Here is a 72,089-nt window from a genome sequence, read left to right on the forward strand (position 1 = left end):
TGTTACTTATTGATATCAGTTTCTGTGTGCAATTTCTATTTAGACATTCTAAAGGTATGCTATTTTCTTCTATAATGCCAACTGGGGACCAACGCAAACCCCACATCCCTCTCAGCGTGTGAAAATATGAGAAAAAACAGTTTTCTTCCAAGCTCCTGGAACTCCGGAACAGACTGAACGGTATCTTTTATTTATGGCCAGTACTGGTGTGATACATAAATAATTTCTTCAACAGGATGTTGAGGGCTTACGGCGCAGTGGCTGATTTGCAATTTAGGTGTGGCACTGAAGGCCAGAGGTGCTGGATTTGGCATTAACAAAAAAAAAAAAAAAAACCAGTCTTGAGCCACGATCGTGTGTGTGAGAGTGAATGGGATTTCCATTTGCATCCGAAGAGCCGATTGCTGCCCTAGATTGTATTGAAATGAGGGGACATCAGATTGGTTTATGGTCGTGATAAGAAAGCTGATTTTTTTTGTATAGCTTTCGCTTAGTACCTTTAAACAGTCCTGCTTAGAGAGGCCTATACATTACAGATTCATAATTTCAATTCCACCTTTTTTTGCAATACTTTTATTTATTATTCTGATTATTTAAAACCCACATACAGTGCATCCCATTTTCAACAGCTAGAACAGTATAGTTTTGAACTGTGAAACTGCATTATGAAAAAAACAATGCGGACCACGTTAATGCGTTGAAGCGATATGAACGCGTTAACTCTATAATAATGACAATACTTTTTTTTCATTGCGCGTTATTTTGTTTTTGTTTGTCCGTTCCTCTTTGCTTCTAAAGACACTTTGTATGTATGTCGTGACAGGTCAGGGTCGCGGGGCGTGGGTGCACAAATCAAGACGCACGCCAGCTCGCCTCAGGGCAATAGGCCTCATCTCTTTCAGCTGGGCAGCCCCCTTGGGCCCGCCTGCCCTGCTGACTAAGGGAATTGTAGTTTATTCCCCGGATGCCATGATGGGTTGTAGTCCCCGCTGCAGCCACTGGGAGGGGATGTACCTCGCATTGATGACACTCCCTCTCTCACGACATCACAACACATGCAGACAAGCCACGTGTTGTGATGAGTATGAGGGGGGGGCGTCTCAACCGCACTTCTTGTTAGACACCAATAGCAAAGTAAAGTACAATAAAGATTGAAAGTTTGAGGAACGTTTGACAGCTAGTGTTGTCATCTTCGCCTCCTTTCCACGGCGGTTGAAATGCACAGGCTTACAGGGACTTCTAGCCAATTGGGCTCTTTCTTGCGGCTGAGATCTGTTTCTCTTACTGACCCACTGAGTGAAGCCACAGACTCTCGTGAAGAGAAGGACACTCTCTCTCCCCTCTTTGATTTCCTCGTGTGAATGTGTACGAGCGTGCATTATGTGCAAGAGATTGACTGGTCTGTACCTTCTTCGAGTGACGCAATTTCTGCAACTCGTGTGCTGCCCTCCGCCTCGCCGGAGCTTCGAATACAGTCCAATATTCTTCTTTTAACCGTCAATACCCGGACAGCCCTACATCTTTCTTGAGCTAATGGCTGGTGGCAGATTGAATGCACTGCTTCCTGCTTTAGTCAATTTCCAAGAACTCTGACAGAGCAGAAGGGAGAAAGAGAGGTATTTCCATCATGTTCCAGTGGAGCCATCTTGACTTCCTCTTTGTTCAGTCTATTGATTCTGGTGCACTCTGACTCCGTGTGCCAAGCCGGCAAACCACCCACGGGCCGTCCTTGCGATGTCGGGGGTGTGAATAGGAGTTTGATAAAGCCACAAATGGCATGCTGCTACCCTCCCCTCCATAACTGCCATTACTGATGTGTTGCCGCATTAATGTAGTCGATACAATTTCTGCCGCTGGAGCTGAGAAATTGATTAAGATGGAGAGTGGAAGGTCCTATAGATCTTGGTGAGTTAGCGCGTCTGCAAATACAAGCCCACGAGGTGCACTGCACGCATCGGAGCTTCTGACGGTCTTACATGTAACATGTTTCGTTAATACAAACGTATGATCCCTGTTGTCTGCTCTAAATCTATTACTGATTAGCTCGTATACAAGTTGTTGAGTGAGAGTTGTCACAGCAAGAGCAGAAGGGAGAAATCACACTATTAATGAGAAGAACATTTTGTGATTTGAGTCGTTTACACAGCAGGGGACAATGTAAACATCTGCAACAAATTTGTGCCATTTTAATTTGTGCCAATTGACAACCTTTAAAATGTAAGTGGTAAGGAAGCTACTGGGTTTTTTTTGGCGCGTTCCTCATTTATTGGAGTGCAAATTGCTCGACTGGAGGATTGCTTTGCAGACAGTAGTCGATGGATGAAATGCATGTTTTGAACTGAACTTCTCATTCCATCAGCAGCCGGGTTTATTGCGCTCAATGCTGAAATTGAAACGATAAAACTCATCAAACTGGACACTCGGGAATGATCAGCCTGACGTGCCTGAATAGGAATGATGAAAAATGATTCAAAAATGTCTCTCCAGCCGTCTCTGACTGCAGGATAATGTAAAGACACATGACGAAGTGGTTTGTGACCTTTGAACTGGATTTTGAGGAGCAAGGAAAATGATAATTAAGGGATTAGGTGATTTGTGAAATGTAACAAGAAAATCGTCAAATCCACCATCTCAAAATGTCTCTAGATGTCAAAAGGATGTGGATATTGGATTGCTAAAGTGCTCCAGTCGTGTTGCTGGGTCTCTTTCCTAGATACTGAATACCCATTGTCTTACGCAATGTAAGGTTCTGTTGGTGCCACCGGTGCTGACACGGAGCAACACACTGCTCTGCTCATGTCTAAAAATGTCCTCCTAATACCCCCTCCTGAGTCTTAGAAGTGAAAGGAGGAAGGACAAGGCGTTGCTGTGACACGGAACAGTGGGGAACATTAGCCAGCGAACAAAATCCTGCGGTCCTCCTTTGTTCTGCACTGAATTTGAACCACATGAAAAGGAAAAAGCCACATGCTGCACTTTGAAATGGTAAAAAAACCAAAACATTCAACGTTCAATAACAAGTTGAATGTGCCAAAACTTGTTCTGTCTCTGAATCTGGTGTAGAAGGAGCCGAAATGGATTTGGATACTGGATCCCGATACTAGCAGTGGCATGGAGGGGAATTATGAAGCTCATTTTTCCCTCCTGGGCTAAAACTGTCTGTTTTGGCAGGTTGTTTCTCTTGCTCTTGATTCAGAGCAATGGTCTCAGTTCAGTTGTTTTCCAACCTTTTGTGCCGTAATCCTCATTTAAGTGGAGGAGACTTGGATTTAACCGTGAAACTTTTTTGTGCGAATAGCTGAATGCAGCCCAGAGCCAGGATCAGGGGTCGTAAAACCAAAATTGTACTGCACTAGTACGCCATAAAGGTAATTGTCTTTCTCTCACACACACACACACACACACACACACTCGGGCCCTTAAACACTTCTCTAAAGCTTTGTTTCCTCCAACTGTCGCCACAAACTGTCTCAAGAGTGCTACTCTACATCCAGCAGGGCCAGTTCAGAGACAGGGACCTTGAACAAAACTATTCAATCACAGAAGGCAATATGAGTGTTACTCGCTAAACCCACGTGGTGCTTATTTGCCCTCTGTACGGATATCAAGTTTTCTGCTGGGTTTTGGAACATATGCAGTTATAATCGGTCCTTTATCTCCTGCTGTAATGAGAACATTTCTTGGTGAATTGTGATTTTATCCACTCTTGCTAGCTGGCTATTTTTTTCATGAGTTAAATAGAAGATATGATGCTAAAATCGCACACCGTGGCCAGTTCCTAAACCACGTCTTGTTTTGCAGGAGAGAGCTAGTGGGCCCACCAACATTACAACTGTGATGAGCACCAGGGCTTTACAGCGCCTCCTAAATGCCTTAAGTGGGTTAAATGCTGAAGCATTAAGTTTAATTATTATTATTTTTTTATGCTGTCAAAATATTACTGTTGCTTTTTTATGTCAAAAAAAGGCATTTGCCACTCTTCAGACTCATAGACAGTGTCATTTAATGAGAGGCACTTACAGTGGACTCTAACACGGCTCGGTGTTTGATGACAACCTTGTTAAGAAAATGAATCTCTCAAATGAAATTGGTCTCAGTGATCAGTGTGTCACCCGGTGGGAAGCGACTTCACCTCCATTCACTGACCCTCCGGGAATTAAAGCTCATTTCCTGAACGCGTTGCTTCTCGGAGGCTCCCGCAGCAGGATGCAGGCTTTCAACCGTACCAGCTCGGAAAAAAACCTCTTTCCATTTGATTCAAGGATTAGATTTGATTGCAGACTTGAGCTGGACAACCTCTGCGACAGCCGTGCAATATCCTCCCCCCCCCAAAAGTTTACAAAATTTACATAAAGCAGATGGGATTTTGGCATATTCTTCCGAATTTTCTTCCGATTCTCCCATGTTTCATGAGCACAACAAGGAGGGTTACAACACGTTACAAAAAATAAAAATAAACTTGTTGTTTACTGATATATTGCTATCAGCAGCTGTAGATTCGGCGAATAAGTCAACGATTGGTAGTTATAGATTTCAAAAATCCTTTAAAATGACATTCAGCTATTGTCCTCGGCTTGTACATATCCACAAACAATACACTGTTTCACTCCACACATCAGGTCCAAATGTTACTACTTAATAAAATGACTGTTCAACAACAAGACAAAGACATGTTTTTCCTTTTCCCTTTGGTGGAACTGTATTGTGTAAGTGTGTACTGTAAACATAGTTTGGACAGTAGCTCTCAAATGAAGAGAACCATGTGCCACACAAGCAAAAAAGAAAAAAAGAATAGGACCAAAGTCTTTGTGCACTCGTAGGCCACATCCTGGACATATTGGCAGCAATAGAAAACAAGTAATACATCTTTTTGATTTGCTTAGTCATGAAAATATCTGTTTTTATACAAAAATTAAATACAGTTACAGTATGTTACAACTTGTGAGCTCAAGCGTGACTACAAAGCCTCTGAAAACAAAAAAGCATTAGATTGGTTCTTGTCAAGGGGCTTGATAATGATACATGTGCAGCATTTGGCAAAACAACAGACACCGTTTCATCAAAGAAGGATCACCAGAATCACCAAAGCACAGGGAGGAGAAGGTGAAGGAAGGGAGAGGGAAGGAAGGAGAGAAGAAGTTGGTAAGGAAAGGAGTCGAGTAAGGATGGAGGCAGTGAGGCAAACTCTTTTAACACGTCCCCGTCCGCCTTGTCATTTTTTAATAAGTTCAGATTATCCTAAGAAATCGTGTGTCTAGTTTTGTACAGTTTGCTCTCAGTGGGCTCTATCGGAGTCTGCTGTCACGTCTCAGCCAATGACGTAATCACAAAGGGAGGGGGCCAACCGCGTCCTCTGCAACATCACAAGACCGCGTTGACTTCCCCTGTCAGTCTTTCACAAATCCGTCCCTCATCAAGTTCAACCGATGAGCGCACAATCAGTCTCTTCCTCGAAAATACAAAGTAGCTACATATATTGTACGCCGAGCACATTGCCCGCAAGTCCTTTGCCATCTTACGTCCCTGCTGTTGAGAGCTCAAGCTCAACACACGTGTTCCTTATGAGTTTTTTTTTTTTTCTCCCGGTGGCGGATCGGAGGGCCCCGATAGCGTGTCTCTCAGCAAAGGGAAACTATCAACAATAGCGGGAGCGCCGCCAGGCCGATGGCGAGCGGGCAGCCGATGCGGGGACGGTGGAAAGCGGCCCGTCCGGCCAATTGGTCGTCGCACTCCCCGGGGCCCCGGCAGCTCGCCCGCTCGCACAGGACGCCCGTGAAGCCGGGGGGGCAGTGGCAGCGCTGGTGGTGGTGGCAGGAGCCGCCGTTCTGACAGCGCAGCATGGCGTTGTCGCACACCCGAGCTGCGGAGAGGGCGAAAAGCAAAAACAAAACAAAAAAAGGGAGGGGGGGGGCAGGGGGAGACGGGACAGGGGGGGGGGGGGGGGGGGGAGTTAATAGATCACTCTGTGATAGGGCGGCAGAGAACATACACAGGGCGGGTTCAACGGGGCTCAGGGCGGGCCTCCTCCCGCCCGCGCCTGGGGAGACGGGGAGACAGGGAGACAGGGAGACAGGGAGACGGGGAGACAGGGAGATGGGGAGACAGGGAGACAAGGGGGCGGGGAGACGGGGAGACAGGGAGACGGGGAGACGGGGAGACGGGGAGACGGATGTCCAGGGCACCAACTGTGTGCATCCCGGAGCCCACGGCCGGTGGCAGCGCTTTGCATGAATGGTTGTTGATGACAAAAGAACACGGACAGAGGTTTTATGGAATCGGTGTGGGGGGGGGGGGGATATTTTCGGAGCGCCGGAGGGACTTCCGGGCAAATAATCAGGCGAAAACAAAAAGAGCAAATAAACCGTGGCGGGGGGGATGAGGTGAAATGAATGATTAGTGAATCACAGGGTGTTGGATGAGTGGAGAATACAATCGGTGTTCCCTTTGGCACAATGTCACTAATAGAACAGAGAGAAGGGAAGACATGGAATTAAACCCTGGCTCTACCTGCACCACCGCTCTCTTTGATATGCAAATGAGCATTTTTAGACATTTGCCAGTTATCGTTTTTATTCTCTGTGGTTAGCATCACAACAACCAGTATGCAATTCCCTGTTTGAAACCCCCCAGAACGTTGCTTTGTTTTCATATGGATTGTGTAGGACTACCTAAGCCAACATGCCCACTTACAGACAAAAACTAGCGACTCAATTATTTCCCGGAAGCCGCGTGGAAATCCAAGAGATTTCAGTGTAACTGGATATCGAAACTTGCACCTTTTTGGTAATGTGGCTCATGCATCAGAATGAACTCAACAAGTAGCCCCACCAATCCTGCCAAAACTCATTAAAACGGCATTGGTTTTCTTTTACCTCCTTTACTCAGACTGCTGTTATCTGCTTTAAATAGAATTTCCCTCTGTGGAAAACGTTTTTTTTTTTCAATAAATTGTGAAGAGGGGCTGTAAACCATCCTTTCCTTGCCTCATCAGCCCCTACCTTCCAAAACACTACACGATTTGGAAGACGAACTACTTGTATGTTTACAGGTTGATAATCCTTATCAGTCATTATGAGAGCATAAACACCAGCTCGAACCATCAATCAATCAATCTCCTTACTCACAAGTCAGCAGGACTTTGGCTGTGTTGCATGATGGATTTTTCTCCATGTGATTGTTGAACACCGACACAAAGGTAATGAGACTTGCAGGCAGACGCTGATCTTTCATTCAGACTGACGAGTAAACCTGACATTTACAATTGATGTTTTACATAGATTGCAATTCTTTGTCCACGGAACTCAAATCGCTTGTTTAAATTCAAATTTTCACACAACTTTGATAAATCCATGTCCCGTTTAGTCCTGTTGTGTGCCTACTTTTATTTCCTCATTTTGTGGCAAGAAGTATTCCCCTGAGCTCACCCAACGGGGGGTTAAAGCTTCTTGTCAGTTCAATAATGCTCCCAAAAATGAGCCCTTTACTAGTGCCAAATTGCCCGTACATTGAACTTTGCATGCATCGTTCAAAGTGTTGCTCTCCTCTCCCCAGAGCGTTCACACAGTAATGGCCTTCTGGCTACACCCCACTCAGTCTTTTTAAAAAAACATTTTTTTTTACAGCTAATCGAAAACACCTGCTCTGTTTGTTTTGGTCAAAATAACCATGGGATCAGCTGAGTCTCCATTGTCTATTCTACACATTAACTTTGTTTCCCGTTGCCAAAACATAATCTGTGTTCCCTCCAGCGCGCCCTCTGTGCCGTTGTCTATTTTTTTCTTTCTCGCATTTGTAGACCAATTAGTGTGCAGAAGCCTTTGCAAACTAATTGCAATGTCAAAAAACAAGTCAACACATTATTCTGTTGCTCAAAACTCACATGACAGGGTATATGTCAATTGCTAAAGTTCTCTTTGTGGCGCTTTTAACCAAACGGGGAGACACATTAGTGCGTACATATATACATACATATATATATATATATATAATGATGTTTAAAAGGGTATTTAGTCAACTTATTATCGCTCTTTATTGGGGAAGAGAAAGAATCCTCCAGAATAAGGCAACTCCTCCAGTGATTGATTATGAAATATCTTTTCATTCTGTTTGCATGATTTCTTTTACTTATGAAGGGTGTTGACACACTTTCCATCTGTGACACAATGCCTCGGCAACATGTGAGAAAGCAGCAAATTGAGTTGTGACTCAGCACCGGCGGACTCTCTCTCTCTCTCTCTCTCTCTCTCTCTCTCTCCGAGACATACGGGCACCTCGCACCTCCGTTAAACGTGTGACATTTTAGCAGAAGAACTCTCATGGAGGATCTATCCTTGGGGCCTCGGTGTTGCACGAATCCAACATGGAGACGATTCACCACAATAACGACACGACAGCGATGGACAAGATGGACCGACGGCTGAATTAAATGTCATGTTGGCGCCTGTGTGACGGGAAACACAAGGATATTGAACGCAGAATTTCTTTTCAAATGTGTCTTTTTCGTACTGTGCCGAATTCTGTTGAACACAGATTATTAGATTATTTTGTCAATTAAGTTATATTTAATCTGTTTTGATACTGAGACGTTTTTCATGGCAGGAATGCTCATCTCGCCAGTTGATAAACAGTACAAACCTTGTCCAGCCTGTACCTTGATCTGGAGGAACATTCTCTACACTTTGTTAGTCTTTTTTGCGTTTTTCTTTCAGCACACCCCTTATTTGAAAGTTAAAAAAATATAGTAAAAATATATATGTATACACACATTTGGAGTCAATGTCATGAACACAATCGAACAGTTCTTTAACCTCCTTCTTACCGTCACCTCTTGATGTCCTCAGTACCTTACGAATGAAGTTCATCAGAGAACAGTTTATTTTCTTAATTTCTATTAAAGTGATGACTCAGGTAGCCTGCACCTCAGGGGAATTTCATCAAATTTGGATGAATTGACTGATTAGATTTTGCTGGTCAAGGTTACTGTGACCTGGCAAAAAAACATTTCAGGCCATAACTCAAAAGTTTGTGGTCTAATTATTACAATTTCACACCAATGTCTATTAAAATGATAAACTGACATTTGGGATGGACTTGGATATGAATTGCAACATAACTAGTTGGTGGAGGAGGATTTTTAAAGTCTTTCATAACCAGTGCAATGAAACATGACTGAAGACAGTTTTCAGATACAGGATCTGCTAGTTATATGTTTTAAGATAGATTTTTATTACTTTGATTACTTTGGATCAATGTCTTTTTGCCATTGCGTCAGGGTAAGTTGAAACCAGCATTTAGCCAAGCCTGCGTTTATCACATTAACACAGAGGCTTCTTCATTAGTCATGACTCGAGAAAAGTCCATTATAAGGTGGCAGCTGCACTGATACAATAATGCATGTGAAGATGGAAAGGGCCTGATTTTCCTTACACTGAAGTCCTGCATCAGTAAATGCTTGTCAAGTCAGAATTGGACAATACGAAAGTGCTATTAAAGTAATAGTATAGGGGGAACTGCTCTCTTTCTGGCTGAGAGTCAGATGAGAAGATTGGTACCCTGGTCATGCAGCAGTGCAGAGCAGCCTGGTAGCTTAACGTAGCACAGAGTCAATGAAGGCTAGTTTGAGTAAAAAATGTGTTGGACTTTCTTTGTATAATCTGTATACAAATAGAAATGAAAAGGTTATGAAAGCTAAATGTTGTTACCATTTGTTGTAAAACAGAGGCTGCAGTGAGTCTGAGTTATGAAATAGGACGCAACACATTTCTTGGAAAGATGCTGATTGGCATATTTTCAATTTTATTAAATCAAAACATATTCCCCAAAATATTTAACTATTCTTTTGAAATATGGCTACTTTTTAGGTTAATTTCAAAATACTTATATCAACTAATTAAGTCCACATTGGTTCAAGTGTGCATTGATAACCTTTTTTTACATATCAAATAAACAAAGCAATCACGAATAGCATTTATTTCTTTACGCTGTTTTGAGATTGTTGGTCAGACAAACAGAAATGTCACCATTGTTTGTTGACCTTTGATCACCCCTATTTGCACTAGATTCCAGGATGGACAAACATACTATAGGTCCGATTCAGACTTTGTTGTGAAAAGTGTATGTTGGGATGCAGATTACACAGGAAGGAATGGCCAGGAGTGGTTTATAATCAACTTAAGTTCACCTCTGAATGCACCAACGACTGGATTGACTTCATTTTTTCACCTCGTTCCCAGCTTTGTGAGTCCAGAGAGGAGCAAGAAAACACTCAATGGTAGAAATGTTTTTTTTTTGCCTGGCTGTGAGAGCGGTGGTGCACACTCACTACACGGTATCTGGGTTTGAGGATAAGCCGGAGTTAGCTAGAGATCAATCTACATAAACCCCCCTGAAGCCTTCTGTCTCCTTCCCTCTCCTTCCCCTCTATTCTTTTTTCACCTCGTGGACATGGCACAGAGGGCGGACCCCCAGAGAGCATGCTTTGTAATTAATAAGAGGGCATGATCAAAGGCCTTAGGAGGTCGAGGACTTGCTGATCATGAGGTCCATTCCCTACAGTGTTCTCACAACTAAAAGTCTGCCTTGTAGGGATGTTTGTATGCATGCAGGATGAAAGCATCTTGGCTTTGGGCAAACAACCTATTTGTAAATTCTACATTAGCCTTTTTTTATGGTGCAAATTGTTGCTTTGTAAGCAGTCGGTGTTTACGATGTATTGTTCGTGTCATGCTGGAGTTACAAAGCCCATAAGCCTACCTTGGTTACGATTTGCAACACCAAGAGATGAAGCATTTGCTCGATCTGCGTAAAGATGGGAAAGGTTATATATTACACCGAGTTGTCATCTTTTTCATGCTGTTATGTAGTTAAAGCACAGGGACGCATGCAGAAATTCTTGTTTATTCTTTTTTTTTTTTTTACAATAATCTGCGTTATCTCGGCTGGTCTGCTGCAGGATTATTCAGACGTTTCTGCCATGTGTTTTGAATTAGTCACTGGACTGCCTTGAAATTGTGTGCATGCAGCTTAAACGAGTGAATCTAGAAGACAAAGGCAGAGACATGTACATATAGGTAGCCACTTTTGTTCTCCAGTATGAGGAGTTGCCTTCAGGCATCAACATGCTTACGGATGCATGGCGGGGGACATGTCTTCATGAAAATTGTTTTTCTCTTTTCTGGCTTAGGGCAAAGATCTTTGTTAAAACCAGTTTCGAGCAAATATTCGTGTGTGGAAAGAAGCCCCAAAAAGCCCAAACATGCAGGAATCTTATCAGTATTTTATAAATTAGCAAGTACTAAATTGCAAGAGTTTTATGTATTTCCGTTCTGGAAAGAGATTTAAGGAATTGAGTGTTCTACATTGGTCCATTTCTATCATTTCGGTACGATGATTATCATTACTTTCGATTATCAAACATTTTGATGCTACATGTATACTAATGAAAAAATATCAAACTGCATAGCACGGTTTGCAAAACTATTAGCAGGAATTTATGTAGTGTAAACACTTCTAATAAAATGCCTTTTGAAATTAGTTTTTTCTTGAAAATAAAATCATTATATTAAATTTTTTCATTCTCAAAAGGGCATTGGAGAAACTATGGTTTTCTCAGAGCATGCACAGGTTCACTTTCATTCATAAAGGCGGATATATCGAAATGTAATTCTACATAAATGCGAAGGAAAACATACTGATGAACGATAATGGAAATGTACAAAACAATTTCTCACACTAACATTATCAATTAAAACGAGAGTTAGTCATCACTGGGGACGGAAGACATTAGTCAGCATGCCAATTCAAAAAACTTCAACTTACGCACTGGTCCATGATTGCTGGGGATACCTGCGTAAAGAGCAAAGACACAATAGTTCATGAAAGGATGGAACTCTTCAAAATCGACTGCATTAGAAAATACAATTGTTCCCCCTGAATAATTCAAAGCCCGCCAACTAATCAAATTGATCTCCACTGTGTCCACTAATTAGCAGCAGCTATTACGGCCACTGCAGGGTCCAGCACCCGCCTACTTCTGATGATAATAACAGGTCTGCCAATGACGAAATGTCAACAAAATCAAAAATCTAATTACAGAAGAAGGTTTTTTTTTCTATCAGCACTGTTTCAAGTAAAATCAACAGTTTGCCTTCCTTATCCGCTATTAGCTTTTAATAAATGTTATTTTCTGAAAGTTTGTTTTAATCTGCCGGAGAAGCATTTTACCCAATGATGTTAGGCCTTTGTCTGTGAGCCGGGACTGAGGTTGGCGACCCTGTGTCTGGCTTTGTCGGGAAGCCTTTGTGTTATCAGCATCTGGCTGTGCTTTCACCTCCTTTCTGTTACGTGAATGCAATCAGCAGAGAAACACTACAGATAACACAAATTCTGATAATGTCCTCATGCTTTATCCCCTATTCCTTGTATGATTATGTTTCTATGGGGTTTTATATTGTTTGTACCCCATTCATCACTTTTGGGCCGTCACAACACTGCTGGTAGAAGGAAAACAACAGATGTTATGCTGCTATTTGCAAGAAAGTAAGCAAATGGCAATTCGTAACCAATAGTTTTTCTCTGTGAGGAATGGAAGGAAAGCAATTCTGCCCTTCGAATCCAAAGCACAAGCCCTAACCCCTCTTAACCTGCAAACCTGATTTTGAACACAAGATGAGTTGATGCTTTCTGCAAAGTGGGCTGTCAACATAATTCTTGAAGTGATTCCTCTCCTGCTCTCCAGCCTACTTAGAGCTCCCCCCCCCCTCCCCCCTCCTTCTTTTAGGGAAGCCTAAGATTAGAATCACTCTCGGTCACACTGCTGATGACAGCTATGTCCCATAGCAACGCTGGGCTCCATTTTGGGCTCTAATTTATCAGATGAACGGTCATGTATGTCCATACATCTTTATGTGCCGGAATTTAAATATGTAATAGACCTCACCCTATTCCTATCTGTGAGACAAATGACATCCCTGATTAAAGAGAAAGACCTGGTGACAGATGAAAGCTATTAGACCATAATTACATTTTGCACGTTCAGCATATTCTTCTTGATACCAGGCCTGTATATTTAATATCCTCGTAGGAAATATGAGCTTCACATAATGTATAAAGGCATGATGAGGGGCCTGGGCTTTATTTATGAGAGAAATAAGAATAATTTAAGACAAAACTGTTCATTCGACACCTGGGGGACCAATATTGTCACGTCACTTCCGTGACATTATTGCATTTTATGCCACTACCAAACAAGTGCTAATATTGCTTTTGATATTGCTAGACCTCGGTTTCATCAGTTCAGTGCAGATGCGGCCGAGTGTTTGATATTTTAATAACGACCTGTCAATCTGGCAGTGAGCCCCACATTGAAGTTAGAATCATAACACAGGAGAGGTGCAGGGGTAAATCCAGCAATATCTCCTTAGTCCACAGACTCTCCCAAAAACAAACTCCCAATCACAATCAAATGTGTCTCACACACACACACACACACACACACACACACACACACACACACACACACACACACACACACACACACACCTGTGCACCTAGCATGCATGACACCAAGCATGCATGACAACAGACTCTCAACCTACATAAGACTTATGTGTAAATTACAAATACAAATGTGTAAATTATCTACAATAAATAGCCCATAATAGATGTGCATAATACTCAGACACACCGTTGCTCACTGTACAAATCTACACCAAATAAGAGTATCAATTTCTAGGAGTATCAATATCTCGGTGCAAGAGCATCATGTCTGAGAATCCAAGTCCGACACTCAAACGGAGCTTTTGAAAATACAAACTCTCTGAGGCTGAATGGGTGTGAACGGCGGACCAGAGGGCGAGATCTTCCACCATCTGGCCTCGCCTGGCCGTCCACAGCCACATCCCCGAGTGGCTATATTAGATTTATTGAGGCAATGAGCCCCCTGCCTCAGGCATGGGCTTTGATAAATGTGACTCGACTCCCGTCCAAGATCATAATGGGCATAATGCAAAGAAGCACCTTCTGCCCCAGAACCAACACGTGAACAAGAAGATATCAAGCATTAGTCAATTCAATATTAAGGTATTGAAAGGATGTTATGTGGTCATTTACCGAATAAATAAAACACACAATTACCAAATCATACAAAGCAAACCTAACACACTCAACAGGTGTCGTCACTGCCTTCCAAAATAAGCCATGAGGCTTATCAAGGCTTCCTGATTGACTACCTCTATGGTTGAACGTTAGGTTACATCGAGACGACTACAACTACCTGTTTGACAAAATGACGTTTGCTGAAGGTTCGCTCACAACCCCTTTGAGGAGCTTTCCTCTATATCGCACCGTCTTACTGAAAACCATGCGCCGGCTCAGGGACGTAGGCCCGGGCTTTGGATGCGAGGAGATGAAAAGGGGTCAAAGCGATCGACGAGGAGTCGCTTGCATGGCCAGCCGGACGAGCTGAACGCAGACGCACTACGACAGGCACAAGCTGTGCGTTTGTTGCTCGCTGGCTGACGGCTCAAGTCCTTTCAGTTTGTGCCAAATGGGCTATTTTTTTGGGAGTGATGCCCCGCTAGTTGCATCTTTGCTTCTGAGTTAACAGACACGAGACGCACAGGAAACACGTGAAGGCTTTGAACAGCCAGTGGCTGCAGGCGTCGGGCTTTCACGTCGTTTGTCCGTCACATTCTTGGGATTTTGGTAAAAAAGGTCCAAATTGGACTTGGGTGATAATATATTTGGACTTAAAGGCCAAGGTCTGCCCCATTTTGGTGATTTTTTGAGTTCCCATGAACTGATTTGTATTGTAGCTGTTTGAAGGTCATCTTGACCTCATTTTTGGAAACAATTCAATTATGACAATTCAATCAAATGTTTAAATGGATGAATAATGAAAATGATAATTGAATGCTTACAAGGCAGTTATTCAAGTTACACAATTCCACTTCTTTTTGTACTGTAGGACGGCCACAACCACAAGGAAACAGACAGCAAAAAAAAAAAAACATTCATTGAGGTGCAGCCCAGGAGCAAAGAGGTAATATGATAAAAAAAAGATGCAGCAATCTCTCCAGATCAAAGAGTACAACTTAAAAGGAACGATGTTTCATTTTTGCATCACCAGTGTCGGTCTGTAGCCAGAATGAAAAGTACAAGCACTACAAGCACCAGCAGTCAGCATGGCCACTCGTTACCTTCAGACATAAAATAACACTGATGCACTTACATATATTTGCCGTTCCTTTGGGTATAGGCAGGTAGGAGCCCACACTCCAGGCCCTTCCGTGGTAGTGCCTCTTACAGCGGCTGCAGTCTGGCCCCGTGGTGTTGTGTTCGCACTCGCAGCCCAGCTTCCCCTTGTCAAACACACAGCTGTTGGCATGCAGGTTGCACTTGCACCTGAGACACAAAGATAACGACAAAAGACAAATAACGTCAATAAACATCATTCTGCTGCCATTGAATTCATGCCCTCTGGACAGCATGTGAAAAGTCTGCTTGTAATTCTCCTATTCAAATTTGAATTTAAATCCTGATCGGTTGTTCAAATGATTTTCTCCCCATTCGTTGTCGTCTCTGTGAAGATCACAGCAAAGAAAATATATAAAAGACGCTGTGTGATTTGCTAATTGAGCACAAAACAGGGATCTGATAGGGAGACGAGGGCACAATGGAGAAGCCGTGAAGGACGGCAGTTCACTCTTTCAGTTGCGGTGTTATTTGGGCCGGGGAGCCTCCAGGCAGGAGATCCTACCGCGGGTTCGTTAGAGCGAAATGTGACAGAGCTCACAGACGCTGCTGACTGGAGAGGAGAGGAGAAATGATGGCTTTCAACGCTCAAGCAAATCCAGCCTCTCTACTGACCGCATGGAACAAGCTCACTTGTATTTCCTGGGATGTAAAAAAAAAAAAAAAAAATATATATATATATATAAAGCCCCAACTTTGTTTCAGTCTAACTTGTTAGTTTCTGACAACGTGAAAGAACATGGAGGAAATGATGTGTTGTCAGAATGTAACCCTTTTGTTGATGTTGTTGTTTTAGTGAAGGTTTACTCACGTCTCTGTCTGAGGAAGAACGGTCCCACGTGACTTATTACAGTTTCATATTCCACATTCATATGAATAAACTATAAGTCTCCGTATTGGATTTTAGTCCTAACTAAACCTCGACTTCTTGCGAGATTGCAGGAGGGAGGGGACGGAGAATAAATTGGAGGGACGGCCACCTTAGGGAGGGTGGATCTGACACACTACCCGTCTCCGGGGGGGTTTGTGCGGCTCATAGTTTCACATCATGCCTGTGTGTGTTTTTACAAAGTGCTTCCGAGGGAACGATTCCCCCCCCCCCCCCCCCCTCCCGTTTGAGACCGAGAAGCTGGGTATCTGTTGCCTTCGTTCCCCGGTGAACATGAGACAGAGAAACGAGGGCGGCAGTCAGAAAAACATCCATTCTAATTGACTTCCTGGCTTTACTTTACTTTACATCTCACATTAATGGCAGATAACTGCGGGAAATTGTAGCCTGCTCAGTAAATGTGATGAGCAGCAGGAAAAAGGGCTCTAAATACGGATTTACTGGTAGCGCCCAATAATTGGCAACACCTTATTTAAACACCTCTTTTTAGTATTTATTAATATCATACCCACAAAGAAAGGTGAAAATACGCTTGATTATTGTTTGAATTGTTCAAAAATATAAATGTTAAAATGCTATTGAATTAAAAGTGTCCTTTTTAATGCCTTACTCCAATATTAGTGTAAAATAATACACTAAATGATTATGCAAAAATAAAAGCAAGCAACTTTGTACATTAACAGATGTGTTTTAAACAGAGTAGCAGCTAGAACTTTATATTGTACCTACACTTTCACTGTGTTTTTACATCAACCATTAGGAACACCACCATATTCCTATAAAAACATCACTGCAATTTTCTAGATTTGATACGTTTAAAAAAAAATGTTTTCAATGACTCAGAATTGATCATGCTTAAAACACAAGATGATTATGGGAACATTTTGTCCTTTCAACATATACAAATCGTTTTATGTGGTTTTACGTGTCACAAGCGTGCAGCAAACAGCAGTCCCTGTTGCTGTTTGTTGGAGCTGCCCATGAATATCTGCTGCCCGCCCTGCCCGGCCATTTGCGGTCTTTATTCTTACATTGTTTAAAGTCCAAAACAACCTAAGTCCATCTGCAAGATAAAGCCATCATCTTTCCTGGAGTTAGGTGCTGTCTCACAACATTAGCAGCCATAATGGATGAATGCCAGCTCACATTCACGCCAACTAAATGCTTCTGCCTCTTACCCCGCATTCCCCGTAGTCCTTAACTTTTTAATCAATTAAAGTCCCTGCTCCACAAAATTAATGACTGGGTGTCTCATTTCTGCCATGCAGACAGCAGCAGCTCCCTCAAGTCAAGAGCGATGAGATTTGACCTTCCACTTAATTAAAAACCGGCAAAATCTGGATCATCGAGCCCAACCGGTGCACGCAGCTCACTCCGGGGAGCTCGGGGGATGTGATGCTGTTGCCGCTGGCGTTGTCATATTGGAATCAGAGAAGGTTTCTCTCACCATTTTGGGCCACGAGAGAGCCCCACTATTGTCCAGATCTTTCAAACGGGGATCAGTAGGAAGACGTATTTCGTAACATTTGGATGGCCGTGTGATTATTGTGCAGCACGATGACAACCGGCGTTTTCCATTATCAAGTGAAGGGACCTTCCCTGAGGAGGCCGGCTCAGGCAAAGTCCTGGTCCCTTCCTCACCAGTTGCAGTTCGGCTGGGTGTTGAAATACTTGCAGAAAGGATGGAATTAAGACTCTTACGGATGTCTGTTATTGTTCAGGGTGTATGTGAAGAAAGATGAAGTTGTCTCACTGTTATCGGTGAAATGTCCAGGTCACTGAAGGAGTACATTACTGTGGCATTTTACAAATTAAATTCATCACTGTTGTGAACTCAAACAAATGAAATTACTTTCTATGAACTGGTGTGGAGGACGAAATATGAAGGGAAGAAATCTGTGCAAACACAATCCAAACTACCAACAGGGTTAAATTATATTCTGTCTGGGTAAGACAATATTTAATTCAACAACAATATAACAAAGCCTTCATGTCAATTAGGGTGGACCTGGGGCTTCGGGGAATTAGGGGTGTTATCGTGACCTTCTAATTTCATTATATTACCTCCTTTAATCCTCACATTAAAAAACAAAACACGCAGCCTCCGCCGAATGACGTGGTGCAGGCAGAGGAGTGAATGTAGCCTGTGCTGGATGTAGCAGAGAACAAATCTCTAAAGTGAAACCAAGGGGAGGTCAGGCTGGCATTGTGGACGGTGTGTGCTGCACCGCGTTGACAGGCCTCTCAACACAGCTCTTCTAACTCGTGACAGCTTCTAGTGCGGCATCATTGATTCAAGACAAAAAGAGGAGCAGCCAACTTCCTGTAACCTCTAACCTTGATGCAGGCTTTAGACGTCGACTTAAGATGGAGCGGGTGTGCACAAACTGTGCCGTTCACCGGATATTTGCAAATGCCCTTTTTTCACAGAAATTGTTTTGACGAGTCAAAGTAGGAAGAGCTCAGGTGTTGATTATGAACTTAAACGGTGGCTTTGTTGTCTCATGGGACACGTTGAGGGAACGGCGCCGTCCTTGATGTTATTAGTAACACCTATGCCTTTTCATTATGACAAGACTGCTGTATAAAAACCCCTTTTTCAGCAGTGGTGTCGCGACAAACTCATGAAGACTGTGTTATTTTAAAAATGTGTGCACGCTTTTGTATAGTTGTACAATTCAGGTTACAGAATCTCCTTCCATCCCCCATATTGTTGTATTGTGAGTGTAAAAGTACACAGTTACATATTGATTTACCTACTTTGTTTTTTACAAAATTTTGAAATAGCGGCAGCAGCTCCTATAAAAAACGTAAAAAAAGTAACTTTTCCAAGTGTGCACTAATTGAGAATGAGTTTTTTACACTGTTGAGTTCTTTTTGGAGATTATTTTTCTTTTTACCCATGAGCACACCGGTCTCCCTCAGCGCCACACCTCAGCTGCTCCCTCTCACAGGTTGCCCGTGGTCAGAGCCTTTAATGCGCCTCCATGCTGTATAAATACATACTGAGGTTTGCTGAAACTTTCCTCAACAAGACACTGAGAGCCTCCCCATGTCGTGGCCAGTGATATCTCTGACAGATGTGAAGAGATGGAGGTTGTTGAGGGGGAAACTTTGGCCTCGCTGAAAGTTTTAGATGAATGTCAACGTGTTACCTGGACAAAGCCGAATAACCTGCCAGCACCCTTCAGGGAGAGAGAGGCTGTTTGATGTCTTCCACACAAGCAAAAGGAGTGCTGTGAAACGCGCCTGCTGCACAGGGAACAAAATGACAGAATTTCAATTGAAAATCTGGGAGCTGATCCTTTTAACAATAAGCGATCGGGAAACATTAAGTCCAGCTATATAATGAACATCCAGACCTCTCAGACAATCTGGGAATGAAGGCTTAAACATGCTATTGAGGTGAATTTTTATTTTAATGTCTTAATGCCTCTTTAAATTTGTTTTACGGGTGTATAAATAAGCAAAACTAGAGAACATATTGTTTAATTAAGGGGTGTTAGCAGTGCTTTTTTGTCTCAATATGTTAAAAATAGACTCATCTGGAGGAAAATCTTTGAGATTTGAATTGAGTGGTTGAAGCTTAAGTGTGAATAAGGTTTCGAAACAGGATTTAGACCTTAATGTTAGGAAATTAAATTTGACTGATGTAGGAGGGACTCATGACTTCATTCTAATCGTTGGAAGTTGCAAAGGTATGCAAATCAACTGGATGCTTTCCTGAGGGAGCACATGTCGAATGCCATCTTGTTTTAAGACCCTTAAGAAGAGTTACATGAAGCTAAAAATAGTTATGGAGCGTTTGCTAAATACAGTTGACAGTTACATGCTTCTAAAAATATAGGTTAAAAAAAAAGGGTAGCAAATACGATATACAATATTTATTCCTTCATTAACCATTATAAGTCCTAAGGTGTAGCGGACTGTCATTAGAAAACTCCTTGACATACAGTTTGCATGGACAGGGGAAAACAATAAGAAAACAATAATTTTAGAAAGAACAAGCCAAATGAGGTTGACATTGTTACTTTAGATTGCCTGGTTTTACATTTCGGATGGCATCGAACTCTTCCACAAGGAGGGCCGCAGAGTCACCTCATTACACCGGGCTGTGTCTCCATGAAATTGAAGAGTCCGATTAGGCTTGTTTTCGTCGCTCTGTGCTGTGGCCAATTTTGTCATTCTTCGGAGTGTAATGTAATACATCTCAAGCAAATTGTTTGCGTCCACCCCCCCCCCCCCCTCGGAATATAAAGTAGCCCCGCCAGGGCTCTCCAAATTGTTGGAGAAATATTAGGAAAGGATCACAAGTTAATTCCCCCTGCTTCAATTTTCTGCCGAGGCAAAATGAAATTCGAATTTACGTTGCTTGGGCTCCTGCCATTGAAAGCCTGTGATTTGTTTCAATGACAGGGCCTATTATTGAGGTTGTGCATTGATGTAGACACACAGTATGGTAATGTCTACCCACCTCAGCCCCCAGGAGGGCTGTCTCATTCATGTGATGTAAGCCACTGAGACAAGGAGGAAGCCATGAGAAAATCGGCACTGGGAAGATATATTAATATGGAAATCGGAGGGAGGGGGTGGGAGTGGGTGTCTTTGTGTGCACATAGAAGCTGTGCAAGGCGTGCATTGCTGCATGCATTCACCCGACAACGGCGTGAAGGTTAAAAGTACAAAGAGAAACGATCTGCTTTCTGAAAAGTAGTATCAATACCTGAGTATATTGACAAAGAAATGATGCTTTGGCCTTGCATTATTCAAATCAGGACGCACGCACATAAACGTACACATTCGTGAACTCGTGAAGCCCATGCCACCTTGTTCTGTTCCACCACTAGTCAAGCTGGATCCTGCAATAAGCACAGCAAAAAGACATGTTGATGATTTTACTATTCATTGCTGCTGGCCCACCAGAGACAGCTTGTGTTGGTGTGCTTTCCCTCCATATATTATTTACAAAGAAAGCCTGTGCCTTAATGAGCGCTAATTAAACGCTGGAGACGGGGAGATGACTGGCAGAAAACATCGCAGCATGTGACAGACATCTGTTGGAAGATGAGTTAGCAGGCACTGGCAAAGCCGGCCAGAGCCTTACTTTGGTGGTGGAGTAACGCTGGGGGGCGGGAAGGGGGGGGGAGGGGTCGTGTGAACCTGCACCTGCACCTGCCTCTCACACCCTGTCAATCAAGCTGGCTACAGCTGTCATGGTCCACAGGGCCCGGGCATGGAGGATTTAAGGCGTGCGTGTGTGCACATACTGTATGTGAGGGTGAGTTTGTGCTTGTGTGTGTGTGTGTGTGTGTGTGTAGTTTGCGTAGCTGGTGTTCTTACGTGGAGGGCAAGACTTTAGTCAAGCAATTTAGAGGAGGATTTAAGTCAAGAAGTAAAAAAAAAAAAGAACGTTGTGTGTTTAATAGGCCTGACTCGATGTTGACTTGGCTGTCAGCTCCCTTCCCAAATAGCTTTTTTTAATTTCAACTTTAACTATAGATAAAGCATGCATGCAAATTCTCCAAAAAGGAGAGAAATTGACATTGCTCAGATGAGGGTGGAGTGTGAAAGTACTGTAGGAACACAAGTACAAAAACACAGGCTACACACTGTGCAACTGTGGATGCTCTGGTGTTTTTGTGTACTTTGTGACGGTCAAAAACGATGAGAATCATTGGTACACTGAGCACTGAGCAAAAACTCAAAGACAAATTCCATCAAACTGCTGAGCAGCATCCTTTACGCAAACACTCCAGAAGAATATGGATTTCTTTCCTCCTGCTGCATCATGTCTTACCGTATACATTTACAATCAATAGAGAGGAAGAGGGAGGAAGACACACAAACAGAGAAAGAAAGTCCACGTGTTCAGGTTGGAGGGTTGTAAATAAGGGAGGCCGATGTCATGGCACATGGCGCGAGTTGATATCGTGTAATATCCTGACTCTTCCTTTGGAAGGCATATTGTAGATATCTTCCATGTGGGTTGTGAATGCTCTGTGAAGCAGCTACATTTAGCTCTTTTTTTAAAAGTACACAATACAGTTGAAATGTGCAATTCTTTTTTCGCTGAGGAAGAGGGGAATACAGAGTTTGTCTAAATAGCTCGAGGTAACATCGGGGAGCATATAATATCAGTACTATGTTTCATATCTTATTTAAAACTAGTATTCTTTTATATTTAAGTTGCCTTTGAATAACTCATGTATACCTCGCAGGGATGCAATTCCAGATTTTTTCAGAATGAAATTGGCTTTTGTTTAATATTTTTCAGCATATAAAGTCGAAGGTAATAACTATTTTATCTTTTTAATTTAACATATATATACATATATATATATATATATATCCTTTTTTTGTGTGTATATATATATAAATATATGTAATATGTGGATATATCAAACAAGGTAAAAAAGAAAACATACAACATATGTATATGTGTAGCGATAGAATAGTGACCTTTGACCCATTTAAAAAGTGAGCCATGAAAGAAATTTGAGAGGAACAGTTCAGGTAAAATAGAGAATGACAAAAGGGGGATGAGAGAAACAGCACATTAGCACTTATGGATTAGCTGCCTCTCATTCCCAGGACCCGCTGCAGCCCTGCAGATGTGCCGCTCTGACCGCGCAGCCTGCCGGTAGCGGTCATGTCTTAATTAATGAGTAGACGTCTAATCAATAAGTGAGGAACGATGGAGAGACGTGAAAGGTGGAGCAGCCTGCGCGGTTCAAGGTTTTTTTGTCTTTCCGCTGATGTAGAATACCTTATGAAATCGGTAGCACGGCTCGCACTACTCACAGGAGGCGGCGTGTAGCAGGAGTTCAGGATGGGCCGTTCTACGTACTGACCGCACCACCGGAACACTGGACCGATATCACCTGTATGATCACTCACCAAAATATTTGTTGCATCATGTGCTGGGACGGAGAGGAAGGGGCGGCGCGCCTCTCCCTTCTATTCCATCGGGCTACATGTAGGGTTTACCAATTCCTTCTGTGGTACTCATTAAAGGAATTGGACGTACATCCTGTGCTGCAGAATCATCCAGTCCTTTCACACGGGTATATCTTCCACTGCTCAAATTTACAACTTTAACTTTATTATATTTGGAAGTATACCAAGGTGAGAAACACAAAACCATAAGAGAGAGTTGTGTAGCTTACAGCTTGGTTTCAAGGCCCAAGTTTCTTTTCTTTATCTTTCAGAATTATCTTTTCATCTTTTTTTTTTTTAAATTTGTGAAATGACCCTTAAAATATCCCTTAAAAAATCCCTTAAAATATCATCCATGACAATATCCACAGGTTACCTGACACTGCACACAGAAAGCAGTGTTCAGTTAGTCAGCGTCTTTGTAATCGGTGAATTCTAAAACCTCGTGGCCATTCCGGGTTGAGGTTTTTCCACATTTGTTTTGTAGCCACATGGCTGTCGGGAGCTCTAAGTATCCCACTGCCCGTCCACGCATCCACTTCTAGACAGAAATACTATGTTTGTTTTCTTTTCTTTCTCACTGCAAACTTTTGGCGGAAAATTGAATTTGATGCACAGGGGGCGGGACGGAAAAGGGGGCCAAAAAAAAGCTTATTTTCTTTCCATCCAACCTTTTACTCTTTCTAATGAATGGCAAAATAAGATATCTCTGGGAGACATTATTCTGTGCTTGAAAGCCAGCCTTGCAATGCAGAACTCATCAATTCATGTTCACGGTGCGAGTTTGGATATTGAATGGTGTGTCTTGACTGCAGAACATTTATGTCTCTCTGATAGGAATGAAGTGTGAGTATCACTCTACACCATTATGATGAACCTTGTGGCATTTGATCAAAGAAATCAAACATCATGTGCGTTCCAGACTTTTTGCTCGTTATGACGGCTCAGTGACTGATTTGTTTCGAACCAGCAGTCAAAGATCATTAAAACCTCCTAGAGATGTCTGAAAGTGTGTGTTATTTAAAGCATAAAATGTAGCTTGCTCCAAAAAAGATACAACCATAAATCTCCTCATTAAACAAGACGAGGCTAAATATGGAAACCACAGCCTGGCAAACTCGGAATGGCTCCCCGTTTCACTGATGTGTCTCCGATGATTACCATTTAATCAGCTGCAAATGCTCTTAATTACAAGATTAGCCACCTACCAATTAGCCAACGTGCTAATGGTTCTAATCTGCCATTGAAGTCGTCTGAATTCTAATTAGGGACCAACTGTTTCAATTCACCGAGGGCCCATCTGATGGGTCATTACCAACCTAGTTATCCTCAAATAAACCAACTGCAGCAAGCAACACAAGTCCCATTTGCAGAGCAGCTGTAGAGCTTTTACGACCGTGATGTGGGCCATTTTCATGCATCATGAAATGACAATGTTTCCATTCCGGGAAAATCACAGAGGAATTCTGATGACTCACGGATGATTATATCATACGTTGGCAGAGGAGGGCTGCTTTATTTGACTGAAAATTAGCGTTTTCAAGGGGAAATTATAAAAAATAATTACGGAGGGAGGTGTAAGATAAATAGTCTCTCTTTAAAGTACTAATCATCGATTCTATCATATTTTATTAACAATAAACTAGCACTGTAGGTGCGACGTTAAAAGGACGCACACAGATGACTCGGCCCTACAATCCTCTGATAAAAGCATTGCTCGGCACCAAATGGCAGATGGACCAAGTGATCGACTAGGGCTGCAGAGTTCAAATTATCCACGCAAACGGTTCTCTCTCATGGGTTCAGGTTTTTTTTGTACCATCCATCCAAAAGAACAAAACAATTACACGCATTTAAAGAGCTCTTAAATCACCATGTAATGAGCAATAAATGTGAAATTAACTCCAGTCACTCATAAATTCTCTTTAAGGAGACCAGTAAAGCTGTCTACTCACTGGCAAAGAACCCAAACATAATGAATTTTTGACTTTTTTTTACCTAAAGGAGATCTAATGCTATTCAGATTCCGAGTTCATACTTTTGTTTGGGCTTTTTTACTTGAATGTTTAAATGCTTTAAAGTAAAAAAAACAAACATGTGTGTGCTTATATTGTCCAACTGAATCTTAAAAAGTCATTTTGACAAAAAGATGGTGCACCTTTGCAATGGAAGATCTTAACCCGGGTATAGTACTGTATATCCCAATGATCCTGCATGTAGTGTTTATGAGCCCACTCTGAAATGCTTGATGAATCACATGTTCTCATATTTAGGCAGCCCTCCAATAATTGACTGGGTTTCATTTCACAGCTTGCGAGTTGGTCGGCACTCCAGATAACTCCAGATAGAGTTTTTCATCCTATTTTCAAATTAAATCCTGCTTCACATAAGGCTCCACACTGTAGTTGTTTTTTTTGGATACACAGTGTGTGTTGTGTGAAGACAAATAATAAACACGGTACATATTTCATCAAATACGATTCTGCTTAAAACTACAGCAGCTGAAGGCTGCTTGTGCATTTGGAAATGTGTGTTGGAACTGTAGATGGAGATATCTGCACCCTTGGAAAATGAATTATTTATAATGACAAACCTTGTGTTACTAATTGACCTACCTGAAGTAAAAAGGTTTCAAAATGTCATAGTATTAGAAAAAGAAAAGATCTATGTTGTTATTTATTAAACTGACATATTAAGTTCCGCTCTCCAGAATCAATGTACCTAACTCAATAATTGTAATATCATGTCATGGCTTATGAGATGTATCACTGTGATAAAAAATGCAGGGAGACATGCATTGAAACTCTTCTTTTCACCTCGGAAATCCCAGCCCTCTGTCCTTGTCGCGTTAGGGTCATAATAAGTAATTCAGGAGAGCAGAGTTCAGCATCTGCTCAGGCTGCTCCTTCTTTTCCTCATTTGGACTTATTTTAGAAACCTGCTCTGTCTGCTACTTTAACACTTTAGCTGCTCAGAGTCTAAAAGCGAAAATTGTGCGAATCGTGGGCTAAATAAACTTTCCTTTACATTCGCTAATTAAGACGTGTGTTTATTCACTTACAAATGTCAATGTTGGCACTCAGCGATTGTTTTACACGCCTAAACGAACACCTTAAATTCCAAGCCGGCTTTTTGGCCTCTGCTCCGAAAATGGCATACTCATGATAAAAAGTTTAATTACTCTGGAACTACTCCATCTATCTGGACTTTTTTTTTCTATTAGGATAAATGGGAACCCCTGTGAGTGTTGTGATGTGCAAACCTCAGTTTATATTATGTTACTGGTGAAGAAATAAATCAATATAACACAAACAAAACTTCCGAAATGGACACAGGGTATCAGGCCCTACAAAAAACATGGAGACACCGGGCTAAAAACATCTAGTAAATGAACCCCCCCCCCCCCCCCGCAGTCTAAACCAGACCAGTTTTATTTCACTGAAAATGCTGAGGCTCTCTTTGCCAAAGACCTTCACATTGGTGTTTTAAATTGTTTAAATTGCAAAAATAAAAATAAAACGCTCAAAGGTGCAACAATAACAGCATTGAAGAAGACGGCAGTTCAGAAATGTCTTACCTGCCCTGCACTTTGATGTCGGATATGGCGTAGAAGTATCTGGAGAGGTTATTCTCATCCACCATGGTGGCTCCCGTGGCTGGCTTCAGCAGCTTAATCCTCAGGTCAGTAATGGTGAAGAAGTCCCTCAGGTTCTTGGTGGTATCCAACTGGCCGTACAGCGAGGCCATGTTGTGCAGCCGAGGCCCGGCGAACAGGGCAAAGCGGTCCTTTATCTCAAAGCGGACCGTCTTGTCGTTCTTCCACACGTAGCCCCGGGAGTAGTCCTCGGTGCAGATGATGTCCAGCAGGGTGCGCTGCGTGAGGTCGTTGGCCGTCTTGGGTTCCATGGTGAATGCGTCCAGGCAGTCGGTGGCATAGAACTGGTAAGGGGTCCAGGTCCTGCCGTAGTCGAGTGACTTTTCCAGGACCATCTGCTCCGGTCGGCCGGACTCGAAGGTCAGCACGATGTCGTCGGTCAGCTCGATGGTTTTGTTCCACGACAGCGTGATGTTGACCTGGAGAGGCTTTGGGTATTTCTTCCACGAGCTCGACTGCCAAAACGTTGTGGGGTTGCGACCCTCAAAGTCAAACATCAGCTCTGGAGGATGAGCCAGCTCCTCGGTGGTGGCGTCACATTCATTGTTGCACATGTAAGGATTCTCCTACGGAGGAAACATATGGACGCATACATGTTAGTGCACAGTGCAGTCAGTGGCATAAATATTTGAAATTTGCGTAATGCGTAGTATGGTGCAGCTTTTGGGATATTCTATAGTTACAATTGTTGGGGTTGAATTACAGGCACAGTGGCCCATGTTTGAAGAGAGATATGCACCCGCTGAAGTTATTTTGAACCTCACTCTATGCCACATTTTGTAATATTATCCAAAGGGGTTGGGTCATTTTGATTTGGAAGGCTCTACTTTTCTGTTGATTTTTTTTTTCTATCGGAGAGCAGTGAGTAATACTGGAAACTAACTGATTAAATCTTCTTGACAGGTGGTGAAAAACTAAAAAAAAAAAAATATCAATGCCCCCGCTGAAAATATCTGGAATAATTACCATTTTATGGTTGTGAAGGAAGAGTTTTGTCCATTGAAAGCTGCACTCTATAGTTTCAGGTAGAGAACTTTAGAAACTAAAATATAAAAAAATGTAGTTAAATACTCAGTTTTGCATAAACTATTAACTGGAAAAGTGGACTCCAATAAACACGTACGATGCTTAATAGTCCCACTCGATCAATTACAAACCCTGAAGCATCTCCCGTGTTAGCTGTACACTTAACTTTTGCAGTGCTTATTTGGTTCCTCGTCTCATCATGATTCAACCGCCGTACTCAAGAGCCCTTCCATCACACTCAGGCCAACGTGCATTTCATGATCTGTGCAAGCAATGTTGGCTCGAGAGCTTTAGGATACGGCGACCCTCTCGTAATGATGACACCGCGGACCCCATATTCCCGTTCAGCACCATTCCGGCCTGCACTGCCACCCCCCCCCCCAAATTGCCAGTGTAATTGGTATTCCTGTGTGGTGTTTCGGCTGAGATGGGAATGGAATCCCGATGAGCTTTTCTTATGAAACGCGCAGAGGGATATACATTTTTCATGGGCCTGTGTCTGCTTAGACATCCACCCAGTCTGGATCTTATTGTGCAACGTCGGGGGAGGGGGGAGAAAGAGGAACTCTTGACATGTTTGTGTTTGTTTGTGAGAGCTTTAGAGAGCTCTGAATGTGGTCGCTTGTTCGTGCAAATGCTGTATATATCCTTGCGTAAGTGAATGAATGGGTCAGGGGGGAGAGAGAGAGAGGGAGAGAGAGAGAGAGAGAGAGAGAGAGAGAAAGAGAGAGGAGGAATGCTAAAGACAGAGCCAGAGAGCACAGGACACACTCCAATTGACATTCCTCTCACCTCTGCTCCAGGAACAATGAGGTTAAGTGCGGATGAGGTTCAGATCAACTGTAAAGCGGTTCGATAATCAGCAATCATCCGACACTCTACACGCAAAATTATCTAAAGGTGAGAGGAGTGCTATCTGCAACATTACTCGCTTATCTCTCTGCTATTGCAGCGGAGACCGCCACTCTGTCGGGGGAATATCACTGGCAGGAATACTGATAAGCAGACGCCATTATATTTTATTAGAAAAGACCAATTTTATGGTTTTTATCCCCCCCTTCAAAACCTTTTTTTTGATATTTCATATAACAGATGTTCGCGTTTCAGACACAGATGTCCTGCGCGACTGCGATATGCTATCTGCTCCTCAGCTGGAAGCGATAACTATTGGTAGAAGTAGAACAAGACTGAGGGATTGCGGGTCACCGCACCTAATCGTATGAATAAAAAGGAGCATTGCGTGATCCAATTAGGAGGGCAAAGAGTGTTCTGCTGCTAAGACAAAGTGAGAGCACACCAGAGAGAGTGGGAGGTAGAAATAAGCAAGTGCCGCGTTTGCGGTTCTCTGATGGAAGATCTCTAACAGTATTCTCCTCTCACGCCCGTGCACACACACACACACACACCCACCCACATACAAATAGAGCCAACACAAAGCTTACAAGGTGACACTGAAAGCAGAAACTCGGGAGAGAAAGAGAGATCTGACGGAGAGCGTTGAGGGGTTGGATGTGACCACAGCGAAAGCAATGAGGGTTCTCCTATATGGAACCCTATATGGTTCTAGTCTACACATTCATTTGCTGTGTGCAAATGTTAATAATGATAACGATCAAACATTTAGATTATTTACTTTCTCCCGGATGAGTTTGCCTTACTGGAATGCTTTCAAGCAGCCCAGTGAAGGTGGAGTGACAGAGAACTGAGGAAAGGTTAGGACCTTTCATTGGATTTCCTGTGGTGGTTCGTTAACAACAAAAACAGTGCCTTATTGAGATCAATAGCGTCTGTGGTTATTTAAGACCCAGGCCTTCAGTATTCTGCTGCGGGTCAACTATTGAAAAACAATAAGCTCTCTCAGCGTGATCCTTTATCTGTGATCATGTTTATGGAAAAGGGAAATGTCTGCAGAGAATTAGAAAGAAAGTTTTGTACCACAATGAGATACCAATCGATTCAGCAATGTGACAAGCCCTCACCAAAGAATTGCTGCCATTAAAGTATAAAATATATTTCATGCTAGGAACTAACATCTCTTCTTTCCGTATTACATGGTTCACCTCTTCAATATTGTTTGTTTTAACGCCACATAAGAACTTTAATGCTACAAATCAATTTATTTTAATTATATTTTTTTATATTATATTTTTCTTCTTTATGTTTGCAAGTTTAAAGGATCTCCGTCATGTCATATCAGTCAAATAGTCTCCTTGGTCTACACCTATTGACAGTACATACACTGCTGCTGCAAGGGTTTCTAACACCCTGTCTTTTGTTGGCATTAGTGACATCTCCTTTGCCACTATGGCTTCTGGGTAACGTGGCCCGGCTGGTTTCTCTCCGTGCTGTATTAACTGTCCGGGGGCAGCGGCTTAGTGCAGGAGGCCTGAGCAGCAAGTCTGCGGCCGGTCACATCTAATGATGTCCTGATCTCTGCAGCCTATAAGGTCAATCCAATATCAGGGTGGCACACACAAGCAAGCAACAAGGGAGGGGGCAGGGACGGAGACTTGAGCTGATAATGTGCATCCAAATGTAATTCGCCGGAATATAAAGCATGCAGGACAATCCTGTCTTCAGAGAGTCACGGAGGCTGGTGGTTGTGAGAAAGAAACTACACACACAGAATATATCTATTGCACACTGATAATCAATCGACGGTTTCTGCACTGAACACATAGAAAACCTTCAAGTTTGTTCTGTATATACACACCGTACAAAAATCGATGCAAACGCACACAAACACAGATACGCATGTACACGACGAGGTGGTGTGGAGCAGATGTTTAAATGGGTGACATATGGCCTGTGAGATTTGACAAAGCTCAACCTCTTGTTGATGGGCCTTTTGACACAAGATGTGGCTCGGAGATAAATTCAACGGCCAAAGACAGCTTCAGTTGAAGGATGAGTGCAGGAAATCCAACCAATCGGTTAAGTTGACAGATTTCTGGAGCTCAAATCATCAATGTTCTCTACTGACGCCATTTATTTTAAGTTCTTCCCCCCCCCCTTTAGAAACGTTAACGTTTGATAAGCGCCTTGTTTTCTGTAAATTCAAATGCTGCGTAAAAGCATTAATAAAATTAAAAGAATGAATTTAACGTGACAACTCTGGAAGGGTAATGTCAGATAATGACTTTGAGTAATTCTTAATTTGAATGATTCTGTACATGCATGAAGACGTGCAAAAGAACATTTGCAGAGGGATGCAGATAAAATTAACTCTCTCTTCTCTACAACCCCTACATATAATGAGGTTAATTCAACTGTATGAATGTATTTTTCTTACCAACATAATGCATTAGTAATAGAGTTTTACATTCAATTTCATTACTTAAATAAACTAATTAATTAATAAGTTTAACAATAATTCATTTAATAAGTTTTGTGGAATTTCTTTAAAAAGTTGATCCAAGTTTTTATGCAGGTTGGGTTGTTTTTTTATAGATTATGGAAACAGCTGCGCCGCATAAATTCTGACCGGGCTGCAGCCGGGTTTTATTTTTATAATCCTGTGACGACCCCTCCTTCCCTCTGGGCGTCTGTGTCCTGCTCGCTAGCTTATCTGCAGTTCAAGATGTTGATCGGTTGATCAGCATGGTTTGGGTCAAGCTCTTAGGCCTCACCACCTGTACACGGTCTTCCATTAATGTTGCAGTTATTGGGCCGGGCCTTAACATTTTCATACCAGTCGATGAAAACCCACCTAATTCGCACTGACAACTGAATGAAAACATGGCTACTGTCAAACATACAGGTATATAACATTATTGAATGACCCGTGTGCACTTCATTAGCTTGTGCTGAGTAACTTCCCACCGGACCCGAGGTGTTGCTGGATTAATCAGCCTGTCGTCCTGCTCGGCTTTACACCTCCTAAACCTGCCGCGTGACACCTGCAGACTCCGTCTCCGGCCCAAACCCCCCCCCCCCCCCCCCCCCCCCTCCATCGCACCATCCGGAGGCCCCTCCTCATTCACGGGGCGGCGCACCGGAGGAGAATTTGACAAATGGCAGCGCGGTGACGTCGCTCGTCTGTGATCCGGTGGTCAGGGAGTCGACCCAGAGACAGCAGGAGTGACGTTTGTTTGAGCTGAAGCACCATCATCTCAAAATACAAAATAAAATCTCAAGCTTTGAACAGGGCCAAAAAAAAAAGCGAGCTCTCTCCTCACACGTAACCGATGATGATATGTTTGTGGTGATGCACAGAAGCCGGTCCAAAAAAGGACGATATCAAGGTGGATCTCACTCAGCCTTTTAGAAGAGGGAATGTTCAAGTGTACAGCAAACACGGGGCACTGGGTGTTGATCCTTTCAGCGGCTGATATAAGCCCTGATGGAAGAGACAGCTGAGATGAGCCGTGGTGAGATATTGGGAGAGTCGGAGCTTTGGCAGAAACTCAATAGAGCTTTAATGACCTGCAGTCGGGGCCAGCAGTGGCTCACAACAGAGCCAGGCTTTTCATTCTTCTGACCTTCAGAGAAATGAAGGGCAGGAGAACTGCTCATCTGACCTGTGAGTGCATCGTCGTATCACACCGGAGGTTTCAAGAGTTGGGAACGTCTGAGACATGACAACAGGTAAAGGCGAATCGATATGGTGCATGTACAGGTTGGGGAATGTTTTAAGCCAAACGATTAATTTCTGTATATTAGGCCAAACTTGCTTGGTTGATGTAATCGAGCTGGCTGTTCTCATACACCATAAAAAGCACTAATGTTAAACTATATACCTCAATGGTATTTATGGTATTTATTCACTCACAACATTACACAAGTTGTGTAAATATAGTCTGGAGAGTAGTATAAAGAGGGACAAAAAAACATGTTTGTTTAGTCTCCAGTAAGGGTCAAAGTTAGGCCATGTTGTGAAAGACCATTCAGACTAAGTTCAAATTAAAATAAAAACATATGCATCTCGTGGTTGAGTAAACAACACAAACATCAGAGGGCGCAGATGCGGTGGCTGCAGCTTCTATCTGAGTCAAATGAAAGAAAAAAAAAAGTTCTCCCTGCGCCCGTGTTTTGATTTGCCACATGCCGAGCGCGCCGCCTGTTGGGACGCAGCCTTCGCCAAAGCGCTCTCTTTAAGCACTGCGCCACAGCCAGTCGGGGCGTTTGAAGTGCCACCCAGCCTTGATTGGGATTCACAGGGCGTCGGTGGACCAGGGGAAACACACTCCACATTAATTAACACCTGGCCTCATTATCTGTCCCACTGGGGGGAATTTAACACCACCTTGTTATCATGGGGTGTGCTGGTGGACTTTCATGTGTGTTGTATTTGTCTGCAAAAACGGAATCAAAGCCATGACTGTCGGCACATTTGTTGTTTCTGTGTATTTGTGAATCTGCATGTGAGCATACCTGCGTATTTTCCTCCCGTATTCGTCTGAGTGTGTGTGTGTGTGTGTGTGTGGCGGCATGCCTTCACGTGAGCGTGTTGTACGTGGGATCAGATTCCCGAGGTCAGGATTCAATAAACATCGCTTCAACCAGCGGATGTTTCATTTTCCTTGCTGCTCCTGTCTTGCCGTCTCTTTGCGGCGCTCCGTATTCCAGAACTGCCCGCTTGTGTGGTTAAAATAAAAAAGATATGTCTGCCATGTCAACATTCTTTAGAGAGAATACGTAACACGGTCAGACATGTGTGTAAAGTAAACACCTCGAATACATTTCGAATGCATCTCTATAGATCCTGCAGGGAGAGAGCATGGCACTAACAATGCAGGGTTTCGGGTGTCTCTCTCATTGGCTTTAGATGGGCTACAAATATTTGTTTTTTCAATCATTCACAAGATTCATGTGTACGACGTATTAAGGGTAACGCTTTTGACTTGATCATGCTGCAGGTTCATGTTGTTTAAAATAATGGCCGGCATGATGGGAAAAGCCTGGCCGAAATCTGGTAGAAATCTGGTAGAAAAAGCCTTAACATTTTCTGTGTAATTGTAATAGTCATAGTTAGATAATAGAGCATTAGTCTAATTTTGTGCAATGAAGGTTTAATTGGTGAATACTAATAGTAAAAGTAATTGATATACTTATAAAGTGCTTTACAAGACAGATGAATGAAGGAATACAATGCAAGATACAAATAAAACCAACATGAATAAATCACAATAAGGTCTGCACTCTGCAGGTATCCAAACAGAAAGTTCTTTGAGGAAAACTTTTTTGGAAACTGTTTGCTTTGACCACAGCTTTGTGGGAGCAGCTTGCGTTTGTTCTGCACCAATTCAGTTGATGTTTCAGTTCATCTGCTTCTTGGTAAAGTTTCCTGCGATACCTTTTGTTCTTATTCTCCGTTTTCTTCTAGTTTTTGGTTGACATAAATCATGAAACGCCTTTCCTCGAGTTCCCCTCGACACTAAAATGCATCGTAATGCGACACGGAAGATTAAATCCGCAGTTAGGTTCGGTTTCAGCTCAGTGAGTCTTCACCATGTTTTGTTAGTTGACGATCAAACTAGTTCGCCCTCTCATCTCGTCATTCCATGTGCACAGAGTATAGAAAACGATCAACAGGGCGCTAACTTGTTGCCATCGCTACCAGTATTAGCTGCTCTGTTTAAAATAATGTTGTCAAAACCTTGTTTTTGTTGAGTACAGCACACCTAATACTTGACATAATGGTTGAATGATACGTATGTACTTATACACAGATAGCTTTTATATCATAGGTGTTTGAAGTCCTAATTTGCATCTTAATACGACGTGGAAGATTTGGTTTCAGCTCAGACCCAAATTTCTTGATTCTTCTTTTTCATTCTTAAAACCATAAAAAAAATCAAAGTCTAATCCATTTTCCATCCATTTAACAACTCCTTCCTAACAACTATGATAAACTATTCTAAAATCATTAAATTATTGAATTTGATTTGCTTGTTTGATGAAAGCAGCTTTAAAACACATCAGTGGCCGCTGAAGGACTCTAAGTGCTATCTCTGTGAGAAGAAAATCTGAGGACACATTTTTCACAATGAGATTCAGGGGTCATCGCAGAGAAATTGATAGAAACTGGGATGAAATTGAGAGAGCAAAAGAAAGAACAAGAGACAGCGAGAGAGAAATTGCGGCATTGTTCACAAGTGCGTTAGCTCCTAGTGTATCAACTCGTACTCCCATCTTTTCAATCTGCATAGTTATTAGAGGCTTTTATTAATTTCAAATGCCAGCGTGAGGAATAAAGCATTACTGAAATGTCGCCCTTTCACTGAGCATGATAAAACCCCACCAGTCACTTTTGGAAACGGGGCATTCATCCCATCTGCCATTTCATCGCTGCCTCTCACCTTCTCTCTAACTACTGCAGTCTCTTTAACTCTTTCCCAGGGATCGATGCTGCTTGACAACATGATGACTGGGTTACCTAAGGGCAGGCGGGTCACAACAGTACCCTGTCATCTTGGCATTATTTCTCTCTTTCAAATCTCGCCCTCATTATTTGTCAAATTAAAAATAAATATAAGAGGAATACAACAACAAAAAAGACATAGATACATACAATACAATTCTGCCTGGAGCTTTCCATAAGAACACAACCACCCTTCTGACTTCAAGGGGAATTCTAGAGGGAAAAGAGTAAAGTCGATGCGCTGCACATATCACAGTATCACCTTTGTGATACTAATTCAACAGTTTTCTTTCCAGGCTAAAGATGAGATCAATCTCATTCCTGGGCTTTTAGATAAAGAGCAGCAGCTGGGATGTGTTTAGCCTAGCTTAGCATGAACCCTGGAAACAGTGGGAAGGAGATCACTTGGCTCTGACATCCATCCATCCAGAATGTCTTTCATCAACCTTTCCAAGAAATCAAAATGAGTTCCAGTGGTTCAGCCTTCATTGTCTGATATGAATTAGTACTGTATCCACAACAACATGGCATTCTTCCCCATGGTTTATATTCAAGAAGAGGTTCTGGTGTTTTTCACGTTAAATGAATGAGGCCTTTTTAAAAAAGGCCGTCTTTGTAACACAGCTGCGTCCCGACTAACACAGACTTTTGAGGTTGAACCATTCAAAGCATTCCTCTCCCAGGAGAGAACTGCTTGATGGCTTGACACTTCTCGGTGTTGTAAAAATTATAGACCGTATCTGGTGCAAGGGGAAGTCCTTTACATGCACTTTCCTGCTAAAAATGGACGGTCGGGTGAGCAAAGTTGAGTTGTTTTGAGCAGCAACAGAGGGCCAGCCTGCTCAATAGCTCTGGAGTAATTCAATGACTGTATATTTCACAAGAATCCCATCCAGGCATAAAGGAATGCTGACTCAAAGTCGTCAAGTCAATGGTGAAGCAATTTCTTTTTTCAGGATGGACAGTCTTGATGCATACTCATTTACTGAAAAGGTAGCGCGGCTGAGATGGACACTGCAAAATGGGAGGGACAGGAAGTTCTCATGACCTGGGGAGTCAATCTGTCAATCAGGGGTCACCACGTCAACTAGGGAAGTCCTACTACTGAACTACTGTCTTGCTGTTATTGGGACACGCGTATCAAAGGTATCAAATAGTAGTTAGTTGGGGCCTACTGAGGTGTAAGACAAACGTGCTGGTTTATTTCAGCCTTGGCGGGGGCACGTGGGGAAGAGGCATTGGCACGTGAGTCTACGGGCAAATGAGTTAAATGTGCTTGGACCACCGGAGGAAAGTAAGCTGAGTCATAATGTGAAGTAAGAGATCTTTTGAAACATTTCCAAATAGCCTCTAATCTCCTGTAGTTTCGGTCCCGGAGGGACGAAATGCTAATGAAATTTGACTTTTGTCACCCTATTGGAATATTCAAACCTAAAGGGAAGAAAAAAGATTTAATATCTGGAGTTGAAGTTTGTTGATCTGGAATAGTAAACGAGCTGAGAAGTAGGGATGCAGTTGAAAATGTCAAAATCACATAAAAACGTTTGTATGTGATATGTGTTTATGTAACACGTTTCACTGCATCATATCAAACACGGTGGGCAAACACGACATCAAAGTCCACAAAGATTTGACTGTCGGCCACACGGCTCGGTTTAATCATACATTAATCAAAGTGGAAAATTAACCAAACGAATTGGCTTCACACAATAGTAAATGTTTTTTTTTCTCATTAAATTATTTTTAATAGGAAAGTTAATGTACTGTATATGTATGTCAGAGTCAATTTGTGTTAGTAAGAGACTTATTATAATAATTATAATTAACTTATTATAAGTTCGGTTGACATCCAGAAAGGGAAACCAGCTGTGCTACAGAAGTAATTATATTCTTACTCACACCTGCAGAAAATATTTCACTCTGTTTTTTCAAGAATGATGTCTTTCACTTTCATATAGCGTTTTGTTCAGTGGTTAAGCTATTCAGAAAGCCTCTGCGTAGTCGGACCACAAAGCCCATTGCTTCTTTTTGTATCGCATAATTCATCTACGTTTGCATTCACAACCCTCTAAGAATTAATATGCCGCGGATCCCAGAGAAGAATGCCGTATCTCCCTCCGCTAGGTGCCCGTCTCACACGAAGCATCCAACCCCCCCCCCCACCTGCTAAAACAAGGCCTGGATATTAAGCATCATCAGCTGACTAAAAGACAAGGCACGGGGAAATTAAAAAAGCCAGGAGACGAAAGAGGTGGCAGTCGAGTGAAAGAATAAATGCCGCCCCCCCCCCCCCCCCCCCCTCTCCACCCCCCCGCATCCTGGTGTCATGGGACATGTTGCATGTCATCTGGGTGTCTTGGTACGCAGTGGTGCGGCGATGATGTGCGGGGCCGGGCCCGTTCGGGAACACAGCCAAGGGCACAGGGTTGACAGGAAGCTGAGCGCTCCAACTGTTTCCTGTCCCGTAACAAGTGAGAGGAAGGAGGGTATGCGGATCAAAGGGGAGAGTTCTGGTTTGACCTCTGAACTGCTCGGCCGTTTAGAGAACCAGAGATGCACAGGGCGAGTTTCGGAATTCTGTGTGAGACGTGTATATGCTGTGAAACGCCCTTTAAAATGTTCATAACAGAGTAGAAGGATATTGTGCACTCAACTGGGTTCTGCTAATGTGACATCATTTTGCGGTCTCAATAATAACTGCAAAATACAATATGGAATGCATTTACATTTTCAGTATATAACCTAAAGCCGACCTTTCCCTAACCATACACATGTCTTGTTGGCTTAAATTTGGGATGGAGCCGAGGAGATTAATCAACGTGATAATCTATCGTCTTTCCCGGGGTTTTAGTAATACACAATTAAAGGTGTCTAAATTGATAACCACAAATCACTCAAAAAATGAACGTATGAAGCCATATATTTTTTTTCTTCATATAAACCATTTAGCTATTGAAATACCAGAAAACCGTAAGTGGCTAGTAGTATACAACCCTCTCACCGGATGAAACAAACGGCTACTTTCCTTTCTCTTGTCTATAATCAATTCCCGTCACTTCTTGCTGGTCGTGTGAGACGCAGATTAAAAGTTCACAATGACCCGTCATTGCCAGCGGAGATGAGTCGGCTGCATTGACTGTCAATAACGCGGCGGCCTCCCGGCGGCTTAGCGGGGAGCTCTCGTCTCGTCTTCCTTCCTAAGCCTCAGAAAGGGGGGGTTGGGGGTGGGGGGAGGTGGGGACCGTGTGGTGAACTGGCAAAGCCCGCAAACTCCTTTCATCCATTCAGAGAGAACTGAGCAAAGTTCAGAGGACTTACAAGAATCCGCTTCCTCGGAGTCGCCGGAAACAAGCGCCATTAGCCGAATCGGTCACACAACGCGGACGCGGATGGGAGCGGCTCGGTGTGCGGATACCGGGGGGGGGGGAGCCACGCGGGCCGATGGCGCCTAACTCGGGACTAAGAACGACAGGGGGGGTGGGGGGGTTCGTTTAGAGCTGCTGCCTGATCGGCGTGGGAGAACAGAGGCCCTCTGAAACGTGGATTTTCTTTTCTTGCCATGTTTTTAAACCACCGGGTGAGAAAAGTTCTGTAACGAGCGGAGACTCAGACAAAACAGTGTATTTACCCAGGCAGATTCAGATTGTGAAAACTTCCAAGATCCTGCGGCAGCCATCTGCCAAACGCTTATTTACATTTTGTTGGATAAACACGCTTGTGCCCATTACTTGGCAACCACGAAGGATTTGGTTTAACTCTGATTTGCATGGAAAATTAAACCTCCTCTCTCAAAGAAGACGATGTAATGGCCTGCTACTCGTGTGTATTGCTGTCAAATTAAGCAGTCAACTTGATTTGCATTTTAAAAAAGGGATGAGAGCTTAAATGAAATACACTCATAGTCTGTTAACCATAGAACACATATTATGGGAGGATTCATATGCAGACGACGGTCAAGAGTTCCTCACGTTACCTGCTATTGTTCATTAAGGTGCAAGCAGTGCGATGGTGTATTAATTACTAATTGGATCGATCCAATTAAAATGCTGAATATGACAGAAAAATGGAAATTAATCCAGCATTGAATTACAGCACATCTTTGAGCCTGCACACAGCAAAGGGAGACGAAAACAGCCCCAATATTAGAATGAATTAATGAAATGATCAACTCGTTGCCCTTTTCATCAGCAAAAGACTGTCAGGTTACAATCAGCAGAGCTCACTTTCAACACAAAACCTTGATCCTTTAGCGACAAAAATGGGAAGTACAAGAGAGAGCAGGGACGGGGAACGAGGCGTCAGGGACTCTTTGACCATCCACTACGGGGGGAAACCAACTCCTGGGGAAGGTGATTAGGTTATGCCGCAGGCGACTTGGTGATTGACTGAGAGAGCTCATCTGCATGCCGCTCTCATCTCCCACGAACTCTCGGGAAGCCCCGGTGGATAAGGTCACCAGTGTCATTCTGCCTTTGTGCCAGCCGAGACAAGCGGGCGCGGGAGGAGCTCGTGTATTTGATAATTTGGACAACGGTGACCTCGGATGCGTGTCAAAGGTGGTCCTGGCATCCCGACAGTCGGATGCGCACAGACATCAGGACAGCCATGTGACTGGTTGAATGATATGATGTTTGTGTGTAGAGGGTGCAGCTATTTAGGGATCCGCGGTTGCTCTGACGGATTGAAATTGAAGCAGCAGGGGGCAGGACTCAGCTAAGGGGCGTAGCGTTTCTGTGAGCTAAATGTCACGACGAGCTTTAAATGCTAACATTTAACAGATCGTGTTTACCATGTGCGCCATCATAACCGCACAATGGCGTTCCCGTCCTTGGGATCGTGGGGTGAAGCGTTCCCTCCCATGGCCACCCGCATGCGTTCATACGGACGTATGCACACCCTTCTGAGTGGTTTGGAGGTCGGCTTCAATGTGCTCTCCTTGTTGTTCCACTCTAGTGCTGCAATAGCGTAACAAAATCTACTGATTCCACTGAACCACCCGGTTATTTAAATGTAGTCACTAACCACTCAGTGTCAATACAAGCAATGGTTAAGCAAGCTTTACTTGATTGAGAAGCCCATAAATAAATATACATTCACTCGTTGTAGCTTTATTAATACATCTATAAATAAATTACTTTAAAACATATCCTGAAAAGTAAATATAAAAATGAGTCAGTATGATCGCTTCGATATAGGGGTTCACACAACGTCACTACTGATGCTGGGCTCCTTTTTCATCCCACAGTGGCATTAAATGTCCCAATGCCATCTGGAGCTGCGAGGATAAAAACTCCCCTTTTAAAGATGCCTGTTTTAATTGGTAAATATTTACTCCAGGAGCTCTCTGCGGGCACACACACACACACACACACACACAGCTTTATACGAAGCACTTTAAAGCTTATGGGCTCTTGCTTTTACTTTGAGTCTGATACTAAACAAATGCAACCTGGGGTTGAACCGTTGATAACGGCCGATTGAACAATAACGCTGAACACTGAGGGGGCCGTGTAGGGCATAGTAACTGTATCAGTACAATTACTGACTGTTTAGTCACTGTTAATGCTGATCACCTCCCTAGTTTATGTGTGTGTGTGTGTGTGTGTTTGTGTGCTTTGGACTGGTTTGCAAAAGCCAACATTACATTATTATCAAAACAGAATGCTGAATATTTATTTAAGCAATAAGGTACGAGAGGCAGTACTTTATCCGTCCAATAATGGTACAGTTTGAGGGTGCGCAACCCTCGAACTGTTACATTATTGAAGATAAACTACTGCCTCAAGTACCTTATTGCTTTTATAATACGGTTACCCGCGACATTAGAAATAGTGAATAGTAAATAGCTGCCTTTCAGCACAAAATAGTTGTAGTCACAAAACATTGTGTATCGCATTTCAGAAGTCTGGAGAACAATAGTCCCTGTACGTGCATGCAAACAGCATTGGGTCTCCCTGCAAGATGTCACACCATCGCATTCATTCACATCGATGATGACGTCCACCTTAATTGTCTGGTTGCAAAAGTTCGCATTGCCGAAATCGGTCATTTGCGAAGTTTTGGTCTTAAACATTGAAAAATACAACAATATTTAAAATAAGTGCACAAAGTATTTTCGGGTTGAATATAGTTTTGACTCAGTTTTATCATTTTTTCATTCTTCACTTATTCACGTATTTATATTTTGATATTCACTGTATTATATTTTTCGGTTGCAGATTTTTTTATTGTCAGATTCAAAACTTATATTGTGTGCACAAATCGTGGCTCCATCATATACTGTATATACAAACACACACACACACACACACAAGACAACATGTGTGACATTATATAGAGATGGACCTCAGTACAATTGGAAATATTGTTCAAAATAATGTCAGTTACCACACGGAAATGTTATTTTTATTTATTACCTGTTGCGTAGTTGTACTGCGTATGTGTATATGTAATTATATATGCGTGTATCTTTACTCCTGCTTCTCCAAGTCGTGCGCCTGTATTGACTAGTGACTGTGCTGCTGCATGTTAGCACTTGTGCCCTAATGCACGAGACCAGACGTGCAAACGGTCCTGTGCTGCACTGGCGGCACGTTGCCCTGCATGCATTGCTCTCCCTCTCTCTCCCTGACCCAGTATGCTGTGTGATCCTGCCTACGATCTCATTCGTCTCCATCGCGGGGACAGGCGAGGTTACGACTCACCAAAGCGCAGTACGTTTCAGGCGGATCTCCACACGTGATATTTGGGGGGTCGAGGGCCACTCTCAGGTACTTTGTCATGTCGGTGGCTTCAGGCTGACAGGCCATGTAGTCCCACGCCAGGCCCTCCTCTGTATAGATCTGGGACTTGCACACGTCATAGTGTCCCCAGGCTGCCGGGTAATGTTGCATGGCATGTGACACACTGGTGCACACAGCTTGCAGACTGAACAATACGGGCCAAAGCATCGCTGATGTCGTTCTGTGTGGTTTTCTGTGGAAACTTCTTTTTTTTCCTTCCGTTTACAGCTTCACTGCTTTGTCCACAAAAGGCTTTACAGCTTAAATAATTTTCTAATTCAACTGCAGCTTTGAGAGGTGCCGCAGCGCATTCGGGAACCGGGGCAGCATGTTGCTACTTTTGCGCGAGCGGCTTCAGGCAACGATTAGCCACCGTTCAGTTGTTGTGTATTTGATTGCTGCCACTTGGCCCCGGCTGATGAGCTGTGTCAACCAGGGAGTTGACTTCACACGTGTTGAGCGTTGATGAAAGGGTCAACCAACGGTCAGATGGGATGCGCAGAGAGGAGTGACACTCCTCATAAGTCAGTGGCTGTCAGACGTCTGAGCTTGATCTCCTCCCAAACGTGGTTATTCCAGCATCCTAAAAGAAATGGGGAAAAAAAAGGTTTGGTTTGGTGTACACAACTGCAAAAACAAAACGTTTAAAACAATGTTATTTACAAACACTGTTAATATTAAGGTGGATAAGCAGTGCGTCTCACACATTAATACATTATGTATCCACAAAGATTCCACTGTTCATATGGATCCCTAAAAAGTAACCTGGCCAAAACCACTGTATGGAACTCAAATTGAGCTAGTTCAGCAAAGCCTAATCTCCATTTGATTTTCATACAAAAAAGACTTATTTCAGGATTTAAGTTATTACATTTTCCAAATATCTTGCTCTTTCAGCCAATTGTAAAGCTCTGCTTGTCTATTTGAGGGAGTGTACGTTTCTCCGAGCCATCACAAGCCATCAGTCAAATGGCCTTAATCATCAGGTAATATAGTCTGGCTGCAGTCAGTGGAGACCTGGACGATCTTCACGTCTCATGTATAACGTGTGTGTGGCAGTGGAGGAAAAACATTGAGCAGTAATATTCAGCCACCTGCAATAGAGTAACACTTTGTTTGCTCTTGTGAAAAGAAGTCTATGTTGTCGTAAGTGAACATTTTAATTGAACTTATTCCCACTAAAGGGAACATTTTCTACAAGCACGTAGAGTTATCCCCTCTAAATGGCCAGTACACGTCACATCAAATATGTAACGCAGATTTCAGACTTCAGAAAATGCCTGGCATCACGAGCTGGTACAGGCAGTGGATCTACTAACTTTCCAGTGAACAGCTTTACCCTGCAGGCTGAATCTGTGACCAACACTCACTGTTAGAATGAAAAGCCGAGATAATATGTGGTTTGAAGCATGGGGAGAGTCTTTCTTGTTCAAAGCACAAGTGCTACCGTTGCATCTGTGTCATGAGATTGCAGTTTTTATCATCAGCCAAATCAAATAAATTAACAAAAGGAGATGAAGTTGTATTGGTTGAAAAGAGAAAGATTCATATCCCATTTGGGAAATAGAAATTCCTCATAATGAGTTGCTTCGGCTCACACATGCAGGTTGGTTTCTGTTATCCCTGCTGGCATATGGAGGCATTAGAATTTTAACCTGGCCATCTTGTCCTGGACTGAACATTTTGATACATTCCAACTGTGATTCACCAGGAACCAGGAAAGCGGCTCGATCCGCACTGCCATTCAGGCTATAGGCACGTGCTTCAAAGTGATTCTAGTCAGGTGGTACGCATCAGCCTTCGTTTGACAGACCTCTGGTGGGACTGAGAGAAAGGAAGTGGCAGAAAATAAATCACACACTTTAAATGTGCTAATGTCAAATCAACAAGACAAAGCAAAGGCCAATTACAAATTAGATAGCACGCCGTGAGGCCTGAGTGTTGAATATGCAAATACTTTAGAGTGGATGGATATGTGTAGCAAAATGTATAACTTTAAATGTCAGTTCTGGATCAGATATGTATCATGGGATGAACCCTTCCCTCCCATATGCGCTCACAAAGACCTAAACATTCTTCTTAATGATTTGGATGTTGGCTTCCATTATAAAGAGAGTTTAATTAGCTGCCAGCTGCTGTGTTGTAAAGCTCCTTTATCCTATTTGTATTTAATAGGTAACAAAATTGAGCTGACCAAAGGAATATTGGTTTGCAACGCCAAATCTTTAGTTAAAATGAAATATACAGCCACATTAAAATATTTTACCTTTGCTTAGTTACCCTACGCCAGCATCTTTACCTCATACCCAGTTGCACTCGCAATGCAAGGAGAAGCACAGGAATGTTGTAATTTCACTGAGAAAAATATGAAGTCAGATTCTATATTAAATGTCATCAATATTTGAGCAGCTCTCCATATGCAGGGAAAGAACAGGGCCTGGAGCTTAGAGTGACCACCTCACCCTCTTCTCTCCCTCCCTCCCTCTCTCCCTCTCTATTTTCCTTCACTTGTTTTCAAAGCCTCTGAAACACCCCCTTGTGTCCGCTTGCATTCCATCCCCTGGGCAGCTCAAGCATGGCAGAGTGTTTTAAAAGTCAGCAGGCAGCAGTGCCCCGTGGCTTATATTGGCTAAAATCTCCCAGCCAGTCTCTTCAAAACCATGGCACATGTATTCCATTCATTTTATAGTAATCTTGCTAAAGTGTGGCTACGCTGAGTGTGCTTAGTTTCTGGTCGCCTCTTAGCTCACATACAGGGCAAAGTGAAGGGGAACCATCCATGGTGCTGAAATATGGGACAAAAAACCTCTCCTATGCATCCCATTGGAAGCCCTGTGACTATGATGATTTATGACCGTTTTATTGATTTTTAAAATATTAAGACACCAAAAAAGCATGCGGCGGCCTAAACAAATTCTCCATCTGTGGATTATTATGCAACAGTTGCTATTCGGTTCCTGTATCAAGCACCGGGTCAGAATTTTGGATGTGCACAGATACAGTTGCGCCTCGTTGTGTTTCTTGATTCCGCTGACTTACAACCCGTAGCTTCTGATCCACAGCCAGTGTGAGCAGACTTCTGCTTTGTGACTGGCTGATGAGTGCAAACAATGAAATGGGTTAACGCTTCCAACGTTCTCTGTGCCAAGAACAAACCCTTCATATGAGTCCCAGGCGCATTGACTGGCAGGCAGAAGCATGTCTGTACTGGCAGGTATTTGTCTTCCTATTGTCTTTCACTGCTTCATTCTCTCTCTATATATCTCTCATTCGGCCTCTGAGTCCATCTTTCTTTCATCAAACCCTCTTCCTTTCTTTGTCTCTCAACGGCATCCTCGCTGCGCTAAATCCGTTCAAGCATAACACGTTACAGTTAACGACAAGAGGGACCTTGAGCACACCTTTCATTTTACAACAAGAGCTGATTGGGGTTTCCATGCAAAGGTCTTTCTCCCTGGGTAGATATGTGGTTGACGTGGAGACAATGTGAGGGTCACCTCGGTGTGGAGTGCAGCCAGAGAGCCGGCCCGCCTGCACCGCACATGAAATCTGATGCAACGCATTATTCAAAGTTCTACTCCAGAACCACTAACATGCTAAAACGCTGTTGCATGTCGCGAACATTTTAAAATCCAGGACATGTAGCATTCATGCAACAGGACAGGGGCCAGGGGAAAAGTCCAATCATTTTAGATGTTTTCAGGTCATATACGCATTTTAAATTCAGATGCAAAGGAAGCAACTACAACTTATAGACTTAATAGAAGCTGTGTTCACTTGATGCTCCGTCAGATTTTGCACAGAGGCACGCCTAAATCTGACTTTACTGACCTGCTGCTCAACAGGTTAAAGTCATATTATTCTACTTGAGATGCAACTGCCGATAAAGGGGATCATTTTGGAATAACAAAAGCTTCAGATTAAGGGGAAATATGAAAATCCAGATCTAAAAGCTCCCACATCTTGCAAAACAAAGAAAAACATCTCAATATAAGAACACGTTTTAAAGACGAAAGTGGTGAAGCACTTTGGATTGGATCATGAGCCACTCCTGTCTTATTCAGTTAACCCACTTAAAACCTGATGATGGTCAACGATCCACCGGCCCACTGTAATAACCCCGTAATGCATTTGGCCGCGAGTGTCAACACAAAACGATATGCAACCTGAATGCTCAAAACACAACAATACTCACATATAAACGCGCTCCTGGGACCAGCTGCTCATGCAACAAGTTACGTATGTTGTCGCAGGGGAATTTTCATGCTCCTTTAACCGATTCTTCTCTCTTTAATTTCTATTAACTTTTGTACCAGATGGATCAATACGAGAATATGTGCGCAGAAAGCGCGCCTTCGCACAGCACAACGACGTATCTTTCCTTTAACTTCTCTTTCTACTGCCGTGTACTACTAACGCAACCTTACCTTTCAAGTAAAGTCGACTTGCTCAGTGAGACATTTTCTTTCCGCGCTTAATACCACCTCTTACGACCGACCGGGGACGAGCTGGTGGGCTTTACGCAGCGCCGCGCTTGGTGCAGCGTTCATCGGAATGGCGCACGGGAAATACTTCAAGTTGCCGTTAAGGTGATTCAAGGTTGCAAATTCACTCAAGTCCATCAGCGCGGATTAAAACATCCCGTCAGTGAGCAGCTCTTTGCGTTGTTTGGAGAGAATTCCTAGCCCAGCCGACTTGTGGACGGAGGAAGGAGGGGACAGATAAGCAAATCTTAAATGGAGCCACTATGTCCAGTTATACCTCCGCTCCGCCGGGTCCTAAAGATAATACCGAATCCCAACTTCAGAACATGTTTTACGGCGTTGTTAAATTTGAGCATCTGCACAAAACGATCTAACCTTCCGTGGAGTAATGCAATGTAACAGGAGAATTATCCTGCAGATCTAGTTTTCTACTGTGTTGGATATTGTGTTTCAACTGAAACTCGTTGGAACAATTTAACAAAGCAAGTTTTTTTTTTTTTATTATCTCGCCGTGATGCTTTCTAAAATCCGCCCAAATTGAGTTTCTCCCTCGTGCTTCAATAAAGAAAATAGTTAAGTTATAGGTTTGTAAAAAGTTTCCCCATAAGTACTTAGCGAGGGTCTGCATCGCTTTTTACGGCATTGTCCAATGCAAGCCTATGCGGAATGCACAACAATGGTCGACTACAGCATACAAGAATACGTATGAGAAACCTTCACTCGGGTTAAAGTAACGTTATATCAAATGTACGCATGTTTGTATCGCAGTTTAGGAGCCCCTTACGCGAGGGTGGATGCACGCGGAGTGTAAATCGAGTGAAACTTAAAGACGGAAGTCCTCGGGCGCAAATCCGAACTATATCATAAAAAGAATTCAGCTTAAATTGAAATGATTGTATCCCCGAGGAAATATATATATAAATAACAACATGATGTGGTTGTTACTCTAAATAACCAACCCGAGGTCAATTTTCACTTCGACACCGCTTCAAGACTCGACGCTTTCAGAGAGAGAGAGAAAAAAAGAATCTTACCTTCCATTCTAAGGATAGAATTGAAGCTGCGTTTGCCAAAGCCGGAAACAGAAATTTGAAAAAATTCCTCCTGCCGGAGTTGTCGGTGTAATTATTCGGCCGAGCTGAACGAATAAATACAGTTAGGTGCGTCTACCCGGGCTCCCCTGGCGAAGAGTCACAGATGTCACCCTCTCCACTACAGGGTGCCAAGCAGCACGGCAAACAGCCGCGGCGACAGGTCGCTCTGTACACGCATTTTAATTGTGGCGTAATGCCTACTGGTGGAGATTGCACGATAAGAACAACCGCGCCCCTCTGAAGGTCACCACAGTAATTGAGCGGACCAATGTCGGCACAATATAGGCGCAAAACTACCGCAGGTGTTTTGCATAGGTACTACAGCCCTGTGTAAAATGTTTAAAGTCAGAAGAAAATGGGGAATATTGTCATTTAGTCGTTGGTAAAAAAAGAAAAAAAAGAAATGCAGAGGTGGTCGTCTGAAAGTAATTTTTCTTTTTTTTTTTTACATTCGACGGTTTTCACTGTGTGAGCTAACACTTGCATGCAGATTCAGTACCATGGACAGCTCCAGCGCCCAGTAGACCTTCATCCTTTTCTGGAGTGGAATCTTCATACAAATTGAACGTATTACTATTTGAAATCATGCTCCGGAGCTGTTTATCGTTAATTAAGTAATTTCATTTTCAGTAAAAACTATTTTTTTAAGGACCATCTAATTTTCAATGGGTCTATTTGACCTTCGTTTTTTTTCCTTTTATCTTTACATTTAGGGAATCAGAACATACAGTTTACACTGCCAACTCTCTATTTTTACAGCTCTTTATCCCTCTTTCTTAAGAATATATTCTCAGTAGCTATGTGTTCAAAATGCACCAAATAGAAGCACAGCCTTATTGATTTCTGACAAATTAATATGCAATGAAAGAGCTGTAATCCCATTAAAAACTGACACAGCCATTTCTGTTCTGATAAAAGCAGGTTTTGGTCAGGACCGGAGGTGAATGACAACAAGTCTCTCATCCCCACTGAGGTAAAGTGGCTCACATTGAATCAGAGGGTTCATCCTTTGCTTGGAGCGACTGCTGCTCTTGACATTTCCATTAAATCATCTCCTCCTGAAAATACTACTGCTGCCCCGACAGTGACACACTTGGTGCTCAGGCATTTTGATTATGAGCAGTAAAGGTAAACCGATTGATGGGTGGGTGGATAGCCAAATTCTCCTTTAGTGGTCATTACTGACATGCTTGCATATAGTTTAGTGTATTAGTATGCTATAAGATTGGTGAATTAGTCCTAAACAGCTGCTATAGAATATACACCAGGCGCTGATGAGAGTGTCCTTAGTTTTGCTGTCGCTTGATCCTAAAGAATGAGACCAAGGAAGAATTCGACCTGTGAATGGCATCAACGTGATTACAATTGCTTCTATACCATTTTTTATTGCAATCCTTCCAAAAGTTTATGAATCATTTCACTCCAAACCAGATTGCACAAATCTCCCGCTATAGGAAATGTGAGGGGACCACCAAAGTCAAGCGGAATCATCCTCTGGAGACCATAAATGCCTGATGAAATGCTCACGCAATCAATATAATATTACTGTTGTGTTATTTCTGTTCAGACCAAAGTGGCGACCTGACTGACTGCTTTTGCCTTCCCCTACGCTGCTGTCTTGCCTAAAAAGAAATCTCCAGAGGCCCAATGTTAAAAGAGCAATCCCCATGAGAGGTTCAAGGACTCACAATGGCATTGTGAGTCAAGGCCTCTGCTGTCCCTTGTTCAATTGCAGAGCAACAACCATTAGACTCCGGTTCCTTGAATTTGAATGTTTGCAAACTACAGTGTCTTGGTAACATGGGATGGCTCTCCTCACTACCCCCCCCCCCCCCCCCCCTCCCTCTGCCTCCCCCCACGGGTCAAAGGTCATCCGAATGAATGCACAAAGCCTGCTTGAAACCACATCAGAGTGTCAGGAATTCCTCCTTAGCGGACGCCATGTTTTCTCTTTTTTTTCAGCAGCGCGTCGCGGCGCACAATGAGGACCCAGAGGGATGCTGCCCTCTCGCCCTCTGCGCGTCCTCTCCCTCGGTGCCACCGAGAGCTCGCGCTGACCGAGATGGAGGGTTTGCCGTTTGATTCAGCTCTCGGGGGTATATTGATAGTTTCAAAGTGGAGTCCACCTGCCACTGCTTTAATCATCCGTGACCCCGGCTGTGTGTTGAAGGGCCACATAGGGGGGGCGGGATCAGACGTCCCCTTCACGCACTTGTGTGTGTGTGTGTGTGTGCAGTCGAGAGGAAGAGAAGGAAGGACAGCTACAGAGAGAGGACGAAGAGACTTAAAGAAGGAGATGGGGGAGAGGGAGAATGAGACACTTTTTAACCCCTGTCGGCATCACGTGTCAGAATTTCTCCACGCGCTGAAAGTTAAAATAACACTTTTTTAATTCAGCTTCACTATCATAACAGCTTCAGGCTTTTCTTTTTTTATTCTCTCATGTAGCATTTCTGTGTGGCATGTATTATATTATTAGCGTATTCAATCAGATTTTTCTCCAGAGGTGGAGCAGAGTGAATCAGCATGCAGGCAAAACTTATAAAAGCCAAAATCATTCATATTATTTGAAAGCTTTTCTTACAGCCAAGGTTATAATCATGGCATGTAATTAGAGGGTATATAAATATTAGATAACTTCAAAATCCCTAGTCAAAGGTATGTTTTTTTTCTTACGGTTGATTTACATAAAGGTATTTGGTTGCTTTAGGCTTTAATTAAATGAAAATGCACATACCAGTGCCAAACATTGCTCATCTATAAAAGAGGTTGGGGGAGAAGGCTGTTTTAAGTTACTTTGTCTGAACTCATTATTTTACTGATAATTGGTATGAAACCTCACCTTTAATTAAAGTCAGCAGCGGTATTTTGTCATGTGGCAGTGTACCTTTTCTCCAAGTGACACATAGTTATGAATTTCAGTTGGTTGTTATAACACATAAAAGTCTCCAGTGTAAAAGGAATGTGTGACAGTTTCCTGAAGATCATGCCAGCTTAGAAAAGGAACTGATTAGTGTGAGGAAGGAGGTGGGAGAGTCAAAAGTCATTTGAATGAGTTCAAGCATGACAATGAGTCTGTGAGCTAAGATACTAAGCATCAATGTGTACATTGAGTTTGTGTGTAAACATCCCCATTTAGTTATCAGTTAGAAAACATACTGCTATTACCTCTCTCTATTCATCCTTTTCTGTGTTAGTAACCAACGATCTAACTGTGTTACCGCAACACAATTGATGCGAGACACGGCACACACAGTTATTCCGTTGTAACCTACAAATTATTAAGTATTGTACTGTATCGCCTTTCCCAGTAAGTGTTGCATTCAGAATGTATAAAGCTTGGTAACGCAATATTCAGCTGAATCAAACTGACATTCTTGTAAACTACGGAGAGCAGAGAAAAAACTAAACGAAACAGAAATTGTATGTAAGAAATATTTCCAGCGCTGACTGCCCCGGTGAAAAAGACACCTTCAGCTCACATGCTGACAAAACCACCTTCCCTTTGGTGGCTTTGGCCAATTAACTGTCACAATAACTAGGTTTTGAAGCATGAATCAAACGTTCTGGGTGAAAAATCACACAATTTGAACATTTCCCTTACAGTGCAAGATATGGCTGAGACTAATTCAAGCTAGAAAAAAATGTACCTTTGAGCCGGAGGGGAAACGCATGTATCATTCTATATGCATGTATCATTCTATACTGAGAGCACGTCTAGTCTAATCCCATCAACCGGGCCATTTCAATGCAGCAACCAGAGCTAGGCTTTCTTAAAAATAAGGTACCATTGATCCAACCAAATCCAATACTGAGTGGAGTATTCCCCACAGAAACATTTGAAATGACTCATGGGAATTCATTTTGTTATTGGTATACATCATCATAATCTTACTTCTGCGACGTCTGACACTCAAGAATGCTTGATGGGTCTGAAGTCTTTGCACTGCTGGAATCCCATCGCTTGTTGCTTGTTGAGGGGGTTGCACACTTGCTTGCCGCGATATGCGAGAGGCGAGCCGGGTGACACCTCGGGCCGCCCCCCCCAAAAAACCCAGAGCATGTTAGCGAGCAGCTGGAGGCCGGCACGTCTTCCCTTCAGAGAAGCGGAGCAACACGCCGACCTCTCGGGAAGCTGTGCTACATTTTACAACATGATGGATGGCACCACTCATTTTGAACCGTAACAGCAGATCACTTCCTCGGTATTTGAGAGGAGATGAAAGTGTCCTTTTTGGACCGAGGCTGAAATTAACACTCTAATGAGGTGATAAATGTGAACCATTCCCGGGCCAATTGACACATTAAGATGATGTCCAGCCTTTTTTACTTCAACGGACAAATTACACGATGCCATTGAGAGTTTAATTGATGGATAAACGGTTGACTTATAGTTGGTGCAGGCTTATTCAAATTGTAACAACAGGACGATTTAGACTGAAAATGTCATTCATAATGATACAATCAGAGTATGCAGGGTGTCTAATAAAAAGCTTTAAAGTAAGGAAACGTATGACTGCTGGTTTCAGCGGTCAAAGAGAGCCTCCCATTCAGTAATAGACTGGAGTGGACGCATGTTTTTCTTTTGTTGGTTAGAAAACGTTTTGATTGACATATCTAAAAGCCTCTTGACATTTATTAGGTACGGCATGCCAAAAAAGTCCATATATTTCCTTTTTCCTTATGTTATCTTGCTTCGTCTTGACAAGGTTTGGACTTTTTATTTGGTGGAGAGGAGAGCTGAGATTTCTGTGCAATTGGCATGTTTTTAAACTCTCTCCGAGGCTCCAGCACGGCGGGTTCATATTTCAGATTGCAAATCCGTAATTAGCTGACATAACATGACGATTGCTCCGTGGCTCGATCTTTAACAGGATGAGGTTTAATGTCTAATTTACTCGGAAACTGTGAATCGTCAATTGTTGGGGCACACTGTAAAACTGGAAAAAGGAAATCTCATTGTCAGACGGAATGAGAACAAAAATCATTAGAATGAATCGGAGCAGGAAAATAATAGTCGTTTTCTTTTTTTGAAGCTTTTCTGTGGTTAAGTGAGCACTCGTCTGCTCCCCAGAAGGCAGACGCAAATGAAAAAAAATGTCTAAGAATCAATTATCTATCAATTAAATTGTATTACGGAAAGCAATAGATCTGAATACGTCCTTTAGAGGCCTCCAGGAGACAACAAACAGAGTGTTACCAACCAATGCCGGGGCCATGTTAACACGGTTTAGCACAGATGAACCACTGCCACATTCATCAATTAAAACTTCCAAGCAGCCATTCGTCATTCTCTGTTGCTGTTACATCCATCTCTCTATTCTGTGGGCAGTGCTATGCAGGTGTTGCATGACACTGTTAACGGATAGGAGTTTTCCTGTATTCGTCCGTATTAATCACCTGACTTGTGATTAGGCCTGCGCAGCCTGCGCTGAGCGTGTTACTCTCATATATCATGCTATTTGTGTCTGTCATGTTCTGAGAGGTTCATTATTTCCAACATGGGCCATTGGCAGCCGACAAGGTAGTCATTGACCTCTGTCTAATCTACTTTTGATTGAGGGTGACACATTTGGATGTGGAGAGACGACTCGCTAATGTTTAGTTGCACTTGGAGAATATTGATTCAGAGTGTTAGCATGCACTGTAAAATAAAGTCCCCTATCTGGATTTATGTGTGCGTGTGTGTAACTGCTTGACTAAGCATTTACTCATCCGTGTCTGATCCACTTTTCATTGAGGTTAACCTGCTGGGATGGTGAAAACCACAGGGACTCGATTGCTGAAGCTGCTGTAGTATCCCGAGGAAGGAGATCCCATCTTCAAAAACTCCCCCGGCTCCAGAAATAACAAACCTCTCGCTTTCACTGGCATGCATTTGATTTTGAAACAAGAATAGTAGGGAAGTGGGGATATTCTGACATCATTAACCATCTTATTTTTAGCCACAATACGTGGAAAGATACCATTTAAAATGTATATACCTGAACCAAGAAACAATACCCTCTGCAGGTTATGCAGTGGTCACAAATCACACAACATGACTTCTGCAGCCTGGGGAACAGAAGCCAGACAGCCACAGATGTCAAGTCAATCCTCAGAGCAAATCCAGTTCATGGATTGTGTAATCAATGCAAACTTGATAAGCCGCAATGTTACAATATTACATTTCATAAAACAAAGCCGAACGTTTAGAGTCAAACAAACAATATGCTTTTGTTGAAAAGCATACATTGCATACATTAATGGTGAGAAGTACTAATAACAATAAATACAATTATACAATTAGAATAAAATTAAATGTTAAAATAAAGCTCCCTTTTCCTTTAAAGCCTTTGCTCATGAACAAAAAAGGATTCATCTCCACCGTTCTGTCTCATATACTCAATATCTAGCTAGTCTAGATGAATTGATCAATCAATTAAATCCCTTTGAATGTAAATTGCATGTACATATTTCTAGATGTGAAATGTTTGTCACTTAGTAGGGAAATATAGTAAACTGCGCAAATGTGGATGTCTTCTTTATGTAAACGTGTTTACGTGATTAGTTGTAAATAGATTAGATCTGCTAAGTTGCGTGTTTACTTCACTCAATTAGTCAACAACAAGATGTCTGTAAGGTTGAGGTTTTCAATCGATCTTGGAGACAGTGTACCATTTTAGTTTAATTTAGTATATTTCAATATGTAAAATAACATATTGTGCTTCATCCATACCACGTTTTAATAAATAATGCCTGTCTAGAAACTTAGGTGATCACATGCTGAGGGAACTTTTAAATAGTTTTGATAGAGCAGACTTTTATGTAGAAGAGAACTGTCTTTAGCTGTTTTTTTTCTCCTGCCAATCCTAAAAAAACATGATCCTTTTTTTTAGAGCTACTGTTACCGGCTCACGTAAACACCTATAGAGTTCTCTGTTCCCCCTCTATACCACCCCTTATATTTATGGCACCTGGATATTTCCCCCACCCCACCAACACAAACAGATGCCTGTACACACAAAACACCCACACACACGCACATTCCAACACAAATACACATATCTGTAAACAATGCAATGAAACCGAGGCGTCCTTGTCAATGGTTTCCTGTAGTTTTTCTGATTCGAGCTCCCCGTTCATGTAGCCGTTCTCATTCTGAAACTCTGCAGGCTGTCTTCATTTGGGTGTGTGTTGGGTGGGCTTGCGTGGCTTTATTTATGATGAGGCAAACCAGCAGCAAGTGAAAGCCACCAAACAGACGTGACAACAGGCCCTCGTACCAAAGCGAAGCAATAAAACATAGTCCCTGAGAATTCTGTGACGCCTCGTGACACCTCTTTTCGCTTTAAACATAAAAGATTGCATCTTCCCGAGGAGTTGCCTCGGAGGGGACGAAAAGGGGAAGCTTCAGAATTGGGAGTCCTACGGGAGCGTGCCAGCAAATCTCACCCAAATGTTGGTTCAAATTAGCTGCATTTAATTCATCAGAAAACGAAAGCCGTGTGAATCCTGATAAATATGTCTACAGATGAACAAGGACACCTGTGCCCCCCCCCCCCCCCATCTGGTGGAAGCATTGTCTCCCGCGACAACAAAGCGTGACATCGCCACTAATAACGACAGCCGTCTCTTGGATGTATACAAGTCTGATGAATTCATATTACGATGCAAAGATCGCTTCCTCGTTATCATCCACCAGTGAATCCTCTTTGTTTGTCGGGATTAACAATAATCCTCAGAGTGTGAATAGTGCCTGACAGACGGATTCACTTGGGATGTTTCATGCTATGGAAAATGAATAAAGCATGAATGCAAAGTGTTTGGCTGCAGAACAGCGGCTTTGTGGAGAAGACAGGGAAGGGCGGGCGGACATGTTGGCTGGTGGATGGGTGAGAAGTGGGATGGAGGGCTGGGTGGAGGCCAAAGGGTCGTCAGGCCAGGTTCTGCCGTGAAACCTTCATTTTTTTTGTCTTCACTACGCGAGGCGGGTGCTGAAATTCAGCGAAAGGTCTAAAATATTAAACGCCAACCACCTGCAGTTTTTTCTCTCACTTTCTTTTCAATAATAGAGGACAGCCGTCGAAGCTGTGTGATATTTCTGTGTGCTTGAGTAAGAGAGAGAGCGAGAGTGTGTAAAGAGTCGCATGACAGAAAGGTACAGTGCGTGTTGACAACAAAACCAACACATACACTAAACAGCCAAAAGTGTCTTTAGTTACCAAGATATCGATTGTTAGGAATGAATGACAAACTTAAAATGCACCAACACTGGTTTCCCTTATAGCTTCAATGCTTCTCAGGTGATTCTATAAAACCTTTCTCCAAAATTGTTTACTCCCCCTTTAATATTTTACAAATAGATAGTTGGTTGATCTTTTCATTCCCAGAATTGACTTCAATCCCCAAGAAGGATTTGGGTGTTTTTTCTGGAGTCCCAGGCTACATTCCATGATCAAAAGAGCTCTACGTCCCTGCCTGGGACCGATCTGGAATTAAATGGCTATCTTTGGTGACTCACTTAGCAAAATGAAAACGCTGTCCCTAAAGATTATCCACCTCAATGTTTTCTTTTGTCCCCCTAGATGTGAGGTCTGGTCCGTTAAAAGTCTTAATTTTAGTTGTCTATAAAGGAGAGCTTTACGTGATAGCTAGAAAAGATTGTAAGAATCAGGTGAAAGAATATTAGAAACATGGTCACATATTTATACATCATATCAAGAGAACAAACATATAGTAAAATGTTCCCATGAAAGCAAGAGTTATCATTTTAAATATTTAAGACTTCAATACCCAGAGGTCCAGAGAAGTGAAGTTTTGTGCCCCAGCTGTTTAAGAAACAGTTTGGAATTGTTCTCTAGGTTTTCATTTGTCACCGCTTGTCAAAAAAAGTGTCCAAACGACACATTTTATAGATATTTACATTTTTATTCAAATCTATTCAACCACATAAAAATGGGGAAATCAACAGAAAAGTAGCATTGGAGGGAATGGCAGAAACATGCAGAGAAGTAGTTGTGCTGCCTTCAAGTTAAATGACATGTAATGTAATGTTGTTTGAGTGTAACTCCAATCAGTCCTCAACGCTATCGGTGAAACGCTCTTAAGCGCTTTGTTCCTACTCAACACGCCGTTTACTTTGCCGATTTGTGTCCAAACCACAGTCGCCGGGACCAATCAGCGTCCTGTGAGGAGCTACTTGCACTGAACAAGGGCTATTTTCTTTTTTTGATCACAAGGAGGCAATTTTTTCTTCTCAGCAACGATGGCGGCGAAAGAGGTTGGTGTTGTTGCTGTAATAGCTCGAGTTGTGTTGGTATCAGATAATATTTCCTCATGTGTGAAACCATCATCTTTTCCAGGTTAAAATGCTGTTAATAAATACCTTTTTATTAGGTATTGAGTATTAGTATAAACTTTACCGACCTTGAATTTGTACCAAATTCCATTTTATGATGTGAATATACAAATATCAAATAAGCCTGACTTTATGTTAATGCTCTTAGTTAATGGACAATGAACAATCCCCACGGATATGTTGACCATAGCCTCGATTCACATCCACTGACGCAAGGAACCCCCTTGTAACAGATCAGATTGTCTATTTCCCCTCTAACTTTATCATCCTAGATGTGTACTTTCAAGTTAATCCCCATTGTTATGATTGTGGCCCACTAGTAAAAGGGTATTACACCTCGGTGGTAGTGGTAACAAGGCCCAGTAGGGCACTATTAGGGTGCATTTGAAACGTGGCCATCGTGTCATTACGTTGCCTGACAGCTGTGAATGGCAGAGACAGAGCGGCCATAACGGGGAATTTCATCCTCTCTCTCTGGCGAGGGGGCGAGCAGAGACACGCACCTCTTTCAAGGCATTCAGAGCTCGGCTGACAGATAACTGATACCTTGGCTTTAAAAGAAATGAGAAACGAGAGCAAGTCTAGGGCATTATAATCCCTTTGGAAAGGTTTTCCATCTGTCACAAATGGTGGTCACCAGGCTTTGGTAATTTCCCCACAGGATTTACAGGGACCAATAAAAAAAAGAGGCATGTAATATTCCCTCTATCTCAGTGGGACAGTAGCAGCACTACCAGGTACGGAGGGATGAACTGAACCACCCGTGATGATTTCACATGTTTGCATGGCTTGTTATGCATCTTTGGATCACTGTGATAGATGTTTGGAGACCCAGCTGTACTGCTGCAGTGGGGTCAGGGGTCACTGGGGCTCATTAAGCTTGACAAGCTTCTGCCTTTCATAATTGGATGCTGCATCATAATGGTGCGGTTCAACGGGAAAGAAGGAGGCCCAGATCTGGCAAAGCATTTGCCTGCAGGGGATATTAATGGTCCACTGCTTTCGTTTGTGTACAGAGTCCCAAACGGTGGGCACATTACATGTTTTAATACAGCTCCTGGAATACCAAACAAACAAATGATTGTGAGGTCCGTATATTCCCCCAGGCATGGTGTATATTTATTAGATCACTGTGCAATTTGGACTACTTTGGAAACTGCAATCTAATTTTTATTAGTTTGCAAAGACTTTCATAGGGTGAAAATTGCATTAAAGTGTGCATATTAGTTGAATTTCGCATATACATATTGTAAGATATGTTTAAAAACACTCAGGGCCTCTCTCCTCGTGTCCTTACTGAGCACCGGGAGGAGACCTTTGCATCTGTGAGACGGTGGTTCCGTTTTTATTTTTATTTTTAGGTGTTATTCCACTTCGTACACCTGCCTGTTTTGCTTCCCACCACCTACTGTTTGGCAGCTGGGAGAGCTAGTGGGTGGCATTCGTGGTTGATGCGAAAGAGACCCGTGGAGCCAGAAGAGACCTGTGGGTGTGAGAGGCAGATGCCTGGGCCCGCAATGCCGCGCACTCAGTCGAACCTTTTGCGATGTACTACTGTGTTTTTCCACCACCTTTGCAGAGGGGCGAAACTTCGTTGGAGGTGACATATTTCCCTGATGGTTGCTGTCAGGTACAGTACACTCTGCTCCGGGGAGGGACCTGTGGGCAGGAAAGACGCGTGTTTTTGTCTATCACGACGCCAGGCCCTGACACCAGAGGTGTCATTCTGGGTTTGCCGCCTCTTTCTGCACGGCGGAAGGAAAACGTGGGTGACGCCATGATTGTTCTGTTAAACTTCCTGGAAAGTTAAAGCTGTTGAGCTGCCCCCTCGCCTTTGGCCAAGGAGCACTTTGGGTCCACAGCATTGATGCATTACTGTAGGAGACACCAAATGTATTTAAGGAGCTGAGTCCCAGACTGATGCTCGAGGGGTATTCCAAGGTAAACCAAGTGTTTTAAAAATCTATGAGAGCATACTCATATATAATAATCCCTTTGTATCGAATTAACGGTCAATTTTATCTTGTGGAAATTCATAGAAATAAATAAAAGTACAGATTAAGTGATGTTCACAAGCAATAGGAATATGCTGACATGTGCTGTTAACTATGCCATAGATTTTATATAGGGATCACAAAAGGTTTGAGGTTGAGCTAATTTGGCTAAATTTTAGCTAAAGAGGCACATTCTTGGAACACAGAGTAGTAAAAAAAAAAATAGTGTTAGACTAGACCGAGCAACACATGTGTTAAAAAAACAATAGGATCACAGATTGTAGCCGCCGATCTTTTTTTTCTGCGTACTCTGTTTGCACGTATGGTTGTCTACGGTACTCATGTCCCTCCTCGTTCTAAAGACATTGTGGCTTCTATAAAAGGTCATTGAGTGTGCTTGAAGAAGATGTTTAATCATAGACTGTTAGACAGATAATGATTTCGAGGTTCTGACAAAAACATGTAAAAGAAAGTCCTTTCAGCCTCACCTGTTCAATGCGTTCCCCCATTGCTCAACAGGTAACAGTAATGAGAGCGACAGTGCACGGCTTTGAAATTATGCCTGTCTGAGAGTCACCCCGGAGACACAGTTGAACAGTTCCTCGCTGAACCAGAGCGGAGCAGCGTGAATGAATATGCACTTTGGATGTGTGAGCGGAAACCATAACCGCCTCAGCCGGGGCCGTCTGACAGCCTCCTGCTGTTCACCACTCCACTTGTGGCAGCTTACAAAGTTTTTTGTTTTTTTATTATGGATGGTGTGTTTTGGCGACTCACAAGCTAAGCCACCATGAAATGAGATGAGCAAAACCTTTTTTTTTATTTTTTATATTAAGTTAAGACCCCTTGACTGCTTTATTATTTCGACGACTCACAGGGAAGCTGTTTGTACAGACGGCACTCTACAAACCATGGTGTGACGTGGTTGATGGTGGCGTCAGAGGCTCACTGGGGTTTGAGTTGGGATGAGGTGCAGTCAAGAACACACAGCGCTCGGGGATGCGATTAACTATTCCGTTTTATTACTCTTCGGTGGTCTTCAGGAAAACAGAGCAAACAAAATGATTCTAATGGACAAAGCCAAAAAAATAAACCAAATAACCAAACCTCTCTGCCGGTGACTTCATCCAGACTAACCGCCCCCGGCGTTTCCCTTTCCCCTCGCTTTTAACCAGCCTTCCAGTCAATTAGGCTAACTGGGAGAAACTAACTGGCTGGGGTTCTGTTAGGTCTATTAAAGACATGCTGTATACACAGTTATCATAATTTACATACCTCACAATGTCAACCCTGTTGTGATGTGGACGGGAACGATTATAGAATAAAGTGCAGACATTAATGTACACATGTAGGCTGTTACATATATTCTGTCCCCTGTCTCAAACAAGGAATGAACGAGCCCAATATGGGGGAAAATGCTCTTCCTTTTCACACATGGTCTAATACTTTTTTCTCTTTAGTCATTTTAAAGATGTTTATTTCAGATTAGGAAAATTACAATTACAGGGAGCAGGGTCTTTCTGACCAAACTACATTTGAGTCTCACGTCGAGCTATGTCTCAGGGGAGAGCGCAGACTTATGGCAATCCAAGAAGAGCGGAGCCGGGCTGGAGTTCTCAGTCGGAGAAGGAGAGATTTGTTTAGAGCCTGTTTTTAAATTTCCTTTTCTCTTGCATTGTCTTTTCATGTTTTGAATGGCCTTGTTGTTGAAAGGCACTATACAAATAAATTAGCATTGCCTTATTTTGATCACTTTTTTCTTCAATACAAAATACAATCCTTTCGCTGCAAAGAGGATGTTGAGTCACTGTAGAGCACTGAACTGTATGGCCTGTCACAATGAACAGAAGCTCAGTGGAGCGAGAGGAGAGTGGACCAGAGGGGAATGTGGAAAAGAAGGGCCCGGGCTAAGTGTTATGTGGAGACAGGCTGTGACCCCGTGGGAAAGGTACACACCGTCTCAGTTTATGAATTGGCTCCAGATGGGAACTAGCAAGTGGCAAAACGTCAGAGAATCGTATGGACATGCTGTGCCCAGGCGAGCCCCGAGCGAGGCCATTAGCCGCGTCGCTGAGTGTCGGGGAAAGGCTCCGTCAGTCTGAGATTTCACTTCACCTGAGTGTTGATGGGGGCTCTTTCCGGCCGTCCTGCCCAGCAAGCCAAGCGCTGAGTCCCAATCAAAGTGCTGATGACACGAAACACAGCGTCCCTTAAGTAATACACATCTCTTGTAGGTCAGCGAGTGGAACTAGAAAATGCATTTCCTGCTGAAAATGCGTTGAAATGCAAAATGCTGAAATTAATTTCAAAACATTGCTGAAAGAATATAAATAGGAGAAGCTAAAATAAATTCAAAATATGCTGAAAATACAGAATTGAGAAAAGCTCAAATGAACTCGAAAGAATTGCAAAAAAACAGAAATGGGAGAAGCTTCTATGAATTGGAAAAAATACAGAACTAATAAAAGCTGAAATTTAAACATTGCTGAAAGAATAGAAATAGGAAAAGCTGAGTAATATAAGGTTTAGTACTAGTTGTAGTTGTAATTGTGGAACTAGCAGTAGAAGAAGTAAGTACTAGTATTTGAAAGCAATTGTGGTGTACCTATGGTTGAGGTCCAGGTAATCATTGAGGCTTTTATTTTGAAATAATGGAATTGGGGGGTTGGGGGGGGGGGTTTGGGAGAGAGAATGTTTTTCATTCAAACTAAATGAACTTGGTAAATGGACTTGTACAGCGCTTTTCTAGTCTTCTGACCACTCAAAGCGCTTTAATACTACATGACATCACTCACTCATTCATACACTGATGACAGGACCTACCATACACAGTGGCACCTGTGAACAAACAAGACAGGAGAAGATCCTGGCAACAGGTCAAGATAAAATATAAAAACATTTTGCATAGTTGGTGAGTGACTCAAACGTTTGCAAATGGTGTAGAAATTTACTGAGAGCTTCGTGCTGGTCCCATCAAAAACGCCCCTGTAGTATCTTGGATACTTCCGGTTAAGTTAACCGTCATGTGATGTCAAAGAGGTTCGCGGTTGTGTGAAATAATAAAGATGGACGCATACAGCGCCAACCACTAATATTAATGCTGCGTGTTTAACTTGGACAATTAAATGTCAGTGGACACACACAAATACTACAACTCCCATCACGGTTACAATTGTTCACTCCCCAGTGCGCAGTTTCGCCCACTGGCGGACCCCCCCCCCCCCCCCCCCCCCCCCCCAACCCCGGCCGGTCCGCCTGCATATTATCCGACGGACCTTCTTGCGGTCCGCGAAAAAGGTTATTAAAAGTATATTAAGTTGTCGCTTTGTTGCGTAAAATAAAGACCAAACGAAAAGAATCAAACGATACATTTTGCATTGACTGAATCAAACTGCACTTACAGATCGATGATCTGTTTTTATGCCTCCAAGCGGGTGACAGCGGCTGCCAGAGGGAGTATTTCACCGGGTTGTCTGTGGACTCCACTCTTGTGAGAATATCGAGAGGTAATTTCTCAAAGTTCATCCACGTGGCCCAAGGAAAGAACTGATGAGGTTTTGATGGTCATGTGACCTCACAATTATTTAGGGCTACTCAACTACCAAAGTGGCCATTCCTTATGTGCACAAATTTAGGCCCTAGTAATAGAGATCCACATAGTTGTCGAAAATTAGGATTTTAGGAATAGTGGGAAAAAAACATAATGCCAGGCTGTAAAATTTTGTTGGGGATCGTCCTGCTTTTGGAGCCAGACTGAAGTGGTAATTTGAGGAAGTCTGCTCACTTACACGTTGGAAGGATTTCTGTTTTTTGTTTCTGTTCCACAGTGGAAATCTTTTGAGTAAAACTTATATTGATATGAATTTTTATTGAGGTCAAAAGAAAACTTTTTATTGCACAAGCTCTTTGGCTGAAGGACTTTAACTGAACACATTCATATGTTCAAGGGGATTCTTTAATTAATCTGCTTTAGCACCTGCAGGCAGATCCAACTTTTTTATTTTATCATAGTGGGGATTTTGTACTTGAAAAAAAGAAAAGAAAGTTACTTAGCTTCAGAATTTGCTGTATTTCTCAAACACTGTTTGACCGTTCCCATCCACTTAATATTTTATATGTAACAAGCCCGTACTTTAGGCTTGAAAAGAAAAACGGACCTATTTGAGGGTGCAACAATATGTGAAATGCCATCGCCATGTTGCAAAGTGAGCATCCAACTGCGGCCCCCTACTTTTTGACAGTGGTGACAGACTGTGATGTGGAGTTCGCTTAGCAATGCTGAGAAAGGCGTCTGTTCTCATCAGCTCTTCTTGGAGCAGGATATTTGGAAAGAACACTGTCAAAACCCAGTGCAGTCCGCATCTCAGCCGAAGACATCTCGTGCCACAGCACATCAGTCTAAGACGGGCCTCAATAACTTTGTCGCCACATGAGAAGATTTAGTGTGAGATTGTGACTACATGAAAGAAAATTTGCAGATGGCAATTTTCTGGAATGCAGAGCAAATACACCTGGGCAGACAAGCCTCAATCATTTTTTAATAAAACCAACCATGGTAACAGATGTGTGTTGAATAACATCAGGTTGGGTATGAAACCTTTTTTACATTTTAAATGGTACAGATATTTGTCACATTAGAATTTTTTTACAAAAGGTAATAGGATTGTGTGACTAATAACTAACAGCAAGCAATAACATTGCACTTACTGCACATGCATTTGTGTCTTGCTAACTCCCCATCCCTCCGTCTGCCAGTATCTTCGTGCATGTGTGCTTCCCTCTCCACGTTGTGTGTTGCCGTGCGCCTGTGTGTAGGCATGTGTTCGCTGTCTGACTCTATAAGCCAGGGGAGTCGAGGGAGTTGTCTGAAGGTGGTTGCCCTGGTTTCCCTCGCAAAAAAAGATGAGCATCTCCTGCGCAACCCCAGAGGCTTTTTGCAGGAGATGCAACCTGCTTGATTGTAGCAGAGAAAAAAAATAACCTCAGAAAAAGCTCACAAACCAGTGAAATTCGCTACCAAAAACTTAAATATCTAATCTGATATTGACAAAAAATGATCACCCCTGTTTGTTTTTTAAATGATGAACATTAACGGGTGACCTATCAGGCCTGATTTGAAGGGGAGGAGTCATTGTGATACAACGCATCCACCTCAAGTTTCTTGGAGGCAGTTTGGACCGTGTGCTCTCCACCCTGAAATCTTTCCGCCGCCTGATGGATTTTGCATATCGCAAGCGAGCCCTCTTTTGGCTTCGCTAAATGAATTAGGGAGGCCTGAGTAGCTACATCTTTAGCTTCGTGCACGAGATGCACATTATCCCGGGCCGTTTGAAAGCCTGGATACCTGCCGGGCCTCGCCGCGACTCGCTCCTCTGCCATCAAGAGCCCGCAGAGAGGTCGGAGAGGAAGGAGAGCCTGCGCGTAGCAGAGAGTGGCTGATGACAGCAAAATCAATTCATTGAATGAGTGGACAACTCTTGCACGGATCGAGTTGCACGGCTGTGATGAAACAAAGTGCACATTATGTTTTGAAATGAGTAAAAAAAAAATCGAGTTAAGCGCCTCGATGCCCAAGCAACGATAGGGACTGCATTGACTACTTTGCTTCTCTGATGGCTGCAGAAGCTCCCGTGTTCGCTGCAGACGGACTTCGGAGGCACCAGAAGATGCCTTTGCTTTTTCCTCCCCGGGGGGGGGACTCCCATTCTCCATCAATATTTGAGTTTGTTTATGTTTAGCTGTTCCACTCCATTGAACATGCTCAAGCGAAGTTTACATTTTCTTTACTTAACTTTGTTTTCAAAATGCAGCAGCCGTCGCCACTCGGTTTAGTGAGTTTACCTTCTGCTGCTCGTCGTGCAGCGCAACGTTCAGCCACAGATGACGCGACCGGAGCCGTAATCAGCGGCAGCATCATTCAACTCTGCCGTGCAAAGTCATCCCTAATAAGATCTAGTTTAGGGCTCAACCCCGGACCAATGGTGTGCTACAACCCCATAACTCACACAAGAAAGCTTGCAGGTCTGCTGCCGGCTTTATCTGCGATCGAGAAAGGGCAAGATAACCAGATCACAGGTGCACTACATCAGTCTCTGCTGGTGTCGATGGGATTACCTGTCCTCTGTGGGCCGAGCTGTACGGAACGGACGGCTGGAGCTGGGGAAATAGGTCAAGCACACCAATAAAGGCAGGTGTTCTTTTGAAGATGTCTTAACACTCTCTTGGGAAGCGAGTGCAGAGAAACCTTTCTACTTCGGTTGGAAAAGAGAGTTTCTTTTAGAATCAGTGCAGTGGTTCAAGGGGTTATCTTTAAAATCGGTGTCATTTGTAATCTAAAGTGAACTTTTTGATGTTACTGTGTATCCAAGCATTGCAATTTACGGTATTTCACATAGCAGTCCTCTTTTTCTCAGAAAACACAAATTACGCAATCATTTTTTTGTTGTGCCTCGGTGAAGTATTTTTTCCCCAAGCACTTGGAGACCATTATAAACAGTCATATACCAAAACCCATATCCAGATCCAGATAAGAGTAAAAAAAAAAAAATTCTACTTGGTTCTGTCTCTGGAACTGTGAATGTGTGAAGCTGATGGAACAGAAGATAACAGCACAGCCCTGAACACTCACACAGTGACTGGTATACAACATGTTTGATATTGTAGTCCTGGGAGTTTTGAGAGCAACGTTGCCTTGCTACACACTGACGGATTTATGGAGTATCTCAAGTTTTTAAGCTCCGGGAGTTTTAGGGCACTACAGTGCGAAGTAGCAGGACGTTAAATGTGGGTATTGTGTGGAATATGTTTCATTATTCTACTAATACATTACACTGTACGCTTCATAAATAAACTAAAAAAATCACATTCTGTGTCATGATACTATCACCATTTTGTTGATGCTACATGCATATATTTTTTGAACTTCTGCTGTTGCATCATGCCAGTAGACGATTTAAATCGGAAAACGCGAAAAGATCAGAATTATTACAAACTATTGCCAAGCCCTAATGACTACCTTACCTAACTTTTACAAACTACGATGAATAAATAACCTTCACCAAACAATGTAATTGCCCAACCTCCACCATCTCACGAGTTTCGCGAGGTTTGTGTTACTTTACTAGAAACAACCCACTCAAATGCCAGTATTCTCTCTGTATTTATCAAATGCATCGAGGGGCCGTCTCCCTTTCACTCTTAATGCAGAGGCTTCCATCCCCTCTAATGATATCCCAAACCTGTATGTTTAAGCATAACTAACTAAACTATTCTCTGCAATACTGGTAATATGTAGGATTCCTTCTAAACTTAAGAGAACCCCTTTTTAATGAGAGAGGTTCTCAGGTGTAGCGAGAGGAGTGACGTCATTGTGATCAAAGGCAAAGTGGTCACGTCTTTCATGTTGGAAATCCGTCCATTAAATAACAGATGAAAGAGCAGCTAAAGAGAAAAGGGAGCTGGTCACGCCGGATAGAAAACACAAAGCTAATGCTTAGAACAGGATTTCAACGACAGGTGGCATAGTGTCTCTGCACTGACAATGAATCTGTAGACCCCCGCGTCATCTTGGAAAGTAGCTTTGACCTCCGTGACGGATTTTACATTTGGCATCCTTTTGACTTTCCTCCAATGCCGACATGAAATAGAATCCACATACTTTGAAGTCAGGTGTCAAAACACAAGTGGCTGGTTGCTGGTGAATAAGTTATGACGGTACCTCTTGTGGTCAGAGTTGCAGTCTTCAAGGTTTGTTTGGAACTTTAAAAGACATACTGTAGTGTTCACTTGGCTTTCAGTTGAAACTACATGAAACAAACGATTAGGTAGATAGTGGCAACCCAACAATTTGGTTATGTTTTGGAAAAGATTGTTTTTTTTTTAATTATGATCAGTAAATAAGAGGCATTATTTTATTAAAGACGTAACGTGACAAATATACAGTTGTGGTCAAAAGTTTACATGCACTTTTGTCACTTTTTCTGTTAACCCATAATAAAGTCATAAAAGAACCAAACTTCATGAATGTTTTTTCTGACAAGTATCTGTTCCAATCACTCAGAGAAAAATCAAGAGAGCCATGACATTATGTTCTTTACAGTGTATGTAAACTTTTCACCACAACTGTACATATACTGTATATGTGTGTATATATATAATGAACAGTATAAACCTATATATAAATCTATACATCTATAGATCTATATATATTTATTTATATGAATAATTCTGCTGCATTCTTTATCAGAAGCATGGGCTCTCTTTTCCCTCAAGTAAAGGATCCGAGTACCACGAGGTCTAAATATGTATTCTGCGAGGCTGAACTATTACTGCAGGGCTATGACTCTGTAAATCAATCACCATTAAAGAGGGACAGCTGCTACACAGATTCATTCATTCCACTCACAGGCGTCGTGAATCAATTTCAACTTATCACTTGATAACACCGGTGAAAACCCTACTCAGCTTTCAATACAAGCTCTCGTTCATAAATAGCAGGAGGGAAGGGTTACGTCCATCTGTTTCTTAAGAAGAAAAATGTACCAACAGTCATTCATGTAGCTCATTACATTGATTTCAGACAAGCCGTCATGATATGGCAGTTTGGCTTGCCAAAATCTAATTATCAATATCCCCAATGTCACTGGCTGGTGCTCATTCACTACAACTTCCGTCCCATCATTTCGACGTTCCCATCCCGCCCCCTCGTTAAGTGAACCGCTCAATGAGATGCTCCAATGGTTCCTACAAATTGTTTATGGGGCAATTTAAATTGTGTGTAAGGAATCCCAATTAACACTGTTGGCTTACAGACAAGTAATTATACGTTTGGCTGAATAGACTATTGAATGGGCTTGGAGATGGATCAGTGCAACAATGGGCCAGATACAGTGACTGACATTTAAGGAATTGGATTTATTTTTAATTGCACAATAATAATTTAAATCTTGATTTGTATTTTTTAATATTTTATATTTTTATTTATGTGATCTCAGCAATTGACCAGCGACTTTCAAGAGGAACTCTCCCTGGAAATCTCAGATATTATTAGGTGCAATAAAGTCTGAGTCTGAGTCTGATTATGTTCTTCAGTACGAAGTGTTAATGATCAGTTTGTACAAATGGCAGGGGGTGGTTAAGTCTGTAGCAACACACGCGTACACAGGGTCTTCTTCTCACATTGTTATGGGTCTCGTGATGATAAAGATGGAACAAGAGTGACCATTCTAACAAATCAGGGATGTCAGGAGCCTTTCCGGAGGCTTCCTTGAAAGTTTTCATCAGCGGAGCATCAAAACATCCTGAGACGGTGTCAAACTGAAATCTCTACGCGGCAGAGCCTGAATGATTTATGCATTTGTCTTTTCTCATTTGTTGAAAGAAGGTGTCAACGTATTTGTTCCATTGCGCCAGTCAAACCTTCAGAGACCGAGAGGCGAGGATGGAATAATGCCCTTGAAGAGAATAGCGAAGTCAACCAGGAAATTTCGTAAAGGAGCAATAGTACAGTAGAACGTGTCCACCGTGTAACTTGTATTTTAATCCTCTCTGTCCATCCAATTCATGAAATACTGTTAAAAGTTATATTGACTGCTTTAACCCCCTTCCTTTGATCCTGATTAAGAATGAATCGATCATCTGCTTCATTCTTTCTTAAGTTTTGCTTTGCTCAGAATTCAGAAGTCTCATCAGTTGCGTAGCGCCTCGCTATGGTGGCACTCACATACAGTGCTGCTGAATGCAAATATGTACATATCCTACCTAACTGAAATGTTAAAAAACCAACCAAAAAAAATAACCATCAATGTCATGCTTATACAAAGTGTTCACACTTGCTTATTTGACGTTGCATGGATGCAAAACCATGTAAGATAGAACTGTATTCACACAGCCCAGTCTCACACATACTCACGCACACCCACATGACTTTTTTTGTTGTTGGGGAGGGGGGGGGGGGGGGGGGGGGGGGGGAGCTTGGCCTCATCCTGTCAGTACAGGAGCTGACAGACATCCTTTTGCTGTGTGTGTCAAAGGAAGTGGTCCAGCATCGACTTGAGGGATTCACTAGCTGAACACTGAACACAGGAAGAGGTAAGGTGAGAGAGAGACAGAGAGAGAGAGAGAGAGAGACGCAGAGGGAGAGAGAGAGACGCAGAGGGAGTGACGGACACAGTAAAAAAGCGAGAGGGAGGGGAGGAGAGGAGCGAGTTGTTTGTGTGGTTGACGCGTAGGGGGCTTAAAGTGCCCCCGGGCTAAACCTGAGGACGCCCCGCTGCTGGGCGAACGAGACGAAACAACAAGCCCAAATGTAGAAACTTTAACACCCCCGTCCTTCCTTGTAAATGCATGAGCGCTGTACCCAGGGCCCAGTTTGACATTTCACTAACTCGGTTTGGGATGGAGCTCTTTGAGGTCTGAATTGAGACACCCAGGGTTAAACTGAAATATCTTGCCGAATTTTTACACAGAGAATGAGAAATGACTCTCGTTGCTAAACCTCTCTCCCAAAACAACAATAGTCCAATCATAACTGTACCTTGGCACAGCCCGTGCATCAAGCATTGGATTTCCCCACAGGACATTGTTGGCAGCTAACTAGCTTAAAAACTACTGTTTTAACTGGCCGGTACTTCTAAGGCCAAAATCCTCCTTCACATAGACTCTACTCTTGTAAAGTTAAAAGTAAAACCTGACCCAGTGTGTATGGGGGACATTTTTTAAAGTCACCTGATGAAGATGTTGACTTTTTGTCTGAGACATGGCCCTCAGTCTAAATGATTTGGTATAACATAATTTAAGTGCATAATTAAATCTGCTTGCGATAGTCATTACCAGCAAAAGGACAGTAAGCATCTGGAAAGAAGAGACTAAATAATAAAAACGTGTGTATTTTTTTTTATGTGTGTGCGGAACTAAAAGTCTGATAGGTGTGGGTGCGGCTACTGAGGGGCAGGGCTTAGCAAACTGTCAACAAAGTGAGGGATTTAAGAAACCAGTGTTTATGCTGACCCAAAATTGTAAGCTGTAGTCTGCAGCACTGTAAGTGAATCGCTGAACATATAACATAAATGTAATATCCGATTACTGACAGAACATTTCCACGTCCAAGACAGGACAGAGGGACGAGATACTTTGAAAGTCAAATGGCTAAGGGCAAAGGAAATGACTCCAGCACAATGGTTGTCCGCTCAATGTTCAATTATTGCTGATGAAAGGGACATTTTGTGTGGCGGACATCAGAGAGCGGGATTAGTGAAAGTGATTTCCTTGTCCTGGGTTGTTTGACAAAGTCTGCCTGTAATCCTCTTGAAAACTTTGCCGTCTTGGCTTTTCCTGACTGTTGGCTTTCCTTTGAGTGGAAGATGGCCCGCAGAGCAGAGGAAAAGATGTCCACTTGAGATCTGAGGAAAAGGGATCCAAGCCATACACAATATTCCAATTTTTAATTTGTTTTCCAAATCAGCCTTAAAATAGAAATGTGACCTAAATTCTAAAGATCCCGTTTATTACGTAATCAAGTTGAGCCCATCACTGGACTTACCGTTGTAGGGATGTATTGAACTAAGACAGGTCTATATTAATTAATGTCACACTGTATTTAAAGAATTTTAAGAATATAATACAATATTTAGACATGGACCAAATGTAATATCGCGCATGTTTTCCTGATTATCTCGAATGCTCATTTTATGCAGATTTTTTACTCCTAAAGGGTAATAAGTGATATATTTATTGTGGACAATAAATGCACAACTAAACTTGGTCATTTTATGAGGCCATGAAGGAATGCAAATCATCCCCATCTCCCGGTGATCGTTATTAAATAAATGTTTAATGCAGCACTTAAACTCTGATGTTTTCCTTTCCACAATCATTTTTGCATGAATATTTTAGCAAAGACACTTTCTTTTGTAATTCTCGACCACCACTTTTTTGATTTTTCAAATCATCTTGAATTTGTTTAAATTTAATTCTAACTCCAATGTCTAATTTCACAAAACGTCTAAAATTGTGATGGTGTCGGTGTCCCCTCCAGTTCTATTATCTGGCCAAGTGGATCCAAAGAAGGGAGGATTAAATAACACATTCCAACATTTAGCAAACACCATTTGAAAAAGGCAGGATTATAAATATGGAGTATGCTGATAGCAGTGAGACCCTGACTGCCTAAGGCTATCAACAAATAAATGTCTCCCGTAGTGTCCTTTTGAAAGGGAATAAAGAAAATACTTTCACATTCACATGTGCAACGACAATGCTCAAAATGTATGGATGGATATTGTTTTCCGTCAGTCAAGCACCCGCCGAGGTGTGTTTCAGTGAGATCAAGGCTCCCCGGTGCATCGTTCTCTGGATGACCTCGAGCTCTAATCGCACTGTGAGGAGGACAAGTGAAGAGAGTAAACCAACACTGATCAATACAATATCACATTTCATGGCTGATATCACACAGGCAGAGCCATCGCCATGGTGACAACAAGTTGGGTAAAAACAGTGAAACCGAAGCAACCGTTTCAGGCACGTTAACCGGAGATGTCCATGACAAAAAAAAAAAAGGCCAAATATCTCACTTTTGCGCACGTGCACAAGCAGAAAGAGCAAAAACCAGGAATCCGGCACCAGCACACAAGACTATGTGAAAAAATTGGCTGGATAAAGATAAAATTGCTGTACATTTGTCATTCAATATAAATGTACTTCAAACTATATTCATACACCTGCAATGGTGAGGACCCGGTGTACAATATATGTCAATTTATTGGAAATGAAGGTGGATTACTGCTTAATCTCCACACTGGATTAAAATGCCAGAGACGGTCTGGGCAAATCCATAGCTCTCTATTCACAGAGGAGTGCAGGCCCTTTTGCATGTGTATAATCTCTTTAGTATGCCCAGTCAGGTTCAGCGCCTTTCCTTCAGATGCTCATCCCCTTTCTCTCCATCTTTTGAATTGTAATAGGATATTTAAATGTAAGAATGATGTTACACATCAGGGGGGTGCAGAAACCATTACTTATGGTGGGCATTTCTTCACGGACAAACGGGGAAACACCCTGATGAGATAAAGCCATATGAAGCAAAAAGTTATCTGGTGATAAATGTTTGTTTTATGCATTATGGGTTTCACAAAAGTCACGATGTGGGGCCCAAATCATTATAATATTGAAAAATAGGGAATAACTCTCGTAGATCACACATGTAATGTTAAAAGGCCTTAATTCCGTATCTTTTTTTAACACCAATTATTAAATTCCACATCCAAACAAACTACTGT

The 72,089-nt window shown here is 42.5% G+C and overlaps 1 protein-coding gene across 4 annotated transcripts; it reads right to left on the reverse strand.

Annotated features, from left to right (window-relative positions):
- Nucleotides 1-4,517: 4,517 nt before the first annotated feature.
- Nucleotides 4,518-47,736, reverse strand: LOC119209710 (netrin-G1-like). Of its 4 annotated transcripts, none has more exons than XM_037459210.2 (7): nt 47,422-47,736; nt 41,826-42,486; nt 26,655-27,298; nt 15,230-15,402; nt 11,818-11,844; nt 10,753-10,797; nt 4,518-5,860 (listed from the first exon to the last, which is right to left on the reverse strand). In XM_037459210.2, the coding sequence occupies exons 2-7, from the start codon at nt 42,069-42,071 to the stop codon at nt 5,619-5,621; spliced, it is 1,377 nt and encodes a 458-aa protein (XP_037315107.2). In that variant the 5' UTR covers nt 42,072-42,486; nt 47,422-47,736; the 3' UTR covers nt 4,518-5,618. The 4 variants fall into 4 exon arrangements, with proteins under 4 accessions (XP_037315107.2, XP_037315106.2, XP_037315108.2 ...); XM_037459209.2 differs by lacking the exon at nt 47,422-47,736 and adding an exon at nt 46,331-46,659; XM_037459211.2 differs by lacking the exon at nt 47,422-47,736 and adding an exon at nt 46,099-46,319.
- Nucleotides 47,737-72,089: the final 24,353 nt, after the last annotated feature.

The sequence above is a fragment of the Pungitius pungitius genome, chromosome 15, assembly GCF_949316345.1.
Source record: "Pungitius pungitius chromosome 15, fPunPun2.1, whole genome shotgun sequence".
In the NCBI taxonomy this organism is placed as follows: domain Eukaryota; kingdom Metazoa; phylum Chordata; class Actinopteri; order Perciformes; family Gasterosteidae; genus Pungitius; species Pungitius pungitius.

Excerpts from the sequence above, each read along its gene's own strand:
- LOC119209710 (XM_037459210.2), bottom strand. The coding sequence starts at position 42,071 with ATGCTTTGGCCCGTATTGTTCAGTCTGCAAGCTGTGTGCACCAGTGTG. Across the intron at positions 11,845-15,229 it reads CAAAGGAACGGCAAATATAT|GTATCCCCAGCAATCATGGA; the intron begins GTAAGTGCATCA and ends CTCTTTACGCAG. Across the intron at positions 10,798-11,817 it reads CAGCAATCATGGACCAGTGC|ATCGAGCAAATGCTTCATCT; the intron begins GTAAGTTGAAGT and ends ATCTTTACGCAG.